Source organism: Hippoglossus hippoglossus, chromosome 4 (assembly GCF_009819705.1).
Source record: "Hippoglossus hippoglossus isolate fHipHip1 chromosome 4, fHipHip1.pri, whole genome shotgun sequence".
Taxonomy (NCBI): Eukaryota; Metazoa; Chordata; class Actinopteri; order Pleuronectiformes; family Pleuronectidae; genus Hippoglossus; species Hippoglossus hippoglossus.
Window position 1 is genome coordinate 11,025,027 of NC_047154.1, and position 55,754 is coordinate 11,080,780.

General features: G+C 42.2%; 5 protein-coding genes across 6 annotated transcripts; 2 read left to right on the plus strand and 3 right to left on the minus strand.

Annotated features, from left to right (window-relative positions):
- Positions 1-5,158: 5,158 nt before the first annotated feature.
- Positions 5,159-18,525, minus strand: tmem59l (transmembrane protein 59-like). Its single transcript, XM_034582356.1, has 8 exons — positions 18,184-18,525; positions 16,959-17,064; positions 15,805-15,899; positions 15,473-15,625; positions 8,736-8,841; positions 8,531-8,645; positions 7,786-7,903; positions 5,159-7,007 (listed from the first exon to the last, which is right to left on the minus strand). Exons 1-8 carry the CDS (start codon positions 18,349-18,351, stop codon positions 6,849-6,851), a joined length of 1,020 nt encoding a protein of 339 aa, XP_034438247.1. The 5' UTR covers positions 18,352-18,525; the 3' UTR covers positions 5,159-6,848.
- Positions 18,526-21,991: 3,466 nt separating this feature from the next.
- Positions 21,992-32,855, plus strand: crlf1b (cytokine receptor-like factor 1b). Of its 2 annotated transcripts, none has more exons than XM_034582355.1 (8): positions 21,992-22,226; positions 24,420-24,698; positions 26,461-26,590; positions 26,808-26,980; positions 28,595-28,752; positions 29,168-29,339; positions 31,397-31,582; positions 32,425-32,855. In XM_034582355.1, exons 1-8 carry the CDS (start codon positions 22,169-22,171, stop codon positions 32,439-32,441), a joined length of 1,173 nt encoding a protein of 390 aa, XP_034438246.1. In that variant the 5' UTR covers positions 21,992-22,168; the 3' UTR covers positions 32,442-32,855. The 2 variants fall into 2 exon arrangements, with proteins under 2 accessions (XP_034438246.1, XP_034438245.1); XM_034582354.1 differs by having other exon boundaries at positions 31,397-31,578.
- Positions 32,856-33,538: 683 nt separating this feature from the next.
- Positions 33,539-37,527, minus strand: rex1bd (required for excision 1-B domain containing). Its single transcript, XM_034582359.1, has 5 exons — positions 37,407-37,527; positions 36,836-36,918; positions 36,462-36,666; positions 34,081-34,169; positions 33,539-33,854 (listed from the first exon to the last, which is right to left on the minus strand). The coding sequence occupies exons 1-5, from the start codon at positions 37,407-37,409 to the stop codon at positions 33,785-33,787; spliced, it is 450 nt and encodes a 149-aa protein (XP_034438250.1). The 5' UTR covers positions 37,410-37,527; the 3' UTR covers positions 33,539-33,784.
- A 1,333-nt stretch (positions 37,528-38,860) lies between these two features.
- fam78bb (family with sequence similarity 78 member Bb) lies at positions 38,861-45,363 on the plus strand. The gene is made up of 2 exons (XM_034582358.1): positions 38,861-40,118; positions 41,667-45,363. Exons 1-2 carry the CDS (start codon positions 39,751-39,753, stop codon positions 42,187-42,189), a joined length of 891 nt encoding a protein of 296 aa, XP_034438249.1. The 5' UTR covers positions 38,861-39,750; the 3' UTR covers positions 42,190-45,363.
- A 1,537-nt stretch (positions 45,364-46,900) lies between these two features.
- On the minus strand, positions 46,901-53,029 carry slc35a3a (solute carrier family 35 member A3a). The gene is made up of 8 exons (XM_034582357.1): positions 52,651-53,029; positions 52,285-52,494; positions 51,281-51,435; positions 50,998-51,120; positions 48,739-48,913; positions 47,490-47,608; positions 47,204-47,337; positions 46,901-47,090 (listed from the first exon to the last, which is right to left on the minus strand). Exons 2-8 carry the CDS (start codon positions 52,472-52,474, stop codon positions 47,000-47,002), a joined length of 987 nt encoding a protein of 328 aa, XP_034438248.1. The 5' UTR covers positions 52,475-52,494; positions 52,651-53,029; the 3' UTR covers positions 46,901-46,999.
- Between the last annotated feature and the right edge of the window lie 2,725 nt (positions 53,030-55,754).

The following is a 55,754-nucleotide window of genomic DNA, read 5'->3' on the forward strand; positions in this document are numbered from 1 at the left end:
GAGGAACTACCTAAAATGACAGAAGCCCATTTATTTGACATATGCGTTGACTTTTTAGTTTGGTCCATGTCCAATCCACTAACATGGAGGAGGCAGGGTTTATGACCTGTGCTGCAGTCAGCCACCAGGTGATCAAGACACTTTAGGGGAGCTGTCATGTCTTCCACCTTTTTATAGAATATGTTACATGTGCATAATTTTCTCTGACTGTTATATTTCAGATTCATTATTCACAAACACATTACAACAGACCAGTGTCCAATCAATCCCACTGATGAACTCTCCTCCCTTCCTTAACTGTCGCTCTCGCTCTCATTATTCTGTTTATTTCTACAGTGTGTGTGTGTGTGTGTGTGGGTGTGTGTGTGGGTGTGTGTGTGTGTGTGTGTGTGTGTGTGTCAGTGGTGGTGGCTTGTTTAATGCAGTGCAGGTTGGCTCCTGCAGCAGGTCTGGCCAGATAAGACCAGCACACGGCTTTCTGCTGGGAGGGAGAGAGAAAGAGAGCGAGAGCGAGAGAGCGAGAGAGAGAGAGAGAGAGAGAGAGAGAGAGAGAGAGAGAGAAACATTGCCTCCTCACTCACATAAACCATTAAATTGTAATAATGGGGCCACCAACGCTCAAAGCTGGATCCATAGCACCCCCTGTGGGTGATTAGCTGAGCGGCAGCCAAAGTGCCAGGGTCCTTGAGACTGGATGTTCCTGTGTTTGTGCTCCCCACTGCTGAATGAGACACTCATGACAATTGTTTGAAGTTAATTAGCCAAAAGATGCAACAACCGTTTTCCTTTGCAATGGAGCATACAGAGATCAGGGTTAGCTGGGTAGAGAGGAAAGGGAGTGAAATAAACAAGTGGAGACAAAGAGAGAAAGAGAGAGTTACACTGCTGTGGATGTACAGACGTTGACAAAAAGAAAGAAAAAAATGATAAACCTGGAGAAATATAATAATTGCACACACAGGTGCGCTGCACAGTACATTCAAGCAATTAGCATCCAATACTACCGTGTGGCATCTGACTGGAGGAATCTCTGTCTGTCCGTCAGAGGAAGGACGTACAGTACAAGGGGCTCAAACACTTACTGCTCAGTGTTTCAATAAGAACAGTGACCAGTGTTTTATCTATTGGCAGGACGTCAGATAATATCTGTCCAAATTTGTGGTTCACTGCGCTCATTTGACAACCGTGATGCTCCTGCATCAGTGTGATATGTGAGGGAAATCAGGAGAGCACCTCCTCATCAGGGGACTCAGAATGCAGGATGTGATCAGACTACGTCAGCAAGAACAGTCCACTGATATCCACACATTTCAGAGTTTAGCGCCTAATTGGTCAACAGAGATATGGAAAAAAAAAGTGATACGGTCAGTTGAGTCTTACTTTGTGAGTATATCTGGCGGTTCTGTTATACTGAGGAGGCATTTCGTTCACTTATCTCCTTAGACAGTGTCACCGCAAATCAATAGAAAATTTGTTATGATGGAACATTTCAATCCAGACGGGAGAGGTGTCTTCCAGGATGATAAGACACCCATCCATGATTGGTTTGATGACTATGTGGGTGACCTTCACAGTCACCAGATCTCAACCTGGCTGAGCACCCATAGGAGATTCTGGACTGATGTGTTAGAAGGTGCTCTCCACCACCACTATGGAAACATCAAATGAGGTATTATCTTTTTGAAGAATGGCTTTTCATCGCTCCAGAAGAGTTCAGAGACTTGTTGAATCGCTGTCAAGGCATATTGAAGCTGCTCGTGGTCCAACACCTCATTAAAGAGACTTATGTTGGTTTTTAGTTGCTTCTGGGATTATGGAGTTTTTAACCACCACTCTACAATTACACACATATTTTATATGGCAGGTTATTATTGCCCGATGAAATTCTTGTACTTAATACTTGAATTAGCCCTTTTCACTACAAAAGATATGGTATGGACTAAACCAAGGGATTTAGTATTTCTCTACGGAATTGTATTCATAAAGTGTGAAGAGGATTCAAAAGCATTAAAGCAACACAATGAAACAAATTTTAACCTTAAAATAACGGCAGCAGTGATTTGATTTGATATGAGTCGTAAGAAGCAGCTAGCTAATTGAAAAAGTTCACTTGATATTCTTAGTACGTACGTCATAGCAGAGCCAGCAAAGAAACCGTAGAGCAAATTGTCAGAGGAATGGAAGAAGAGCAAAAGAGAAAACACTGTAATATTGGTCTGGCTTTTTCTCCTTGACGAGAGATAAAAGAGGCTAACGGATGCAGGGTAGATGTCCAACTGGTTAATCATCTGGAGTGTATCTCTGGATAAAAAGCGTTTAGAGAGGACCGGGCGAGGGGGAAGACACACAGAATGCTGCCTGTCTGCAGAGGACGGTAAAATAATTATGGATATTTTAAGTGTTAGTGTTAGTTTAAGATCATGTTATTATCCATGAGTGAGGCATATGTTATTTCTTTCTAAATCTGGACTCATGACCTGAGTATTGATGTGTAAAATTATGACTATGGCAATGGCAGGAAAAAGTCAGAATCACTCTGGAATGATTCCTTCTGGGTTTGGTTGCGGGAAGCTGCTTTTAAAACTCACAGATCGTCCACACACTGTGTTCAAAGCAGGGACTCGGCTCTCATCGGGTCATAAATGTCAGCGTTTGTGACATGTGTGTTGTCTGAGCCTGAGGCTCAGAGGCCCATAAAACCTCAGTTTATCTTTCCCTGCGTCAACAGAGGAAGGCTGATTGTCCGAGACGGAGAAAGAAAGAAACAACAAGTCCCATTTCCATTAAATGAGTTGACGTGTCAGTGTGAAAAGTAAAATCTGTTCTTACTACTCCTTTTTATTTATTTATTCTTCCTCCATGCATTACATCCACACACAAATAAGGGATCTATTTTTATTCAGAACAAGGTCTCACACACAGATATATATATATATATAAATATACACACACACATGCACAAAACCCCCAACCTCCCTCTCATCAGTTTGTTATCATTGGGACCCCAGCTGCTGCTGCCAGACTCATTCAGTGCACAGAGCGAAGGCCAGCCTGGTCAAGTTACTGAAGTGGCACTACAGTGGGCAATTTTTCTCTCCTTACCTAAAGTGTGTGAATGTATAGCAGACAAGTCAGAGCTCTGATGCAGCCCACACCTCCTGTCAACAGGAAGCCAAAGACACACATCTGCACCTTTCACCCACACAGCAGCGTGACAAATTGACCCCGGTACAAGAAAACAAAATGAACAGTCTGCAGATTTGTTGTGTGTAATACTTATTATCTTCCATCCCCTGTCAAGAGATGCTGCAGTGTTAATGGAGCGTATCACTGCTGCCTTAACAGACCTGTGTGGATGGTGACTGGCAGCGCCGCCCTCTTCCACGCTGCACTTGCAGCTTATTTTATTTCCTGCCAAATCATCAGAGGGTAATGTAACGTAAGTCCTCTTGTTGCTTCTTCCCTTTGATTACGTGTCACCGCTGATGAGAAGGGAGGCATGTTTTGATATTTCCTTCTGTCTGTCGTTCCCACAGCCAACCGGCATGTTATGCTAATTGGACACATACACTGGAGGCTCCTTTGTGCTGCCTTTGTTTGGTGCTGTTTGATTATGAATTGGTGACATCCAGTCTGTTTTTGATGTATTGACAGAGAAGCCAAAGCAAATTTCCATCCATGTCTCTTTTTCTTTTCTTTTCTTAAAAACCTCTTTTTATCTACAAGCTCAGAAAGAATAATTTGTAATCTATCATATAACATGTTATTGGATTGATTTGTAAATTTAGAGATTGGAAACCTCAGCCTCTGAACTCCCTGGACCTTTCAGCCATAGAAGCAGCTGCAAATAATGATCATTTACCAGTGTTTACTCATAGATGTATCCATATATATATGATCATTGTTATGAATGTAAAAAGTCTCTTGCAACACTAGCAAATACATCTTGGTTTTTGCTAATCTAAAATGTGTCAATTTTAAATTTTTTCATGCTCGCACACACTCAAAGAGAGAACACTTGATAAACACGATTTATCAATCTGTTTTACTGAAGGGGGGTGTGTGTCAAAGGTTTGCTCCGGTATTTTTGTATATATAGTGTTTGGAACTTAATTATATTAACTAATTAATAAAGTGGAGACAGGAACAAATGACACAAGCACATCAAGTAACATTTAACTTCAAATATCACTTTATGATTGCCATGGTAAATGTAAGTAAGGCCAGTTAGGAAGCAGACACTGGTGAAAACTCAGTGTTAGACCTTCATTAAATGTTAGTATCTCCTGTAGGCGAGAACAGGGAAATGCTTCATTTATTCTCCCAAGAACATTTGCCTTCACTTGATGTTACAGCTCTCATCTGTCATGTTTGTTTTGTTTGGTCGCTTTTCATCTCTTTAGAAATAAACTTTGTGATTAATTTGTGCTGTAAATGCCACCCATTCTTTATTCTTGACTTTCCGCAGGAAGTCTGTGATGGTCCAGCTGCAGTAAACAGCTTTCTCCACATGACTGTCCTTCTGTTCTTTGACTTTGGTAAAGAACACTTTATCTCAGTCACATTAGGGGAATCAAATTACATCAAATCTCTGATCTTCTCTGATGCATGAATACTATAAACATTGTAAAGTCACTCAGGTGAACTCAAGACTCAGCAGCTGTTGTGTTTAACACTTTGCAGGTACTACTACTACTACTACATCACATAATACATTATAACCAAAACTCTGCTGCCACCTAGTGCACTGAACAGTTATTACACAAGAGGGAGGTCATTTTGGCAGAGAAAGAAATTCCTTGGTGAGATCTAAATAACATTTTTATTACAAGTGCTGCCACCAGTGCTTTTTGGAGATAAGTGTTTTTTACAAAAGTATGTGGATGTCTACATTCTATTGTCATCAAAAAGGAAACGTCTCTGTGCATAAAACAAAGTCCATAAAAAGGTTTTGCAAGATGAATGAAGAGTTCAGGTGTTTATATACTTCCATTGGGTGTCCACATACTTTTGGCTATGTAGCAAGTTAATGAAGGCTTCAGTCTGCTGTTAATGTGGAGTTCGTTATTCTTCTACGTCATTTTTATTCTTGGAGGAAACAAAAAAGATTCCTTATAAGTCCTTTGTTGTATGTATTCTTGAGTGAGAAAACCCTTGAGTCTCTAATTTATTTACAATGAAAACACTTTATTCATTATGTCCTCAGTATCATTTCATTGAAAATGAACAGACCAGTAAAAAGGAAACAATACAATTTGAAAGTCATATATTCTATATACCTTCAGTTTGAATCAGCAGATATTGATTGAATGGCTTTTTGATTTGAGAGTCCTTCCTGTAAATTTGTGAGCATATAATCATTCATCATTACACAGTCTATTCAATGGTTACGGTAAATATGACATGACACAAATAAAGAAAATCACACGTCTATAGTAGAAGTTGTACCATGCTGGCATGGCGGGCGGGTTAACTATATAAACTATCGAAGCGTCACTTGCATGCACGGTTTATTGTCTACACAGCCTGGAATAAAAGAGCGTTACAGGACACAGAAAGCACTGAGAGGAAAACATAAACTCGTCTCTAAGACTGTGCAACTCTGCTCAATAACAAAGGTCTATCTTAAAAGCTTTGCATTACACGTTGTCACAGAGGCTATCCTTCAGTATGTGCTCCTAGGACATACAAAATAGTCAGCTATTAGAAAGCACATGGCACAGAGCATATAACAGCTAAGAACTCTAAGTGATATAAGAGCATTAACATGATAATCATATTAATAATAATAATAATACAGCAATAGGTGCAATCTCCCTTCTCTACGTGTCTCTTTCCACTCTGTGTTACAGTATATTTTACATACAGAGCAGTTACATGTCGTGATGAATTAACTGTACATGGCACTTCAGTAACACTATTTAACAAGTAACTCATGTCGATGACTCTGAATAAATAGAGAAGACAAAATAAATAAAAAGGTGTCGTTTTTGTCTCGTCTCGTCTCAGTTTGAATCCAGATCCAGCTGCAGTTCTGAAATTGTTACTTATAAATGAATGTGAGCTGTTTGCAGATGCACACACACACACACACACACACACACACACACACACACACACACACACACACAAAGATGAATAAGGTGATAAAAGTTGTGGTTTTAGTTTATTCAGCAAGTGCGTCTGTCTTTCTCTGAACTTTGAGAATGTGTTGCTCACCACAGAACTGTTTTCCGTTGTGTAACGAGCAAAAACATGATAAAAAAAAACATTTTTTAAAGACAACGTTATTAAATATCTCACAATGATGATAAAGTACTGTAGCTCAACTGTGAGCTACAGTATCTGCAGCATCCCGGAGTGCTCACCTGTAATTTATCCCCCTTTCCTCTCACTTCCTACTAATTTTCTTTGCTCTCCGTAATCCATTAATTCACATAAACTCCCTGTGAGAATGAGGAAAATTGAATCTAAAATTAATCTTTGTGTTTGTCTTCTCTCGTTCACACCAGACATGAAAAATTAGAGATGAAGCTCTCAGCTGTAATCTGTCCTCTCTACTCGTCTCCAGCGAGACAAGAGCATTGTCTTATCAATAAGCAATAAGCAGGCAGGATCATTTGAGGATGGACATATTTTTACTGTACAAGGAAATGAAATGACAGGCGTAGCTAAGTGAAAACCGTCTGATCAACACAAGCTAGATGTTTCAGTAAGATAAATTCAAAAGACAGTAGGTAGGGTGCCATGCTGTTAAAAATATGTTTTTAAAAATTCTGCTGATGGGCCACAGACTTTTAGACATGGTTACCCTGGGGGGGTGGAGAGAGCTCTCCCATTGCTCCTTTCTAAACACATGTTTTGTCGAGATCAACTTTCACCGGCAGCGGCCCCGCCTCCTGGCTGTCATCCAACTGTTTCACGGTGACAGCGATCACGGGAGTCAGGTGGTACGGGTTGACTTTGTGGGCATTGTCCAGAAACTCTTTATCTCCGTTGATGCTCAGCTGGAGGGACACGAAAAGACAGAACGTGTGAGGACAGTGAGGAATCCTGCAGTGCCTTACCGCACCATGTCTCGACTTATGAGCTCACTGAGATTTAGCTGCGTGAAAGAATTACAGAGTCAGCTTTAAGCCTTTACATGGTTTCATAAAGTGACAATCCTTGGAGTGATTTTATGAAGATGCTCTGATAACCCAGTGTCTTTGAAGAGATTACAAAGGACTGATGGGAGCAGGCATCACGGAGGGGGTTCAGTGATTTGTCATGGATCCTTGTGAACTGCTGCTGCTGCTCGTTTGTGCTGCATAAACTACGAAAAGGTCTAGAATACTGCAAAAAGACAGTAACCGACTACAGTGATGTGCAGCAGAGCTCCCAGACGTGCAAGTTTTTTTAAGCTGCAGCCTATAGAACAACATTTACACTGGGTAAATGCAGGCTGCATAACTATGGTTTGACAATGCACATCAGTCGAATTAGAGACTGCAGAAGAAAAACACCTTTGACTGACTGTAAAAGGATTTAATCAACTGAGGTGAAATGACATAACACATGAATGAGAGATGCCGGTGAGAATCAGACACCTCGGCTAAAATAAGACATGAAAATATCCCAAAGCATGAGAGCACACAGACACAGACTTAAACAGTAACAGTAATTCACGGTTCACAGCATGTTTATACCTGATCCGAAGAAATTTGCATTTCAAACATTGAGCTCATTAAGTCTCTGCTTCTGGCTTGTGTGCATGTGTGCTTATCTGTGTGTGTGTGTGTGTACCTGCGTCTTGATGTGCTGCTCTGGTGCGGTGACGAGGCTGGCACAGCTGAGCCATAACATGACCATGATGGACAGGAAGAGACAGGCCGCTAAAATCCACCGAGGAAGACCCGAACGTCTGGAGAACCGAGGTGTGGGATACAGGAGGGGGAAAAGGTTAGGGAAGGAGAAGAAGGAGGGGAGGAGGGACAGAGAATCATCACTGCATCAAGTACAAGCTTCATTTTTTCTACAGTCCAGTTAATCAGCTTTTATACACACAAATACCACAGAGTTCCTTCGTGAATATCAGGTCTAATTTTGCATTTATCAGTCACACATGAGATGTATGAAGTCTCAAAAAGACCATTTTCATACTGAACAGCCTTAAAGGAACTTTATGTGGAAAACACTAGTTCTGTCATTTATCTTTCATTCTCTATAAAGAAAGTTAAATTGTACAACAAGTCAAAGAAACACAATGGTAAGAGTTATAATGCAGTGTAAAAAACTGAACAGAACTGAGTGTCAGCAGATCTGCAGTTTTCTGGGTGTTTGCTCCAGATACAGTATGTGGAGCACATAAAGTCAATGCTCCATCTCCATGTTTAGTTTTGACTCTGTCAACAGAAAGCAGACCCGTCCCAGACTTCCTGAGGGGCCCGATGGTTTGAAACGTAGCAGCAGATCAGTATTTTGCATTCTAACTATTGTAGAGCAGCAACAACAAAAAACAAAAGCAGGGTAACCTCCAGCTGCAGCTCACCTTGACATGCAGCCGAGGAAGTCGTGCTCAGCTGTGGGGTCGTCTGTGTGCTGCACAGGGTGCTTCCCTTTACCTCCTGCTTTGGATGTTCCCTTCTCTCCGTGTCCCCTCACGCCTGCAACACCACACGTTGACAAACAGAGATTTCAGTTGAAGCGACTTACACAAGCTCCTATATAAACTCTAATAACTGTTATGTTCTCACCATGAGGTCTCTGGGTGTGAGAGTGGACCTGAGGCCAGGGTTTGTCCGCCACGTTGGATCGAGGAGCCTGCAGCTCGGGCAGAGAGTACTCCATCTCCGGCTGGCTCTGAGGAGGAAAACACACTCAGCCGTCATGGCAGCAAATTCACCACCGTGATTCACCAGCAGAACTGACAGGAAGGAGTCAGAGGAGCTGCGACTAAAAATAGTTGTAGCCGAGAAGTGAAAGAAAAAAGAAAAGCGAGAAGCAGCAACAGGAGATGAGTCAAATACAAGAAATGTCAGGAGATTTAAACTTTAAAAGAGTTTGACATTTTGTGTGTGTTCGTTTTCTCGCTGAGATGTTGATTAGAAGTGGAACAAAGCCGTTCTGTCTGTGCATTAACAATGGAGCCAGAGCCTGAGGCTGTTAGCCTAGCTTAGCATAAAGAGGTAGGTGGATTTTAATATCGTCCATCACCTTTAGACAAAGCCAGGCCAGCTGTTTCCCCCTGCTTTCAGGTTTTATGCTAAGCTAAGCTAAGCTAACCAGCTGCTCTATAGCTTCACATAGATATGAGAGTGGGGTCTTCTCAACTCTCAGTGACAAAGCAATAAATCTTATTTCTCAAAAATTTCAAACTATTTCTTTCACACTATATTACTATTATAAAAATGTAGACATTTGATTGTTTTTAAATTAAACATTAAATCACCTACCATTGCAGTCAATGTGGATTTATCATTTTTGTATAATTTTTGTATCAAATTGTGGCCCCTAGAGGCCACAACTTACAAAGAGTGTTGTAACTGTTGACCCCCCCTATTTCGCACACTGGAATCCTCCACCCCTGATTACATTAATGTCTGAACTAAAACAGGAGAACAAGATAACTCAAGGCCAAGTAAAGTATTCACCCTGTATTGTTTATTAATTTTGGATCATAATCACATTCAGCCAAATATGTACGACCTCTGAGCTGATAGTGAATCAGATTTTTACTCAAGAACGTCTCGGCCTTATAAGACAGGATCTGAATTGTCCTGATGATGAACAGTGAACAGTCTGAAAACTAAAAACAACACTCTGCCTGCTGCACAACACATCAAGGTGAGGCAGCCGAATTGTAGAATTATGAACAGGGGAGTTTTTTACTCATAGAAGGGCATGAAAATAGGGATTTATAAGTATATTGAAATACATTTTGTTTTTAAATATATATCCAGGATCATATTGTGAACACTAGCAAAACCTAATTGTGATTTCATCCAATTTGGAGCCTGATGATGAAACGTGTCCAATATGTCTGGGTGTTTCTCACAATATGTTTCTCACCCACACAAAACTGTTGGGGACAGCACTTCTGAAACAATGATTTAAAGCAACTGCTACACACACACACAATCACAATCACACACACACACACACACACACACACACACACACACACACACACACACACACACACACACACACACACACACACACACACACACACAGAGAGCTTGCTGTCAGTGTTTGCACTGTTGTTTCATTATGTGCGCAGTGTTCCTGGTTCCCCTGGAGAACTCATTAAAAGAGGATTTGGTTCCCCACTGCTGACCCTCCTTCCAATACAACAGCAGCTGTAGTTGGATGTAACGATACTATTGCTGGCCTCAGCAACAACACACACACACACACACACACACACACACACACACACACACACACACACACACACACACACACACACACACACACACACACACACACACACACACACACACACACACACACACACACACACACACACACACACACACACAGTATATCCCACTGGAAGTCGTGTCGACCTCCCAGTGTTTATTGATTTGGACATTTAACCAGATCAATGAACTTTTTGCTGTGTCATACATTATAATGTGAGACAAGCAAAATTCAGTTTATTGGTTCTCATTTCTTAATCTATAAAATGATTGATCTCTTTCCTACTCAGTGATTTTAATCACTTCTCCAGAGGAACAGAACACTGAGGCATGTTTTTGACGCTGCCTGTGACACCGTTTTCTTCCTGAAACACTTGAAATCCTCCAAACGTTTGTTGTTGAGGTTATTTCAGAGCCAAGTTTGTTACACCTCGCGATCAATGCTTTCTGACAAAGTGCATCGAAACCAGATGTGTTTTTTTATTAGTGTAAAGTCTGGGGAGAGGCGAGGAGAGATGTGAGACAGATAATTCTCATTGGCTGCAGACTGCAGAGATCTAACCATCAGAATGAGTGGGGCCTGATCTGCATCTGTCATGCATTATGAGAGGGAGGGCAAAAGGTGCTCTTGTTAACAGAGAGAGAGAGAGAGAGAGAGAGAGAGAGAGAGAGAGAGAGAGAGAGAGAGAGAGAGAGAGAGAGAGAGAGAGAGAGAAAAGAAAGAAAGAATGGAGAGAGAGCGAATGAAAGAGGGGTTTGAGAGTTCAGACACATGACAGCCATAAAGAGACGGAGGGTTTCAGGCAGAGGCGAGGTGAACACAGTTAGACAGAAATGTCCTTCTCGTATTTGGTTTGATTTTAGAACAAGGAATTTTGCTGTTTTTGAAAAGAGTAAAGGGATTTAACAAATCCATGTAAACATGTGGAGGAAAATAACTTTTTCACTTGGATGATGTGGGTTTAAATTTAGGAAATAATGTGGAGTCAATTGAACTAATGGAGTTGAGAATAAATGAAATTCAGTCATGTTCAATCAAGTGAGTGTTCCACACTCCAGTTCAGAAGGTGGCGGTAACGCACCTAAAAGTTGTTTGCCAACCACCATAAAAAAACTGAAGAGGAATCTCTAAGTTTCTGTGAGATTCCAAGTCTTTGGAATCACCACTGTGAAATCGTTTCTTACAAACAACAAGTGTGTGGTCTACGTTCTGGCCAAATCATCCAGTGTGTTTGTTCTGAAGATTATAAGATAAAAAAATGTTTTTTGTCATTATGTCTGTCGTCTCCCACATATTTAAAATTGGTCAATGGTTGAAAATCCTCGTTATTACGTGTTAAAAACAAGATTGGTAGCTGGACTGACTTGGGATTGGTCAGGCGGCGGTATCGGTAGGGCCTCAATTATACAATGTAGTTACTTACACTGTACACTGTGTAGTATGGTAAGCTAAATTCTTCATCCCTGTTTTACATTTTCAACTCTTCAAAGTACTTTAACTGTTTCTTTAATACAAATTCAAGCTAGCAATTCAGATTAGTTTCAGCAGAAACTGTCTTCTCTCATACTTAAGTCACTTCAGAAGCTTGTGCGTGGGTGAGTAAACAAAGCTGGGAACATACAGTGACTTCTGTTTCAGTGTTAGCATCATAAGTCAAAGGCACGCTTCCTTCAAACACTGTTATATCACCGGTTCCCTCTGTTCCTTTCAGGAGGGTTTTTTGAAATGCATTCAGGGAGAATGACTAATGTAATTGTCAAGATGAAATGGGGTGGGGCCTTCTCTCTCTCTCTCTCTCTCTCTGTACTGAGCCTTACAACAAGTCCAATTTGTTCTGCAGGCCAGCTCGCTAACTCAAGAAGGAGGAAATCTTTAATCGACTCAGTTTTGTCCCAAACAGCCTCTGAGTGTCGCGCAGTGAGGCTGTTTGGTCAGTGAATGATTTGTTATAATCACAAGCAGGCGGTGAGAGGGGAATAACAGAGGTGGAGGGTGGTGCTTTACCAGTAGCTCTGTTTTTCTTCAACGGGGTGTAACCACATTCAGGGACACTCACTGGGCATTCACATGCTCCAGAAGGTCCGATTTCGGTGTGTTTATGTGATTTCACACAACATCTTGACACCTCGCTCCAATTTTAACATTATAACAAGGACCAAAGAAATAAAATCGGTGTGAAAGCCATACAAATAACTGAATTACTTATCATAAAAATGACTGTATTGGCTAAAAGGTCTGATGTTGGGCAGTTGTGAGGGATAGACATGCAGTTTGACACAAGTGTAACATTTACAAATAGACAATAAAAGCTACTATTTAGAGCTGCCTTTCCGAGTTTTAGTTCCACGTTGAGGTGGTGTTCAGGTAAATTCTGCCAGTGAGGAACTTTCCAATTATTCCGACACTTGGATGCACAATACTTACTGCCACTGATCGGTTACTGGTAGCTTCCTGATTGGTTTCGATGATACTCGAGGCTGCACACTACGCTCACCGCTTGAGCTCATAGAAAGTACACTCATGACCACAGAGACGGATGTACATAGACAGTCAGCTTATTATGGATATCCACATAATTCCTATTGCATGCACCGTTGGCCTGTTTATCTGCTGCTCCTCAACTAAGCTGGACTTTTTCTGCTGTTTCAACCCTCGCAGAGACAATCTGTCAAGTCGGTGGCGGTTTGCCAGCTGCCCACTAAACACAGGCCTGATAGTCTTTTCACAGCCCCGTGGAGCCTGGCTTCCGCTCGCCGCTACAGCCGGCACGTCACGACCGTGAAGAGCAAAACATCCATCACCGAGGTCCGACAGAAACGTTGGCACTTTCATGTTCTGTGGCTTCTGCCTTTGGTGGAACCTCACAGGCCATAACGCACACGTTTCTTACACGTATTAGTGAATTTGAGCATATATAAGAGTCCTCTGTTACACAGAAGCCCTTCTGTTTGGGTGAGGGTGCTTAAAATACTATCATTTTCAATTGAACCCTCTAATTATGCAGCTAAAGATGCCATCAAAGTCCCATTATCCGAACGGGAAAACCCCTGAAAGAGACGCAAGTTTCTGACAAGTGTTTGAAATTCGGAGGACACGACTGGATACTGTGGTGGTTAGAGAGACAGAATCTTATTATAGCTTTAATATATAGGTGGCTATACTGCATTGACTTTGGCAGTGTGTTTTTAAGTTTGACAGGAAAGAACTCTCCAAGTTCATACCCCAGCCAAGGCCCTTATGAATCCACATTTAAATTCTCTGCATCCAGTTTTTTAATTTCGACTCCCACACTCAATCACACCTCTAAACATGCCCGATTTTGATCATCAATATCCATGGATTACCCTCTAAAAAATCAATGCCCTATCTTGCAAATTTAATGGATTCTTCTTCCCGTCAGCATCCTTCCACCAGGTTTTTCGTGATAACCCGTCCAGTAGTTTTGGCACAACTCTGATAACTTAACAGACAAACCAATTAACGCAGATTAAACCATAACCTCCTTGGCTTTGTTAATAAGACATCCTGCCAACCCACCAACAACCAAACAGCACTTCCACTGCAGGTGGACAGCATCCACGCACGAGTCCGTCACGCCGCCCTCAGAAATAACTTTATTCTTTAGCACAGTCCGCTCTCTGTTAAATCTTGCAGTGAGTTTCTGTCCTGAGGCAAGTTCAACACAGCTTGCCCTGCTGCTTATCAAATATGCATGGTGCTGAGGGCGGTGACATAATTTAAAAGGACATTTATAAACAATTAAAGTGCTGGGAAGAAGAAGAAATTTAGCAGGGCTCTAAATCCAACCACCTTCTCCCTCCCTCACCCCTGCTGCGTGCCCCCTGCTCACTCGACCGTCACAGATATACGGCCACAGAAATGGACTGTGAGATGTTTTGGCAGCGGACCAGGCTCTACGGCATCGTATAGCACAGGATATATTTTACACTCCTAACAGGAAGCGAAGGTCGACTCAACCAATAAGCTATTAAGGTCCACTAGCTTGCTTTTAACCCCCAATTGAAAACATATGATGTGAGAAAGCTTTGTAGAGATTCTTTTTTATGATTATGTGCCATCATGTCTCAGTGGAGCATTTATACTGTACGAGGACGTTGCAGCGATCGAGTCTCTGTGCACTTATACACTCAGCGGGATCGGACTGTGTTGTCAGTGCAGATGTTCAATAGGATGAGAGGGAAACTCTGCAGTGCAGCAGCTTAAATAAACAGGTCTCTATGTGGGTTTGCCACACCATATGTTTTTCACATCTGCAAAGGAGGTTGTTTTCACTCCTGTCTGTTTGTTTGTAAGCAAGATTTCGAAAAAAACTACTTGACGGATCACCAAGAAATTTGGTGGAAGGATGCAGCATGGGTCAGGAACCCTTTCAAATTTTGGTGCAGATCCAGGAATTTTTAACACTCTCTTTAACATTGTGAGCTAGGGAGCTTTTTTTTTAATATTATCAATTGTTTTTATTTTCACTGATTTTCCAGAGAATAATTAATGGGGTTTTGATGAAAAAAACAACATATTTAGGGAACTGATATCTATAAGTGTGCAATTTGCTCTACTGATGCCATTCTAGTTATTCTCGTTAATGCAACACAATACAAGGAAAGCAGAGAAGTACGTATATTTATACCATTTAATCTGACTTATTCTGTGTCTCTACTTATCCAATGAAAATGTTAAGGATGAACTTAAGATTCGACCAATGCAGAAAGAGGACTGACTTTGATTTCTCTTAATATCTTCAAGTTGGCTTTGTTGCTATGTTTCAGCCATGGGAAGCATTGCCGCTAAATATATAGCCTGCTGTTGCTACTACTGCTAGGGAAAGAAAAAAAGAGGAATTTAGGAGCTAATTTTTGGTTAAAACCCAATCCGGTTATATGAATATGAATATATCAACAGTGCAGCAAAACCTTTTGCAGAAAATAACTTAATTTATCTTTGAATGTTTAACCATGACACATGAGAGATAAATACTTTTTTGGAAAACAAAAAAAAGTCACAGCTCAAAATGCAAAGCCCGTCAGTCCAGGACAAAGTCTGTACTTACCTGGAAAACCACCACCTTGCCATCGTCAGCCTGCAGATAGAAGGTCCAGGTGGAGGAGATGAAGCTCTGAGCAGAGCTGACGATCTCGTTGCACCAACTGGACACGGCCTCCATCACGGAGGGGGGCTTCGGGCGGAGAGTCATGGCCTTCAGCTGCAGAGAGAAGAGAGAGCAGGACACTCTGTTAAGAGGGAAATGATTTTCTTTATGTGTATAACCTTCAGATAGTGTGCACACTTGTATCCTTAGTAGTGATATAAGCACTCAAACAACTTAGATCTTTTAGCTGCAGTTAGTGTGTGTGTCACTGACTGCAGAGTGGCCTTCCTCACCTTCCTCCTCTTGATCTCAGGTTCAGAGGGTTGGCTGGCACAGCCGGTGCTGCAGGCCTCCTGCTCCAGGAGCTTAATGTATGCCTCCTGGCACGCTGCGGAGATGCAAAAGACGAGGCATGATGGTAGGAAAGTTGGAGAAGAGGAGGAGTGAGCAATACAGTCAGTTGGGCAGGAGACAAGAGGAAATGCAGGTACGAGCTGTTTATCCAAGAGGAAAGATAAAGATGCACATGAGACGCATCAGTTGGCTCCTGCGGAGACGTTTCACTCCACGTTGCTGTTATTGAAACAGGGGGCAGCTGTCTGGGCAGCAAATCACACCATTGATTTCCAATATGGCAGCTCAAACAGGGTGAACATTCTCAAAGAGCTGAGAAAATATCCACTGGGGCTACAGCAAAAGAGCTGTTGTGTCCAACATTTTGATGTTGAACACATGCACCACTAATGGAAATGTTACCTTTTACCCTACATCAGGAATGTAGCTTTAATGTCCTTTTGCCTTAAAAACCTGGAAGCTGATTATTTTTTTTTGCCTAAACATTTCTAGTTAGAAAGATACAATCTTCATAGTATTATAAGACGTCATCCGAGTTACCCTAATAGGAATAAGAAGTTTCCAAGTTGCACATAAGATCAAGGTTAAAATTCATGACTGACTTTTTACAGTCATTATGCAGCACAGCGCTGGAACCAACTTCCTGATGGTCTTAGATTGAAAACCTTTGTGTGTTAAGTGCCTTAAACTAAACTAGGTCTTACATCATTGTATTTTATTCTATTTTCACATTATTATTTTACCCCATTTCTATCTAATTTATTTGTATTATTTTTCTCTTTCAGCATATGTTCAAATTTTTATACAGATGTATCCTTTTTATTTCCTTTATCTCTTTTGTTTTACTCTTTAAAATCACTTATATTGCTTTTTTATTTTTACTCTGGGTTGTGTTTAATGTCCCTGTACAGCACTTTGAATCCACCTCTGTATATGAAATGTGTTTTATAAATAAAACTGCCTTGCCTTTTAAATTTTACGAGGATTCCGTCCTGTCATTCATTTTGACACCACTTATACAGACCAAGGCCTCGGCTGAGAGCACCAGCCTCATCCAAGCAGCTCGACACCCAGGGTCGACAGACTGACTCACCTCCCTGACACTCCTCCCTGCTGGTGTTGAAGCCGGCGTTGCCGTTGACGAACTGGCAGATGGAGTAGAGGCGACAGCCACGGTAACAGGCGTTCATTATGGAGTCCTGTAGCAGCCAGAAAGAGGGGTGCAAAAATTAGAAATGTCTCCTGCACTCTGGGATAAACTCCAGATAACCTTGATGGGGTTGGATGACAGAGACGGGCTGTGGTGTCACTCAATGACACAGAGCAGCTGCTTTATTGCAGCCTGTCACCAACAGCTGATAAGAAGCTTTCAGTCACTGTTGAGGAAACCCAGTGATGAGCAGCCACTTGTATAAAACAGGGGAAATGAGGTGGTGAGCGAGAAGGGAGAAGGGAGGGTGCACATTACTGCTTTATCTTGTCACAATGACTTCAAAGTGGAGAAACAGCGCCCCCTGGTGACCTCTCAGAGAACAGGAGAGACAAAGAGAAGCCCTGACCGTGAATGGTTTATTACAGCCTCGTCTGTCATCATCTTTACTGCGTTTCCCTGTTTGCTCACAGGCAGCAGAGATGTGTGTTTATCCTCAAACCATGAGGCAGCACCTTATACTTAGAAAGTGACTGTATAATCTGCATGTTTCCGGTAGGATGACCCTGAGCTGTTAGTGCACAACAGCACCTGCGGGATGTGTTGAACCGCACCTGGAGACAGCGATGGAGGATGAGGAGGATGAAGAGGTGGTAGGAAGCAAAACATGCGCCACTGGAAATAAAAGCATTGGACATAGAAACGTAGAGCGATGCATGAACTGCCGCCCTGCTCCCGGTGCAGTGTGGCCTGGTGTGAGCAGGAGGCTGCGGTGCAAACTGTCAATAACCCCCCCCCCCCCCCCGCATCACGTCCGGCCTGCTACATCTTGTAATTGCGGTTTATGTCGCTGGCGCAGTTTGATGCACGCGCCTCTCGCTATGCGCTCGAATGCAGATCACTTCTTGGACGAGTCTTTGAGGCGCAGAAGAAATGATGCTGCATCCATTTTCCCTCGGCCTGACTGGGAGCTGTAGCATCCCGGAGGCTGCAGCGGAAGGGGGGGAAAAGCCCGGAGCCAGCGTGTGGTACCTGCCATTGCGCACACAAATAAACGCATCATTTCTCTAGGAAAGAAGCGGATTTTAGACGCTCACCGCGGTGCGTTTATCCTCCACGGAGGCGGATAACCACGCGCTCCCTGCAGCGACGCACGGGAATAACTTACTTTAGCGGGGCTTTTGTTTTTGATGGTGAGCTGGCATTGCTTTTTGCAGTAGCTGATGTCGCCCAGCTGGTTGTCGAAAAGATCCGAGGACGCCGCCGCCGCCGCCGCCGCGAGGAGCACCGAGAGCAGCGCCGAGAAGCCGCACATCCTGCCGCCGAGCCGGAGCATCTGGAAGCCGGGAAAGAGGTGGAGGAGGAGCCGGTGAGAGTCGCTGCTGGTGCGGAGGAAGATGATGCTGCTGCTGCTGCTGCTGCTGCCTCAGCCCCGGTCCTGTCTGCTCCACTGCTCGCATCTGCTCATGGCGTCACGCGCATCATCACCATCATGCACGCGCACCCCTCACACCCGCGCGCACACACACAAACCTGCAGTGCATAATGTGGCAGCGATGGCATTCATAAAAAAAAGGCTGCAGATGAATTGTGGAGAAGATGGAGACACAGAGCAAGTGATCAGTTTGATAGATGATCCATAATCGATGTGACAGATATCAGGTGATGAAGATCCTGCTGCAACACAAGGGGGCCACAACACCAGCAGGGTGTATCAGCTGAGGACAAAGAACCAAAGAACTGTAAAAAATATATATTTTACTTTAGTGGGAAATAAAGAAAGTTATTGTCAGTGTCTTGTGGTGTATGTTCAAACTCTACTTAGAAAAGTGCAAAACAATAAATAAATGTTAATATTACAGGTGTATTATCTATATATTTTATATACCAATAGGAAACAGAATGGCGCTCAGTAGACTGTTTACCTCCATCAAGGCCCAACAAAGTATGTGCACCAAATTGCACATACTTATAAATATCAGTCCTGGATATATGCCTGATTTTTTTTAAATCAAGATCCATGAATTATTCTATAAGAAATTAACAAAAGCGTTGAAAAACGCTACTATCTCGCAATGTTAGAGGAAGTGGAAAAAACTCCTGCATCAAATTTAAAATCAAAACAAAAGTATGTTACTATTTTAATACAACTTTTTGCCAAATCGTTTTTCTAAGAGCTATGGTGACAGTTTATATCTGTATCCAGTGTTGGAACAGGATCCACTTTGCACATACAGAACAGTGAGCTGAGAACATTGAGGTGTCACATCATCTTCTGATTATCATTTATAATAGCTGGGTACTGGATGGAGCTGTAGAAAGACAACATAGAAATACACTATGAGGACAAAGGGAAGAAATGAGCTTCACTCCTATTTTGATTTCAAAGCCGTTTTAAAAATCAGCGACATGATCTTTTGGTGCTTGCGTACCCAAGAGACTACTACTTGACAATCTGGAAGGCGTAGAGGAGAAACATGAAGAGCTCAATGACAAGCTGTAAAGACTAGAACCCTGGGGATGAAAGGAAGACAGGAAACATGGGACGAGACAATACACATGTTCCCAAGAACACCATCTTTCAACTGACAGTGAATTAGCTGAAAAGTCTGAACACTTGAAAATATAACTTTCAGATATTCGAAAGCAGATACTGCAGTTGTCAGCTTCAGAGTGATGGACACTCTATAGAAAATGTTCCAATATTCCAAATACAGTGAAACTAAATTATGGGATAGATCCACTAGATTGCAGGGAAGGATCTTAAATTTAAAATAATGTTTCAAAATTAAAAACTAGGGCTGTCAATTTTTTTATTCAAAATTTGCACATTCATTTGAAAGTGGGGAGAGTTTTGTATTAGACCTATAATGACCAGTTCGAATTCGAAATATGCAGTTTAGCTACACATCAGACCATCAGTCTGAAGTTGTTTGTCTCCTGATCCAGCAGGGGGCGATCACTGTCAGCTTGACCTAAAGCATGCCCTCTTGACCTATCAGTAAAGTGAGCCAGTAACTTGACTTTGTTTCGCTATGAAAATGGAGGAAGCTAGCAAGTAAAGCCGTTCTGAGCAGACAGTTATGACACCAGATGCTGATTGTTTGGATATATTTGAACCATTGTGCGTCATGTTTAAATCTTTTAAACTTTACTTTTTGAAAAACTCACAGCCCGATTGAGAACTGCTGTTAGTTTTCCTCTGTACAGCAGATAAGCTCTTCAGTCTGTACGCCACCAGCACATCTGTTAGTCTCTGCGTCACCTTCAGCATCAGCTGTGCGTCACTCTCTGTCTCTATTTGGAAAGTATCCTGAATAATAACATTTGTGAAGTTACACAAGAGAATAATTTAAAAACTCACACTTTAAGTTGGAGGGGAACTCACTGTAAGAGGTGAGACATACCAGGAAAGTGAGTAGTGCATTAGCAAGGCTGCTGTGATAAGTACAAACAGCCAAACACACCCAAACTTACTTCATGTAAATCAACAATAGAACAAATTTTGGAGTAAATAAGTAAATAAGTGTCCAGACGTATAGAAGATGATAATGGAATCGTTGCAATAAAGTGATTAATGAGAAAATATCATGGAAATCAAAGGTTTCCTTCTTGAGTGGTCATGTGTGGTAAACGTGAATGGTAATGTCTCTAATAGTCTTAACATTATCTATTGTGAAACTTACCTTTCTCCTCTTCGCCTGCTGGGGCCCATTCTTTGGTGGAGGCTGCTTCACCGGAGCCTGGGCCTCCATCTTGTTGGCGTCTCCACTGTGGGAAAAAGAAGACTCCATTTAAAATCTATTTAAATGCTGTGTCATTCTAGTTACTGAGTTTAGATCTATCTGAGTTTGTAGTTATTAGCTCCACCTGCATTGTTTGTCAACGTGCTCTCCAGTTTTCGTTGTAAGTGCTGCACAATGTCAACAGGAGCCGAGATAAATTCAATAAAAACCTCACATCCTACCTGGTCTGATCTGAGAAGCAGAAATCTCAAAGTTAGAGTCAAGTGAGATCCTCCTGTGGACAGATGTGCAGCTGACTTTAAAGCCAGATGTGCTCCTGCCAGGTGAGATGGTTCTGAATTAAATGCTTCTTGTTCTGATTTTTTGAGGCAGTTTCCAAACAACTTTAGGCGCATTACTGCCACCTATTGGACTGGAGTGTGGCTCAGAGGAGGGTTAGGGTTAGGGCAGGCAAACAAAAGAAGAAAAAAAACTTCAATTCTCTTTATTTGATCCATTTCCTTTATGAATGTTATTAGTTGACTGTATGTTCACCCCAGTTCTTTTCTTAGGATAATCTCTCAAGTGAAGTTAGGCTTTATTTACCCCTAACCCTTTATAAAAGAATACAGGACAATGACACTTTTTATGTGGTCTATGGCCGTGACCAGCCAGCAGGGGCGACTCGCTTGTCGATGAATTTCAGATAATAACATTGAGCATAAAATAACAAACCAAAGTATATCAGTAGCATAGAATTTATACATGAAATTCCGTAATTGCTTTTCATTTTGATGTGCCACCCCAACATCTTCAGTGGCCTCATCTGGCCAACCCTATTAAACATGTCTGGAGACACCACAGGGGGATTCACCAGCTCACTTGAAACAGCCTAAATGACTGAACAATGTAAAAGAACAAAGAGTGTGTGAAGTTGTGTTTTGTTTTGTGTTGACCACATAACATAGATCATTACATTTTAAAGTGAAGACATGTTTTAGGTTAGGTTAAGGTTTAATTTGGGTTAAGTTTAGGGTAAGGTTTGGGCAAGTGGTACATATGGTTAAAGTTAGAGTAAGTCAATCAGTGTGTGTGTGTGTGTGTGTGTGTGTGTGTGTGTGTGTGTGTGCGCTTGGGAGGGGACACACTGAGGAGCACTAACAAACAAGGGAGGGGTGGTACAGCAGCAGTGGAGCCGCTCTGGAGTTTAAAAAGAAGAAAACCTTGTGTTTCCCTCTCTCTGTCTGTGTGTGTCTGTCTGCGTGTGTGTGTGCAGTCACTTTGGTCTGTGACTGAGTTTCACTGAGGAGTCACATGTGATCTGAGAACAGCAGCAGGAGCGAGACGCCGCACAGACCCTCCTCCTGAACTCTACCTCTCTGTCTCCTTCCTGTGGAAAGTCGAGAAGGAAAAACAGCAGAGAGAAACATGCTCTCCTTCATCTTTCTGCTCCTCCTCGTTCCACATGTGTGGTTCTCCTCGACACGTAAGTAGCAAACTTTCACAGACAGACGGTAAGTTACTTTGCTGTCTCCTCAGACCGCAGGAGAATGGAGGAGGAGGTGGAATCTGCCTAAAGATTAGATCTGTGTTTCCCAGTGTGAGCAGTGTTCTGGAGGCTCTGAACCTTCCAAACCAGTTCATGTTTTTAATCAGTTATTTAGCTTCATTAAAATCTGTTTAAATGATGATTCATTTCCTCCTCCCCAGGTGGACACACACCACCCATAACAACTATAATATCTATCAGCTGTACACTGAATTTTAAATAACAACAATCTGCTTGTTTATTTAGTCAATGTTCAGTCCGCTGCTTTATGAGAAGTAGGTTATATGGATAATCCTATTTTGCAGTATTTAAAATTGTCTGTTGCAACACTAGTGAGTTACATTTTGTATCATCAATCCATTGTGAAACACTCACTCTGGTAATAAAATCACCAGATATAAATAAATATAAATATACCTGTACAATAAAAGAATACATCTAGCAAAGTTTTTAAAATGGTTAAAAGCTGTTTGGCAAACTCAGTGACAGTTAACAATTTTTTATCATATCACATAATTCCTTTTTGAGGAAAACTTCGTTGTCATAGTAAACTTTTAATTTGATTGCACAGTCTGTAACCAACTAATGCTTCAGTGTCAACAAAAATGATGAAAAATCATGAAATCATCCACTAATTGTTGCATTTTCCACTAAAATAAATGTGGATGCAGCGGCAGCGCTTTAATATGAGAGTAATCATTAGATGTGACCGTGCGTCTAATGGAGAATTAGAGTGAGAGCAGCAGATATCACACGCAGTGTTGGAATTAACTGAGATAAACAGTGTTCATCAGCTCTGTTGCATGAAGGAGATCAATCTACCAAGACATCAGCATGCAGAGATTCACCATCGTGAGGCCGAGCAAGTCGTCCACACGCAACTTCTTCAAAAAACATGTCAAACACATGTATGCTGGTTAGAATTCCTGAGTTTATTTCACACAAGCGATTATGTCAGTCCTCGCTCCTCTTGTAGTTTTCATCACTTTTCTTCACATTCACTGCTCCAGCGTAGTGGCACATGTGTTAGAAAACTTGTCCGCCGCCCACCAGCAGCGCGGTTAATAACACTCTAAACACTAAGCCTCATATCTCTGTGTAGAAGGAGCCTTAGTAACATTCAAACACACACACACTGAGGGTTTCTCATGGACATCAATCATAAAGGTAAACTCTTGGGTCTAAGAGGGGTCGCGGTATGGAAAAGCATTCAAGGTTTTTACTGACAAACCAGGGTGACCTTTCTGAGGCTCCATAAATCCACTTCATCACAGGATCATAAACATGTACTGAGCGGCTGCTGCTGCTGCTGCTGCTGCACTCACAGCGTTTACTTGTGGAAGGAGAGAAATTTATAATTGAACCTCAAGCTTCACTGGAAATGTGTCCAGCTCTTAAATGAAACTGTACAAACATGATGTTATTCAGGAGACTAATAAATGGAAGTTAAAGGATGAAGAGGAGCTAAGATGTAAATTTGATTGAATGTCTGGAAGAAAATAGAAATGGATTGAACATTTTTGTTAATAGAAGAACAGAAATTATGTATATTCAAAATGATTCATAGCGTAATATAAAAAGCAGATGACTTCTGCACACTGTCAGCACTTTATTAAATTCAATTTTATATTTCTAAAATTTGTTGTAGCCCAAATTTAACTCACTCAAATGTGTGTGAATTTATATCTATTACATTTTGGTCACACACACGATGCAATGGTAACCACAGGATGCAAAAAGATTAAAACAATTTACAAGAACAAAAACAAATGCACACTCAATAATTAATCCGATTTGTTCCAAAATAAACAGCTGATAGATCCGGTCAGGCGGTTACAGCAAATTACTCAGAGACAATACTATCAAAACAATTTTGATAAATATAATTTTAGAAATGTATTAAGCTAAAAGTGCTAAATGTAGTAGCTTTAGCTTTTCTTTGCTGTATATAATTTTAAATCGAATATCTTTTACTGTTAAACTAGCAAATTGAAGGCATCATGTTAAGACCTGCACTTGATGATCGACAATAAATGTGTGTGTGTGTGTGTGTGTGTGTGTGTGTGTGTGTGTGTGTGTGTGTGTGTGTGTGTGTGTGTGTGTGTGTGTGTGTGTGTGTCCATCTCCCAGATATAGCAGTGATCTCCCCTCAGGATCCAGTCCTGCGTATTGGCTCTAACCTGACAGCCGCCTGCACGCTGAGCCCTGAGCTCGGCCTCCACTCGAGCACATTGTACTGGACACTTAATGGGAAGCGTCTGCCCATCAGCTCCTACAGCGTGGTGTCCTCGGACACACTGAGTGTCACCCTCCACAACCTGAATGGCTCAGAGCAGAAGTCTGGAGACAACCTGGTGTGTCATGGAGCAGATGGCCATGTCCTGAGCGGCTCTTGTCTCTATGTGGGCAGTAAGTGGAGCACAGAGCTGTATCGTGATGAGGGGGCTGTGTTAGTGTGATTACATCACATGGTAAAGACTGAATGGGTTTTTAAAAACTATGTTTATCAAACTCAATGAAATAACGTGAAGTCCAAGGGTAATAAACACTGAGCATCAAACAAACTGCTGTGCTGTCAATCTACTAAGTGGGAAAATATTTGTAAATTTGGGTTGTATCAACTTATTATTATCCCACCAGTGCAGATTTGCTGATCACTTCTTCAAAACTAGAAATCTAAAATTCTTTTAACATATGGAAGTTATAGAAATAAAAGATTAAAAGGTGAAGGACTTTATCATTTAGAGAACTATATTTATACATCTAATTAAAACATAACCACCATGGACTTTAAATTCCACACAAGCATAAATAATGCTCATAATTAATGTGTACATTTTCCTACCAACACTGAGCCTATATCATCAAACTAGAGCCGGAGCAGACAGAGAAGATGGGACATTGAAAAACAGATGAGTTAAATTGCAACAGGTCTGACAAGGACAAAGCCACTAGTTGATTTATTTTATGAAACAAAAAGTTTGCATTTCACTTCTTATTTGTGAACAGTAATACAACACAGACAGAGTTACTCTTCTTGAGCTGTGTTCAGCCCTTCAATAGTTTCTTGTTCCCAATTTTCAAGACAAAAACCTTAAAATCCAACTTAACGGGAACATTTCTCAATTAAAAGGTTGAATAAAAAAAAAAAGGTTTCCCCTTTGGATTCTTTGTGTATTAATCGAATACATTCAACTATGAAAATGTAAAAAAAATAATATTAGAAACATGTTTTTTATCCATCCAACAATAATTAGAGTTTTAAAATTCGGCACAGAATCATAACTAATAACATTTATATTTCTATTGTTTATCTATTTAAAAATCTATGAGAAACATATGAAATCTTCCAAAACACACAGACGACAAGTGCTCCAAAATATTTTTTCATCTTTACCTCTGCCAAGGTTATTTTTTGATTGCTGTTTGTTTCTCTTTTTGTCTGACTGTTAGGAAGATTATTAGAAAAAACTAAAGAACCTATTTTCTTGAAATCTGGTGGAAGGGTAGGATATGGGCCAAGGGAAACCTCTTTAGAGTGGATTAGATGAAAGGGCAGATCATGGAAAATACCTCTGTTTGTTTAACATTGAGGGACACAGCATTTTTCAACATTTTTGTGAATTTCTCAAAAAATAATACAGAGACCTCGATAAAAAAAAGAAAACATGGCACAACAGGCACATGTAGAGGGCTACAGGTGACGTTTGGAGTGGATTCGGTTGACGATCTGGATTTTGTGAATCAAAATATGTATTTTTAGGGTGGGGGGGGGGTGATATGGTATATGTATCTGATCTCAATTCATGTATATATACAATATGGTGAGAACAGATACAATCAGCCCTGGTGGAGGTATGTGCTCCCTAGTTGGTTCTTTATGAAGGATTTTTTTTATTTTATGTGTCTGTAATAATTTAAAAACCTGTTGCATAACTAATCTGCTTTTTGAAATGCATTGGCTAAACGCTTCAATGGTTAAGAAATTAATCAAATGCTCTTTTCTCTCAATTTGTCTTTACATTTCAGAAACAAGGTCATATAGTTAAAATGAAATAGTCACATATATGACTTTTTTATTTGATTTCAATATGTCGGCAGTAGTTTGTTAAAAAGTCGTGTTCTGCCCCAGAAATGAAGCTTTTCATTGCTCTTCTTTTCTTTGCTCCAGCGTCTCCAGAGCAACCGGTCAATTTAACGTGCTGGTCGCGCAACGCAAAGGACTTGAGCTGCAGGTGGAGCCCGGGGGGTCGGGGCGAGTCCCACATCCGAACCAAATACACCCTCAAGTACAAACTGAGGTGAGCGTCCCAGACCTGTGACCGTCTCGTCCAACAGCACCCAGGTAGACGAGCAGTAAATGGACGTGACCCATAGTTTGTCATCTGTATCACATGCTCCACTCGGAGGCTGTGGTGTGTTGTTCTCCTTGTGTACTAAGTGTTAAAAATAGACGCTGCCCTTTCAGAGACAAATGACAGCAACACCATGACTAAAATAAACTCTGCCTCCGTCCAGGTGGTACAGTAGAGAGAAGGAGTGTGAGAATTACAGCTCAGGTAAACAGCGTCACTCCTGCTCCATCTCCCGCCACCTCGCCCTCTTCACCCCCTACGAGATCTGGGTGGAGGCGACCAATCAGCTGGGCTCCTCCACCTCTGACGTCACCACCCTGGACATCCTGGATGTAGGTGAGTCTGAACACTGCGTCCGTGCATTCCAACTCCTGGAGGTTAATCAACACTGTTTTTTTCCTATCCTTCCTTTTCCTTTCCTCTCTTGTCGTCTCCTCTCCTTTTTCCATTTCCTTTCCTTTTCATCTTTTCGTCTCCTCTCGTCTTCCTTTCCTTTCCTACCCTCTCTTCTCCTTTCCTTTTCTTCCCTTACCTCTCTTGTCGTCTCCTCTCCTTTTTCCATTTTCCAAAGGTGTATTCCTTTCCTTCCTTGTCCTTTCCTTTCATTTCCTCTCCTTTCTTTTTCTTCCTGGTCCACTCCTCTCCCCTCCCCTCCGCTCATCTCCTTATCTCCTCTCCTCTCCTCCTGCATATGGCTCACACACTTCTTCAGCTGGAGAGGATTTATTTGTATGGTTCTCTCCCTTCGGCCCGATGCTGTAACAACATTAGAGTTTCAGGCTGCAGCCCTCTAAGATAAACTGTTTTGTTTTTGAAAAGTTAAAAACACGGCGGTTGCCTCCAATGGCTTCACAGGCTCCTCAGTGGCAAATGTAGTTAGTGATGTACGAGTCGTAGCAGCCATTCCTTACCAATGCTGCGGCTCTAAACAGGCCTCCAGCGAGTGCCACGTTCTGAACTCAGTGTTTATCGTCCGTGACCGAGCATCCTCTCCCCACTATTCATCGTCCCTGCACACAGTGGAACAGATAACTGGGAGACTGAGAGTGGGCTAAAGCCGGGGGAGCGATGCCATGTGCATGATGCATTGCACTGCCTCAACAGAAACAATAAGCTGTTAGCATCACGCGCCAGCAGTGAAGGATGTCTAGAGCCAAAGGTTAGAACAGGAAACACTTTTACAAGATAATCAGTTCCTTCCTTTGTCTACTTCATTTTATCTTTATACCTACGTTCCAACTTCAAAGCACTTAATGTTTGTAATAGGTCAAATGTTTAATAATACCGAGCACAGGAAGGACAGAGTGACCTGAACCAAAGGAGAGAAGAGGAGCCACCAAAACGTATCTGTCAAGTTTTTAAATATGGTCATGTTCAGCTGAGAGGACCCACATGCAGGCACCGAAGCTCAGGGTGAGGAATCGAACGAGAAACAGGCTCACAGCGTCCGGTGGTAAGGTAATCACAGCAAAAACATCAGGTCAATTCCTAAATGAAAACTGAACCAAAACATGAGGAACAACAGACAAACTGGCCGAGACAAAGAGACACACAGAGACTCTATACACACAGACAACAACTCAGTTTACAACAAACACAAAATGTTTGTCATGAGTTCAAAAACGGAGCTGAATGGATTATTCCCCTGCACAATGTTTGAGAAAGATATTAAACAGGGAAATCATGTGTCTTGAGGGATGCACATTACTTTGTTTGATCGTGTAGTAAAACCCACCTCATGATCCTTTCTGTATTTTATAATGGTCAAAATGTAAGAACCAGTGGTAAGGATATTATGGTCTGGATAACACTGATTATCCTCTCTATGTTTTATTTAAGATGATACGTGTCTACACTACGACTTTCTCTGCGGGTCACTTCCTGCCCTCTACATACTGTACATCTGCTGTCGTCCCACTCACACTGTGTCAATTGTCCTTGTCTGTCCAGTGACCACAGACCCTCCGTCCAACGTGCAGGTGAGTCGTGTTGGCGACCTCGAAGATCAGCTGACAGTCCGCTGGTCCAGCCCCCCCGATCTCAGGGACATCCTGTTTCAGGCCAAGTATCAGATCCGCTACAGACTGGAGGACAGCACTGACTGGAAGGTGGTCTAAACTCTGAGACACTGAAACACACACACACACACACACACACACACACACACACATACACACACACACACACACACACACACACACACACACACACACACACACACACACACACGCACTGTACTACTGCTATGACACCTGATACATTAAACTTTGAACATATAAGTTGCTCCTGCTGCATCTTCAGCTTCTTGTTTGTGCTTTCATCATAAGACAAATCTCCCTCTTGTATAAAAACCCTGACTGCCGCAGGTAAAACCACTTTCATCCAGACTACATTTGGTAATTTGATATTTAAAAAGCCATTATAAGGAATAGAAACTATAAAAACAAACTAAAGAAAAGATGCAGAAAAGATTCAGTATTATTATCTCTTTCATCCTCTTTGTCGTGTTGTGCCCTCTCTCAGTTGGTGGATGATGTTGGTAACCAGACATCATGTCGGCTGGCAGGCCTCCAGCCTGGAACCGTCTATTTTGTCCAGGTGAGGTGCAACCCAGTGGGCATCTATGGCTCCAAGAAAGCTGGCATCTGGAGCGACTGGAGTCACCCGACTGCTGCCTCCACTCCCTCTCCCAGTGGTAAGTCCTTTACAGATTAAAACAAATATATCTAGATCACATTCAACCTTTCCAAGTAAAATCCCACGTTCAGGATTTGGCTTTTTGATTGAAAGGAAAATGTGAACTAAATCAGAAATTGCAATATAAAACTGTGTGAACAAAACAGTGTTTTTACTTCGGGGAGCCCAGACACAATTTACCTTAAGTAGAGTCACAGTCTTCCCTTTCCTCGGCTGCCTCACGGCTTAAGTGGCTTTTAAATGTTTCCCAAATGTCCGCGATGCTCACAAATCTTGACCATTCTCTCCATCCTAATAATCAACCTTTCATTGCCAATTTAACTCAGACAAACAAAGTTCTTATCCCCAATCCAACATCCTGAACAAGCAGATCTAAACCGCATGTGACCCAAGACAAACCAAACATCAACGGGCTTGGTACCTTGATAGAGATCTCCCAGCAGAGGATGAGAGAGAACTGCAAAGAGCCAGGGGGACATTTGATAGATTTTTGTTGTTGGCTTCAAAGATTGATCAAGTTAAAAAGCTGGTTGTCTGTTGGAGGCACACACAGTGCCTATAAAGCTTGAGTGGAAGCAGGTTTGTGAGCAGGCGGAGCACATAATGAGTTACATAGGTTATGTGGTATTTACTCTCCAGAGGGAGGAAGTTGTTATCGGGCTCTGTTGTTTGCCATAAAGAAGTGATTGTGGCAGACTTTCAGTAGCCGGCCTCCACAGAAACCCTGGTATGGTACATCACCTCCGCACGTTAGGATTCTAAACTGAGAAACATGTCCGCCATATCAAAAAAACTGTTCTCCTTGTTTCATATTGTTCTGGGAAATTAAACAACATGAATCCTCATAAATGTTCTCTTGAGAACTCTGTTCTCTCAAAGCTTTGGTAGCCAAAGACTGGTTCTTTAGTAAGTTATTAATATTTTGTTGATGAAAACAAATTTTATGTCTGATGTTAGAAAATAAATATTTCTTTACTAAATTATGACATTTATCATTATTTTTTACATTTTATAGTCGAGTTATTGCACAAAACAAATAAATAGAAATCCCGCACTGCGATTGTATTCCTTTGACCACTGAACTCAATCAGTTCATCCTCGAGTCCAAGTGAATATTTGTACCAAATTTGAAGATATTCCCTGAAGCTGATCTTAGGATATCACATTCAAGAAAAACATAAACATCCATTGTGAGGCCGCCATGACCTTGACCTTTGACCTTTGGCTACCAAAATCGAATCAGCTCATCCTTGAGTCCAATTAAATGTTTTTACCAACTTTTAAGAAATTCTTTCAAGGTGTTCGTCATCTCATGATGGACAAACCAACAACCCAAAAACATTATGGCTGCCATCTTAGCGCCATAATGCTAACATTGGCAAATTAGCACTAAACACAAAGTACAGGTGAGGCTGATAGGTGTCAGTTACCTGGTCATTATAATCAAAGTGTGGAAATCTGTAAATGTGGCACTGGATGAGAAGACAGGAGATTAGAATCTATCCTCTGGAGAAAATGAATATGTGAACAAAATGTAATGAAGATATTAGGTTTGGGCCAAAGTGATTGATGAACTGACAAATGGACCAATATTAATATCCCTGTAGCCACGCTGTTAGCATAGCTACAAAACCATTCAATTACATCATTTAACCAAGCTAATTCACTCAGGACGGCCTCCCAGAGAAGACAAAAACAATATAACAATATGACAATTTAAAGATAGACAAAATATATTTCCTTACAATTAAAATTATCTTCATTGACAGTTAAGTACAAACATGAATGGGTTTTCATTAGATTTTTTTTTATTGAATTCATAGTAATTGAAATAATGCATAAAAAGATAAAACACGTCAGTCACATCCATCGTGATGCTTCACAGGCCGAACATAATCCATACGCCACCTTCTGCTAACACTTGTCCTGACTTTAACCTTGACGCTGTTCTCTCTCTCATCCCACCTCTCCTTCACCTCTTCCCTCACCCTCTTTCCTTTGTCTCTCCCCCTCCTCTCCATCCTCCCGTCCTCCCTCCTTCCTTACTGCTCCCAGAGCGCCTGCAGAGCGGCTCTTGTGAATCCAAGCCCAGTGAGCAGAACTCCACCCTGCGGAGGGAACTCAAGCAGTTCTTCGGCTGGGTCCGCAAGCACGCATACGGCTGCAGTGGCATGTCAATCAAACTGTACGATCAGTGGAGGGTGTGGCTGCAGAAATCCCACAAAACGCGCAACCAGGTAGGTAAGAAGAATCTGTCTTTTCGTTATTTCATCTCACACACACACAAACACACACACACACACACACACACACACGGCTGCCCTGATGTCCTCCACTGAATTTCTGACCCGGCCCTTTGTCATGCCGTGTGGGCCACATTGTTAACAAAGCAGAACTGGTTTCTCTGTAACGGGCTCTGTGGAGTTTCATTCTGCGCTTTATGATCAGGTAAAATGTGCGGTTTTAACTTTACTGGCCCTGAAGTGGGAGCATAAAAGTGGATTTGCTCTCAGTCGTGTTCTCTGATTTTACTACATATTCTAACGACGTAGACCTCTGATCTCCAGCTGATGCCCACAACAAAGACCCACGAGCATGCAAATGTAATTAACGGCCCACTGTGATGTGTTCCGTTTGTGTTTTGTTCTCTCTTGGCACGAAGGACCCCCTTTCACAACCCAATGGCACGCAGAGCCGCGGCATCTCCGTGTGCGCGTCTGAGACTTTGTGGAGAGTTCAGAGCCCTCAGCCACATCCTCTGCTGCTCAGTCCTTGAACTCCCAGAAACCTTCACTCTACCTGACTCAATTAGCTCAGCAGTCTCTGTGGGGTTTTTTTTTTTGTGCCGTCGCCTGAATAATGTCTCTGTTCTCAAAGTGTGACAGGTTCCCATTGATTACCTTGAGAGAAAGGTAGCAGGGGACTGGGAATGATGCACAGAGAATAAGAAAAGAGATGATGCAAACAGAGGCGAGCGAGGAAAAAGTGGAAGCCAGACAGAGCAATTATCCTGATGATTATAAATTATACGCTTTTCCCATTGAATCATCTCAACATGAACTTATCTGCTTTTGTCTTTTCAGGTTCTACACGACGATAATTCATAGCAGCGCTGCTCAGCACGACCGGTGTTTGATTCAATAACAGCCTGAAGGAACACTGACAGATAACTGGCCTCTGGCGTCCCGGCTGTGGGAGAGGTCCACCCCCCCGGCTCAGGGAGGCTGCAGTGTTTGGTCATCAACTTTTGAGTTTAAAGGGCCCGGGTGGAAGATAAATGAAGCGAGACAATGCAGCCTTTTTGGACCATTTCCGCCAGACAAATCTGTCTTTGCACATCAAACATCAATATGTAGGCCCCCAGTAACTGCACTTTTGTTCTATGTATGTAAAAATAAGGGCTTTTTATTGCCTTAATGTTAGATAAGCAAGAGTTAGATGATACTTTGAAGTCAAATGGTAACGAAGCATTACTCCAGCATGTGAAAAATGTATTTCAGTGACAGTAACATGAGAAAATGTGGAATAACTACGTCAGATGAGTTTCCAGGTCAAGAAATGTTCAGTATTTTTTTATAAAGGCTAAGAAACACAAACTCTTTTCAAAATCTAATCAAACAAATCTGAATTTGCAAAATCACCATCATGGCATCATTTGGCTGTTAAGATAGTGTATCAGTATCTCTTCATGTATTAATCTTCTGTTAGCAAACAGCTCAATGAGAACTAAAACAAAAGCCATAAAGTGAGTAATCAAACATCAAACACTTTATTTTTACTATCAGTGTAATTCAATTTTGACATTTCTAAATGACGGCCCTGGTTCCTGTAAACTGTACATACTGTATCTGAACAAACATTTTGATACTAAATATATTTTATAAATGTATATTTAAACAATGGATTTTTTTAAGTTATATACTGTGTATGAAATGTTTTTAAATGAACAGCAGAGAATGGAAAATGTCTTGTCAAGAATTTATTATTTAAAAAATAGAATGTATCAAGTAAACAAAGATGGATGAGCTTTTTAGCTTTACTTACTTTGAACTATTTACACATTTCATCAATTTCACTGAAACGTAAGCCTTTTTATCTTTTTTGCTGAGGCATGCATTAACACACACACACACACACACACACACACACACACACACACACACACACACACACACACACACACACACACACACACACACACACACACACACACACACACACACACACACACACACACACTCGCACTGAAAAGCCCTCTGGGTGGAATAAGACTGCAGCAGAGAGCAGGGTGGAGCCAGGGGGGGGGGGGGGGGGGGGGATAATTGCAGCTGAGGAGAACAAGATGGAAATTGCAGCAGGGCCGCGTTGACCCGCCAGCCTCGCTGTGTGGTGATGTGAGAGGGCGGCAGCAGGCCCCAGGGGGGGGGGGGGGGGGGTCACCTGTCAATCACACTCTGAGTCATACTTCAAGTCCTGCATGATCTCACTCAGAGCCTCTTTGTTCTTGATGATTCTGGACGAGAGAAGAACACAAAGTGTTGTTTAATTACTTGCTTCTGTGACAGTTTATTTTCCAATGAAATCAAACGACATAGGTGATTGAGGACAGGTTGTTAAATTACAGACACGCGGGAAGCTCATGAGCCCCTGAGCAGCTCTACCGCCGACAGCAGGTTGTAAGTGAGCGAGGAAACGTTCAGCGGGGAGCCCAACACAGTAAACGCAGGGGCTGCTCTTACTCGTGCTTGATCTCTTGAATCTTTTCTTGACAGCCCTCGTCCTCCGGGTGATCCTGGGCCCGCTGCCTGGCCAGCTGCAGCTTGGCCGTCTGTTGAGGAGGCACATCAGAAAAAGATTTATGCAAACCATTCATCAGCGGAGGACGGAGCGGAGACAGAGGATGGACTCTGGGATAATAGAAGCTTTATGACGTTACTTGCGGAAAGGAAGTTGATTTAATACTATAAAGGAGTGTAAAACTTTATACAAAAGTGCTACACATCAACACCAGATGTATGAGACGCTAACTGTTCAAGAATGTGGGGAATCACCGGAGCTGTTAACCTTTTAACACCAGTCACAGTAAAACTGTCTCCGCAGCCATGATGAGCGTCACACACACACACACACACACACACACACACACACACACACACACACACACACACACACACAGGTTTAATGTCAACGACTTGAAACTGTCTGATTCGAACTAAACAGAAACAGTGTTTACTGGGCAGTCGGCACAAAAGACTAATATTTCCAATCAGAACAATCATGCACTGTTATACTCTGTCACTTCAACTGTCCTTTCCACTTTATATACTAATGAGTGAAGTTACAACAGAAACAATCACATCCTCACATTCCCAGAGGAGACTGCCATCTTAGCTTTATTGACAAAGGACAGTGATCTAACTGACTATGTTTTCAGATACAAAGGTTTGTGACACGGTGAGAGGACAACCCCCTCATCTTGACTGTTAAAAAGACAGAGGAGGTACTAGATTTCAACTCCTCCAACTCAAAATAGTTCACACTGTACACTTCAGTAAATCTAGACCCGCTAAGATTTACCCGGACATGGCCGACACTTGTCACAGATGTTCCCAGGCTCCATTTAATTTCACTTTGATCATGTCTGAGACCAGGGGAGCCCCAGAAGTCTGATTTCAGTGATAGTGGAACCAGTAATAGAAAGCATGGAAACCTAATTTAATTTACCTCATTAATAGCCCTTGTAGAATACGTCTATTATTTTTAAAAGTTTTAAATACAGGGTTCTGTGAGCCTCTTATCACTGACTTTAGGAATCTGAGCTCCGTTAACCAGAATGACTGTCTGGGTCAGACTGCACAACACATTTTAATTTCCTCATTAATGTACTAGAGTAGAGGGAGGGTTAGGGGCTATTGGAATAATTCATGTTGATGCAATATTTTGTAATGATTCCTAAAATGCCAATAAAATATGTTTAAAAAAAGACAGAGGAGATGGTGTGTGACCCCTGGGCAGCCAGTCAGTGACCACAGGCCGTTGGGCATCAACATCACCATCTCACAGCTCGGCCTCATACAAATAACCTGGTGTTTTCATCTCATTGACCTGGAACACCCCTGTGCACAGTTGTTACAGAATACAACATTGACTGCTCTTCCCACATTGACTTTTATGTAAGTCTTTTATCAGGATCTTTTATAGAGCCTTATCAGATATGGCACTGCAGCTTCGCTCAGTATATTTAAGTCCAAATGGGTCAGAGTGATGCAGACAGTGTGGAAGATTGTAGGGCTAAAACATTAAACAGCACACATTCCTAAAGTCTATTTACGAACAGGCTGCCCTAAGACAAGCCAACAGGATAATAACTGACCCATCCCACGTTCTACATGCCGAGGAGGTTCAGAGGCCCTCATAGCAGATACAGCAGCTAATCCTGATGGATGGGGGCGGGATCTTTTATAAGGGTTTTTTATTGGATCTGTATTGTTTCCTGTATTTTGACGTCTGGCTATTGTTTGAATCTTGGTTTGCCATTTAGAACCTTGTTCATTATTTATTAACACATTTGTTTATTTTCTGCAGGAAATAGTCTTTTAATGGCAGCAGGGGCCTTGAAGATTGATGAATTGTTTTGCAGAAGAACTCTGCCCCCTTGTGTATAAACAGAGTAACTCTATCAAACATTGATAAAATGCTGTGAACTTTTACACAATGTAACATGACTGTTTTTTTTAAAGAAACCTGAAACATTAGTCATGGTAGGTAAAGAGAATGTTTGAGACACGTTTATATATTGATTATTACAGATGATTGTAAAGATTGTTATAAAGCAATATCATCAGTTAATAATACAGTAAACATTTTTTTTTTCAATTAATGAATGCTTCAGTGCAGAGTTGCTTATTGTTAATTATGTTTGTTTGTTGAATATCACAGTTCTGCTGGGTTTATTACGTCCAGTGCCAAAAGCAGGTGTACCACCAGGTAACATTTTATCAATGCACCATGCAACACTGCATGCAATGAAGCAACACTGTGCATAGTATACATTTTCTTGGTGTCTATTGTTCTCTGGTCTCTGTCTGTTTCTCAACCTGATATAAAGAGCATTTCCTACCAGTTCCAGTTTCTGCTTCTCTTTGCTCTGCAGCTTGTCCATGTGCTCAGAGAGGTCTGCCCTGTCAAAGTCATGGTGCAGCCTGCCCTTGATCTCCAGCACTTCCGTGGAGATGCCACAGAAGGCCTGCGTTATCTCGTGGACCAGCTGCCTGTAGTGGTCGAAGTCGTAATGAGGCCCAGTCCTCAAGTAGGCCTCGTGTCCTCTGGCAGGTGGTCAAGCATCAGCCAAAACAACAACAAGAGAAGGAATATGTGAGGCACATATACATGAGGCATATAATTCACATTTCTCTGTTAATGTGCAGGGGAAGTGGATCCCATACATCCTTTTCACAGTAACAACAACCGCCTCATTACTGGATCTGTACTTACTCATCAAAGAGCCGATATGTCTCCACTCGCTCTGACTGAAGATGATAAAACCTCTGGATTAGGGTTTTAAAGTCTGTAGGGATCTGCACAGAGGAAATCACACTGAAGAACATTAAACACGTGGAGAGGGATCATTTACAGAGCTCAGAGGAATCTATTCAGGTGGACATGTAAAAACAGGTTATGTTACAGCTTAACACAAATATCTGTATTTTAATTCTAAATGTTAATTTTTTGTGCTTTTATTTTTAAGCTATATCTTTGAGCTTTTATGATTTGTTATTGACCTTTATGAGACTTAACTGATCTAAAAACGACTTTTACTTTAAACCTAATATAACAGGCTATGATAAGCCTTGAACAACTGTAAGTAATCTGGAACTTTACTTGTGTTTGTCTCTATTATTTTAGAATCACGTTAAAGTTCGAGCTTAACAGTAAAAAGGAAACTATACCTCTGACTCTGAAGAGCAGCCTGGTTAGCATTAGCTTAGCTTCCTGTCTACTTCAGCACATGTGTCAGTCCTCAGCCTCGGTAAGTTTCCTGCTGAATACAAAGTCAAACTCTTACCATGACGAGCTGTGGGGGGGAAGCGCCGAGGATGTTTCAGAGTCTATAACAGAGACATGATCTGGGTTTTCATCAACTAATCGATGCTTCCACTCTGTGAATCAGCAGCCTGAGGCCCCGCCTACCCCGGAAGTGACGAAAGAGCACAGCGCACAGGAGTGGACTTCAAAATAAAGGTTTGTCATGAAATAACAGTAGAACTAATGCATTATGTTTCAAGGATTTGGTGACGATGATGCTGAAAAGGACTGATACAATTTTGTCCAATAACACGAAATAGCTTGAGTCTTGTACTGGTCTTGTACTGGTTAAAGAAGAGTCTGGTTCTGCCAGAGGTCTTTTCCAGTTCAATGTAATCTGAAGGTGCTTGCTCGTTGTGGGAACTGCTGGGTTTGTCTATAATGTTGTCAGGTCTCGTTATGATTTGGCACAAAAGAAATCAAATTGAATTGAGCGTATATAGTGCAGCCGGACCAGGTGAGGTGAATCTACCCGTTGACCTCCCGTCAGGCTCCTGCAGGGAGAGGCCTCCACAGAGAGGCTCGTCACTACAGTGTAAAAGGAGTCTATGGTCAAACCTTGGTCAAATCAGCCCGATGGGTCCTTCTCTCTGTGACGTGTTCAGTTATCTCTGCCGCAACATTACAATAGCGACAGATCTGCTGTGTGTGTGTGGCAATTACATTAAATATAGATTAGTTCAGGGATATGCACCGTGGAAGAATAGGATCAACTCAAAAGACCTTAAGTCAGTTGATACTGTGCTTTAGCATATGCTCATATTTACTCAAATAAAACAATATTATTGCAAAAAAAAACCTGAGGACCTAGAATGAATTTCTCTCGCCTTAAAAACAAAGTTGGGCAATAAACAGAACATATCTTGTTTCTACATTGTGATGCTTGTGAAGTTTGGCTATTTTTATATTAAATCTAGTTTTGCAAGCAATCCAGGGTGTGGGTTGCATCTTCATAATAATAGAATGGTAATATATTTATCCATCTGTCAGGCCTATCTTTGTGCCGTATTGTGAGATTGTAAAACATGTGCTTTAGAAGTGTTGTGACGGTGGACATTATTTAAAAATAAAAATACATATTAAAGCAGTTTAAAGTCCTTCAAAAACTCTATCCATCCATCCATCCATCCCGTCTTAACATGCAGTTGGTGCTGCTTTTATTTTGAAAAGTATCACAATGGCTGCCTATAGCCAATCACATGCCCTCCTGCACAACAGTCTCTTCATCTCTTAAATTTAATTACAGTGTGTATAATCAAACTGTAACTATGTGAGAAAATGAAGTGATATTTTGTGAGGAGACCATATGGACCATGTAACTTCAGAAATGACCAGAGTGATGTGATAGGTGACCTGTTGAGTCTTAAACGTAAATAAATCCTCACACTGTGCATCAGGGGGCTTATCTGCTGCTTGTGTGTGTTTATAGGATTACAAAGCATTATTCCAACATGGAGGACACAGCAGCAGACACTCCTCCGCCTCCAGCGTCCCTCCGCCGCTCATTGGTCGGCTCAGCCTCTTCAGCACCACGCAGACTGAACAGCGACAGTCCGCCGGGCAGCTCCACCAGAGGAGGCTGCTCTGCTCGGTTACTATGACGATATCCATCTGACTGTTGTTTTTTTTTTACCTCTAATGTCATTGTCTTCTCCGCCTGTGTCGGGTGTTTATTAACGCCTCCTCATCTCTCTGGGTTGTGACCGTGAAGAGCTGCGTCTGTCTCGTCCAACTCTCCGGGAGGAAGCTGTGTGGTTCGTTTTCCCTCCACCATCACTGATGCTCGGACTCGCAGGGTCGGTTTCTTTCACCTGCTTTCTCTTCCGTCGGGTCGCCAGGCAATGACGGGCTGTGACACCCCGGCTACAGGCAGCAGCAGCGTCCCGTGCACAGAGCCGTGCCCGTCAGCCTCGCCGGGCGACCACCGGGTTCCCCCGCCAGCGCCCCGCCGTCCGCCATCAGCTCCCCGGCGGCTCCTGTGACATGACAGCTCGGGGAAGGAAGAGGAGGGTTAGAGGGAGCGGACGGATCGGATCCCAGAGGAGAGGGCACAGCTCGGAATCAGAGAAAATATATGATTGTGGATTTTTTTCTGTGACACTGTATTAATCCGTGCAGGGTGTTTCTCTGGAGAGGGGTCAGATCACGGGGTCAGCGGGGGCCCCCAGGAGCCGCTTCGTGTCCCCGTACATGGACAGCAGCTGACACGACCTGGATCCCCCTGCCCTCCACTGGAGCTTTATTGTGATTCTGTTGATTTCTTTTTGAGCGGGGGCTATAGTGTGGTACAGCACCCACCTTTGCCTTACAACAAGTCCCATCTCATGCACAGCCTCATACTGGTCGAGTCCCAGTCAGCCGCGCTCTTCCCCGGGCCCGTCCGGCTCACCTGGCTGCTCCTCACCGTCTCCCTCACCTGCACAGACATGGGCTGCATCCAGAGCATCGCCTGCAACAAGTCGCGGATCAAGCGGGAGAACATCGTGGTGTACGACCTGTCAGCCACCATCGACCACTGCCCCACTGTCATCGAGGAGAACTCGCCCATCGTGCTCCGCTACAAGACGCCCTACTTCAAGGCGTCAGCGCGGGTCGTCATGCCGCCTATTTCGCGCAACGAGACCTGGGTGGTGGGCTGGATCCAGGCGTGCACCCAGATGGAGTTCTACAACACCTACGGAGACGTCGGCATGTGAGTTTCACACCTCTTGTCACCTGCGTCCTCATGGCACCCCTGAGCTCTCACATACAGATATGGCCGTGTATGCGTGCAGGGCTTGGATGCTTGTGCACAACAACATATTCGTGCATCACACACTGAGCAGCACAAGAGGAGCATTTGTGCACGCAGCAGGTTAACTGTGCTCGTCAGCCTCCTTCACTCAAACGCCCACCGACAGATTCTGTTCCTGTGACTTTGGCACCTAAATAGGAAAGCTGCTATTAGAGGAGCTAAACAACAGTTGCTGCTCTCACACACACACACTCAATTTGTTGCCCACGGAGGCATGTCCTCCCCCACACCCCCACATTATCTGGAGGGCACACATGAGGGGGTGTTTAATCCTGCTGGGTTTATAGAGAGTGGGTGTAAGGCTGAGAGGATGGTGGCTTATATAGGGTGGGGTGTCATCCAAATAGATGGAAGGGGGCCACAGGAAGACAAACTGTTTGGTGCAACAAAGAGATGATGATAATCCGCTGGTACGACCACCAGATACCATTTACAGGCGCCTGCTGTACTCTTAGCAAGCTGGTGTCTAGATGGGAATTTAGAGTCTAAATGAAATCATCGTATTTTCCTTGTGAACAAGAAAATTACAACAATTTTTACAGACACAAATATGTGCCAGCAATGACATATACAAATAATTATTTGGGGAAAATACTTTTATAATTTAACAAGTGAGATTTAATATTTGACATTTCTGCTTGATAAAAATATTAGATTTTTTTTAAACATTGCCAAAATAGTTAAATCATTTTTATGTGGATCTACTGGTTCAATAATCCAGTTTCATCACTATGTAAAAATGTTTTTTTGGATCAGGAATATTTGATAAAATGCAAATTCCATCATCCACAGGTCCAACTCATGAATTACCACAAGAATGATAAATGTACTCTATTCATATTTTGCTTTTGTCTTTTGCACTTTTTCTATCACACAACAATTCGGGGTTCAGTGTCTGGCCCGAGGACACTTCGGAATGCAGACTCTATCCAGGGATCAAACCACCAACCCTCTAGTCAGTGGACGACCCACTCCACCTCCTGAGCCACAGTACTTATATAGTATATGCTATTCATATGAGTAATAAAAAAAAATACATTTTCCTGAAACAGCTGGGCACTGTAATTTGTAGCACACATTACTCAAACAGGATTAGGTTGTTTTCAGCTGCAGATATGAGGCTCTAATGTGTATTTATGGCTCCAGGTCTGTGTGAAATCAACTGAAAATAAACCACAGTGCATGTTCATCATACTGAAGGAACAAGTCACCCAGTGCAACAATGTAGATTCATTATGTTTTAATGGTTTTTGGGGTAGCTGGATATCTAAGGCACAGAGGAATAAGCTACACAAGGATCAGTTTATGGTTGTTGTTGTTTTTTTTTATATGATTTGTTGACAGGAAGGAAAAGACAGAATCTAATCAGACGTATAATTTAAATGCACACTGCAGTTTCCCAGAATCCTCTTTGATTCCAGTCTCATACTTCCTGTCTCGCTCCAGGTCGAGCTGGGAGCTGCCTCAGCTGCGCGAGGGCCTGGTGAGGGCCATCAGCGACTCAGACGGCGTGAGCTACCCCTGGTACGGAAATACAACAGAGACTGTCACCATAGTGGGCCCCACCTCCAAGCCGTCCCGCTTCATCGTCAGCATGAACGACAATTTCTACCCAAGCGTCACCTGGGCCGTGCCGGTCAGCGAATCCAACACGCCCTTACTGACTAACATCAAAAGGGACCAGAGCTTTACCACGTGGCTGGTGGCGCTCAACACCACGTCCAGGGAAAAGATCCTGCTCCACACCATCAAGTGGAGGATGAGGGTCGATATCATGGTGGATCCGACCCTGCCCCTGGGCTCCAGAGCCAGACTGGTGGGCCGGGTGCATCAGGACCAGCCTCGGGTGCTGACCCGCATGGAGCCCATCCCTCTCAACGCGATGGGGAGGCCCAACGCCAACGACGCCCAGGTTCTGATGTGGAGGCCGAGGAGAGGGCCTCCGCTTGTTGTCATACCACCCAAATAAGAGCATTGAGGGCGTCTGATTGGCTGAATCCTATCACAGTTGGCCACATCTGCAGCGAAACAGCTCAAAAGATAATCAGAGAGATTGAAAAACAAATGGAGATCTATAAGCAGGTCGCAATTTTTATAAACTGCCGTTGGCACAAATAAGAGTTGTGTGCGTGTTAAATCTTGAGGGGACAGCTGCCTTAATTCCCCACCGCTGCCTTTGACGATCCAGAAAGTATGTTGGCCTCTTCTTCAGGTGCTGTTAAGCTGTTTGGTTGTTCAGGATTTACTTTAACAGCCCCAGCACAACTGAGCGAAGCTTTGTATCACTGAAAATCTGCCACCGGTGCTGGGAGGTAACACAAACCTGTACTGTAGCTACTCTGGTCCAGAAAGAACAAGTTTTAGAAAGGTTGTTTTGGCCTTAACGTCGACACAACCCTGACCTGCACAGTGAGGTGCAAGAGTGTAAACAAGTTCATTCATAACAGACATAAATAACTGGACTATCAACTGAGATGATACTGGATGATGTGATTTCAGGCATGATGCGAGTGTGTTTGTGTGTTTTCTATAATGGAGCCCCAGGGTCAGGTCCAGGCTTGCTGCTTTGTCACACCAGACTGCCTCACACACACTCACACACACCAGGGGGGTGATTACGTTGTGTACATGCATCCTCAGAGCTATTTTGCTTTTTACATATCACAGAAAATGTAGAAATCACAGCTTGGAGTCGTATACGAAGCCCTGCAGCAGGATTCCCCCCCCCACCCCCCGTCTCAATCGCAAATGGCCAGTTCATCCGAGCTGCAGAGCTTCTCCCTCCCTGCCTTTTGAAAGCCAGCGATGCCTGTGTTGATGACAGTAGAAACCAGGTTTCACATTTCCCCCGTCCCATCCCATCACATTTGTGGGGTTAGCCGATTTTGTACGTGTCATAAAACGAGTCTGTCCACAGTGGCTGTGTAAGGAGACAAACGGAGCCCCGCTGTACGTCTTCATTTGGTCAATATGTGTTGTTGAAGAACAGAGATTGTGGTGAAAGAGAACTGTAGTCATACTTAAAGGATTGGTTCAGCCAAAATGACAAAACAAGTCTCTAATTTGCTTATAGCCCTTATCCAGCCATGCAGATTTTCACTTTTTAGGAACGTAATTGTGCAAGCTTTGAAATACTGAATCTATCTGTGAGATTTCAAACAAAAGAAGTCAAATACATTTCTTTAGCGATCACAGCTGTGAGCTAAACGCTAACGACTGCATGCTAACTTGCTCGGCATAACAATGCTTATCATCTTAGGTTCGAATTTTAACACGCCAACATTAGCTAATTAAAACGTATTATATTATTAAACTATTGATGTTGACGCATGTGAAGTTACTACAATTTATCAGGGGGGATTGGCCATAGACTTTATACAAAGATGGATGATGCTTCTTAACTTCCTCCCATTGTGCAAAACATCCTGGATACAGGCGCCGCCATCTTGCGCTTTTGACTTAATTTAATTTATGATGCGGCATCTGTGCTGTAGTGATCGTGGTGTGGAGACGCGATATCAAAGTACACACGCTCGACCAATCACAAGTCAGTCTCAGCTGTCAATTTTATAGCATCAAGTAACTAATCAAAACCAAACTTAGTAGTTAAATTAGCACCTGAATAAACATCAGTGTGATAAGAACTACCTGAAAGGACAGAAAGCATCTTTGAGAAAATGATATTTGATGCACTATGACTTTATGTCCATGTCCCACCCACTGACATGAGGCAGGATTTATACTGCAGCAAGCCACTAGGTGGTGATAAAGACATTTTGGTTTCCCTTTTGGGGAGCTGTCATGTCGTCCATCTTTATATACAGTCTATGGGAGAGACACAGAAATGGTGCTATGCTAGGAAATTAACCACTATCCAAAACCAGTAACAAATAGTCCTCATAATCCGCAGACTTAGTTACCAGCAGTTTTAAGAAGCACTGATTCTTAGGTAAGAAAGTATTTACATTATTCACAATATCTGAAAATATGCATGTTGATTTTTCATGTAATTTGTCAAAGCTCTGACTGGTTACATTTGAAGTATTGGAATAGAGTCAGAAATCTCGGATATTTCAAAACCAGACAAAACTAAAAATACATCGCTACGTACTGCTAGAATTAAATGAGAATGTTTTTTTAGATTTTGGTTGAACTAACCCTTTAAAGATGATTTTAGGTATTTGGTTTACACAACTCAGTCTCTTGTGCCATTATGATCTTTTTATAAAATGTGTTTTGACGACGATCCTTGAAAATAAAAAAGCAGAGTGCAGCTTTACAGAACAGGAGTCGGAGAGTAAAATGTTGCTGACTGTTTTCCAAGAGGTTTACATGCTGTGTTTTCTGTTGGTGCGCACTCAGCCCGCAGTAAAACAGGTCATGCTGAGCTGCTGAGCTGGTGTAGATGAGACAGAGATGAAGAGAGACTGGAGGACGTAACCATGTTATTTTACCCCTGCTGTTCATTACTCTTGGTGCAAAACCGAACAAGCCTTCACGCACACACCTCATCTAGAACGACACTAGAGCCATGATCACCAGGAGGGACTGTTCCGACCTGCGGCACACTCAGCGTGGACAGTGGACATTTGAACAACATGCCGATTGTAGCCATGACACGGGAGCAGTTCTTGCGTCTGAGAGCCCACACTGACAATCAAAGGGGAAACATCTAGAGAAGCACCTTTAAGGAGGAGAAACTAAAAAGGGTGATCCTCGGTGGTTTTTGATTTTATTCAGAGACTTTTATAGGGTGGAAACAAAACAAAAACCTTTTTCACAAGTTGCCCTCGATTAAAGCAAGTGTCAGAGAAAATACATCTCTACTTGATTATGAAGTCGCACACTTGCAGTCTGTGTGTATCAGGGCCTCAAGTGTCTTTTACAGTAACAGATGTGCCTGAGGACACGGGCAGAGCAGGTGCACGGCCCCTTCACGAGGAGCTCGACTCATTCAATCCCACTTGTTCTGCTGATTTACTGGAGTTTAATGCAGCGACTGTTCAAAAACACGACTGGGTAAAGGTGGTTTACAGTGTTACAACATGAAGAACGTGAAACTGCCGTGGTACAGTCCTTTCTCTCAGACTGTCTGGCTTTTGCATGCAGTGTTTTTAAAACTCATTAAAACAAATGCCAAATATGTCAGAGTGTGAAGTTATTTCATGTCCTGCCGTTTGCAGCTCTAACCATGGGATTGAATGCTACCCAGATGATTTCACTGTAGTGCATTGTAGTCCAAGTATAAGATGTGAATGTAAGCGTGGTACGATAGAAAACATCAGAGAGGAGACAGACAAATATATATACAAAGAATTCAAAGTTTTTCTTTTATAAAATATTCACATATCAGTGATTAAAATCATGGAATTATTAATTATACCCGCTTTATCCCAAATTAAGTAGTTCAAGACAAAATACTCCAATCAAAGTGTACAGTCTCAGGTAACCTTCGATGTAAGGTAGGTAATCTGATGTAACCAGTTTCAATAGCTCAGACTTTACTGAGCCACATTCAGTAACGTTTAGATTCCTGTTCTTCGAATCAACAGAATACAAAGTTACACAAGCACAGGACACGAGGTGGATGTCGATAATCAGATGCTTTGAAAAGTCATGTAAACTTTTGTTTAATTCATTAACGAATAAGTTAAACAGAGAATGAATTTAGATTTATTAATTCATTATGATGTAAATAGTGCCAATATTTACATCAAAGGTTAACATCATTTCAGGTTGTAAAAAATTACCACATTAATCAAAACGTCCTTTTCACGTCAAAATTCTGTCATTAAATAATAATCCACCTCCTTGTTACGACCTCCAACTGCATCAAGTTAATTTATTCATTTTATTCACACACCCAGATTAGAGACAGACCAGAGCCATACACACTGATCTGTATATGTTATCAAAGACGCCTCAGTGACTATATGTTGCCTGGCAACAAAAACTGTTTCCAAAAATAGCTGAACAAAGGGCACCGTGCGAACCATAATTCAGATAACACTGGTTCTGACGACTTCCAATGCCAACATCTTTGTGTGATTGATCGTTTTTTGCTCCGGAGGCAGATGTACAGAAATCCACCTCATCCGCGGCTCCAATGCTAAGCTCAACCATTCACACCCTAAACCATGAGACTGCTGCAGTATCGTACACAGGTTTAGAGAAAGCAACGGCTGGGAAGGATCAACTCATCTGTCAGAATGTTAGATATCATAACTGTGAGGTGAACGAGCCGACAGCTACATCCACACGACATCTAAATGTTGTACTGCAGAATGAGAAACTCCTGCCTGTCTGTCCTCTAAAAATCTGTTATTGTTCGGATGTATCAGTGAGTGGCAGTCAAACAGGTTCTTAAACACAATCAGTCGGTCCAGTCGAGAATGTCTCTCCAGCTCTGGAGGTGATTCATGATTATCTCTACAGCGGCAGTTAATGAAAGACAGAAAAACATACAATCCTGTTTCACCAGTTTACTTCTCTCACTGGTTACTCATCCAGCTGAGGCACTTTTGGTGTTTGAGACCAATCACAGTGTTGTGTGCTTGCTTTTTTAAATCTCCCTTTTCCTGTCCCAGCCTGCTTACCTCCTCACCTCCAATTCCTCCGCTCCTCCTTTTGGCGATCACAACATAAGATAAAGACCTTTCCCCCCCTCTTTTTTTTTTAAATTTTTTTTTTTTTAAATCCCTGTCCTCTTTTCCCCTCCTCGTCTTCACGCTTCAACAGGACCTCCAGCTGCTGTGGTGGTGTCAGCCGTGAATGTCCTACTACGCCCTGCTGGGGTTGGGGGATGACTTGCCCTCGTAGCCATACAGGAAAGTGGCCATGATGACCAAAATGGCCCCAAGGAAGAACACGCTGTGGAGGAGAGCAGACGTCTCGATCAGCTTGAGAAGTTGCGATTGTGAGAAAGAAAAACTGAGATCATAAAAAACTACACAGAGGGGAGAAAGAGTGATTGTTTCCTCTACCCAGTGGGGTCGAAGTCCTGCAGCCAGAAGTACGATATGACAGTGGACATGATGATGGAGAGCGACGTAGCAAAGCCCTTGAGGATGTTGTCTGCATACTTGATGACCGCTGCTATGACCAGACCTCCTAGGGCCTGAAGAAACAACAAACACACAGACACAGATGGACGAAGGCACGACCTGCACAGGCCGACAGGGAGGCTGCTCCGCCAAATAAAGAGTCTGTTGCTACAGAGGCAGGAACAGTTGTGGTGAGAAACATTTATTGCAGTGAAGTGAGAGTTACCTGCAGCGCGACAACAGCCCAGGTGACTTTATTGTAGCCCTGGAACATTCCCGACTCCTTCACCCTCTCTCCATCGTAAGCCATCATCCCAAAGAGGCCAAACACCAGACCAAACATCCCTGGATACACACACACACACACACACACACACACACACACACACACACACACACACACACACACACACACACACACACACACACACACACACACACACACACACACACACACACACACACACACACACACACACACACACAGTAAGTGAAGGAGTGTCAGTCAAAGCTTTCTATTTCTGCCGTATCTCACCACAATACAACTAAATTATAAGGGTTATATTGAAGAAAAAAAGAAAGTCTTAATATTATGATAATGTAGTCATAATTTAATGAGAAAAACATCAAAATATTAAAAAGTAAATCATCATGACTTTACTCTAGTAAATCTAAGACATTTTTCTCATAATATTACAACTTTATTCTTGAAATGTCCAAATTCTTTTCATGTGTAAGTTGCCCTTATACTCTGTCATACCACAGCTACTTTGTTTCTCTCACCTATGTCTCTAATAAGGCCTCAACTAACAATTCTTTTTTAATCATTTTTGATTAATGTGTAAATAATTGTGAAAATAACCTTCAAATTGCTTGTTTTGTTGGAGCAACAGGCCAAAACCCAAAAATATCCAGTTGCCAATCTGACAAAACAGAGACAAGTTTGACAAATCATTTTATCGATAAGATTATCAACATTACTAATTGATTTTCCAAGTAATCGATTCAGCTCTAAATCCCTATTTCCTCCATTTCCTATTTGATTACGTCACCTTATAACTACTAAGACAACACACAGCATTTTCTGCACTGCTCTTGTTCTTGGCTCCAATATTGTAATGCAGGTGAAAAAGCTCCACGCTCACACCAGGAAGACTGAACACATGCCTCACACGTTCCAGGGTAAAAATAAATCAGACGGGAACATTCATCTTAACAGGAATGTATCGCAGGTTTAAAAAAGGCCAGCTGGATTTCTGTGCAGGGAAGAAAACTGTGCACGAGAGCTCACTGCAGAAACATGGTGCAGGGGCCTGTTTCAATCTTCCTCGTGGATGAATGTGCATTAACCAAATTAAAATGCTTGTAAAGGTTAGGTATATATTTCTGTCGTCAGCATTTTAACACTACTCTTCAGTATATTGATTTACACTTACAAATACCTGCTAACACCAGACTGACTGATTAATACTGACCCAGCTGGATGTTGCGGACCCACACGCTCTGTTTGCTCTCCTTCAGAATCTTCTCAAAGTAGACGCCAGCGAAGCCACTGGAGCAGCACGCCACCAGGACGGCTGCCACACCGATAAAGCCTGTGGACGGTTCCTCCTCCTCTTTGGCTGCAGGAGCAGCAGAGTCAGAGGGCCACTGCAGGCACAAGACAAATGTGTAGATTCTAATAAAACACAAGGTTGAAAGTTCATTATCAACCCTGGAGACAAGTGGTTTAATTAAGATCTATTTCATTTTCCAGATTTTGTCTTTTCAACCGTATCCTCTGATTTCATCAGCAGATGGAGATACCGAGATATAGATCTAGAAGTCTGTGATGCTGGAACATGAAAATCACACACAAGCATTTTACTACTTTGCAGATTTGTAAAAATGCTGCAGAGTGTGATTTCCTGTGTTATGTTCAGCACTAAGCAAAAAAACATGGTGTTAATGCAAAAGAAAGAAAAATGACCTAAGAGACCTATTAAGAAATATATTGTAGCTGTGTATATTTATGTATATAGATAAATAAGATGTTGTTAAAACTCATTTCAATAAGTGAAGTGAAAATTAACACCACAAACCTAGAAAATGAAAAGTGAAAATTAAACCCTGCATTAATGAAACCAACTATTTCTTATCAGATCCGTTGCTCATTGGCTCTTTGTTTTTTTGTAAGTGATACTGTTTGCAACCAGAGCAGTTACTCTGGCTGCGTGTTCACACCCAAATTCATTGTTACACCAAAGAGGATAAACCAGTCTCATTCCTGCACACAGCACGATAAATATTTTCTTTCTGGTAGATCCTGTTATGACGGTGTAGCTTCATCCCCTCCTTCTCCTCCTCCACTGTGCATTAGTGCGAGTTCACACACAGCATTAAGATCAAGTCCGGTATCATATCAACTGACTGGCACCTCCATTGTTTTGCCAAGGAGGAGGAGGAGGTGATTGAAACTTTATCATTCATCAGCATACCATTAACTCAGAGCAAATATTTATACATCAAGTCCAGGAGTCTTTGTTTTGAGTATTTACTTAAGTGCGCTTGGAAGGTGTTGAGGTACCACCCGTTTCTCTTGCACATCTTGATTGTACCCTTGCCGAGGTAAACTCAATAGCATGATTTATGATTTGTACAGACACACAGCTGTCTGTGCTGTACAGCTGATGACGCATATCAGAGCTACAGGCGACCCTCGAAGGAGCTGCCTGCCAAACTCGGAGACACTGACTTGAAAAGGCAACAAAGAAGTTTCCCAACAGCACAGTGTTCTCCATAATTCTTCAATGGAAGGAGTTTGGAAACATACACTGCTCTCAGTGCAAATGCAGGAATGAGACTGGTTCCTCCATAACAGATAAAACTTCAAGACGTGACGTGATCACGCAGCCAGAGCAACTGCTTTGTTTGCAAAATGCTCTCCTACAAACAAACAAACAAACAAGAGCTAATAAGCAACAGATATGCTAGGAAATTGTTGGTTTCATGAATGCAGCATTTCCGTTTCACTTTTCATTTTTGAAGGTTTGTGGTGTTCATTCTAACTTCCTAGAGCTGGCTGCCAAACCAAGCTCCTTGGGGGGGGGGCCTGAGAAGAGAAGTGAGATCAGTGCAGTGCTGCAGTGATGGCTGTCCTGGAAGTTTCTTCCATCTCCACACAGGATCTTTGGAATGATCCGACAGAGTGACCATTGAGTTCTTGTTCTTCTCACCTGACTGAATTTGGTCATGTGTCCAGCTCTATGAAAACTCCTGGTTCTTCATAAGGCTGCGACTGGGTGGTGCCCTAATCAGAGAGCCGGTGGTTCGATCCTCAGCTCCTTATGTCACCATGTTGGGCAAGATGCTGACCGCTAAACTGTTTGAATTGAGGACTATTAGTACCTGACTGATTTCCATGAAATGTGGTGGAGGGTATAACTATGACTATTTTTTTTACTTTCTTTAACATGGTGAGATAGGACATTAGTCAGGGTGGAGTTATGTGCTCTCCAAGCGCCATTCAAGTTCTGTTTTGTAACACACTGAGGCAAACTCTACCTTTTTGCTTTAAATGGACACATACGCTAATTACTAGTGGAAATAAAGGCTTAATTTAAACGCTGCTGCTCATAACAAGCACTCACAGACGTCTATGTGTTTACTATTTTTCCATTAAGAAGATATTCTGTGTTTATTGTGATGGTGAAGACAGAAGTTAACATTCAATAGACTTGGAAGTTGTACCAGACCTGCACGAGAGCCACTCCTGCCATAAGAATGAGTAGAGAGAGCCACTGGTAGATGCCCAGCCTGCGGCCCAGCATGGACACAGAGAACAGAGCCGTGGTCAAGATCTTCAGCTGGTATGTCACCTGATGTAGGCAAAGTGGAAAAACTGTAAACAATAACAAAATAATTCATGCACAAGAATGATGTGCTTATTGCTAAAAGGCTCAGAGAGACACAACAGCTCTTCAGGTCATCTAATTTTTCACCAGTGGTTTCAAAACCCAACCTGCTCTCATGCTGTACCTGGTATGTGGCTGCGTCGAGGTTTGACAGGGCGACGTACAGCAGGTTGTTCTGTAGTGTGTAGATCCCCGAGGGGATCGCCAGCTTCAGTGTTTCTATGGGTTTTTGGATGATTTCCTGGCGCAGGATGATGTTCAGAGCTCTTAAACTGTAATCTGAGGGGTGAAAACACCAAGTCATCCAAAATTTTACTCAAGTCTGTGTGTATGTACATCTGTAGATTTCTGCATGTTCACACTAAATGAAAGACGACAGAGCGTCTGAAAAGTTTTCACTGTGGTATTACCTCCACCAAGGAGGTTATGTTTTCACCCCTGCCAGTTGGTTAGTTTGTTTGTTTGCATGATTACGTTAAAACTACCAAATGGATTTCTTCTAAACTTGGTGGAAGAATGGGACATGGGCAACTTTAATTTTGGCACAAATCCAGGATTTGTTTTCACTGTTTGCAACATTGTGATTGGATGTTATTTGACATTTTCACAGATTTCTCATAGTAAAATTCATGGATCTTGATGGAACTGATTTGTTTGGTGCAGTTTAATTAAATTTAAAGGGACTGTTGGGCCTTGGTGTGGGTATGTGCTCTAGTTTGTTATACGATTTTAGTAAAAGAAAGAAGTATATGTGAGGTTTTGGTGATTTTTCTGTTGTTAATCAATGTTGATGTGTTTGGATCAAAGAAAACATGAAATTTAGGCGTGGACAGGACTTTTTCACAGATTTCCAAGGGAATCATTCATGGATCTCGATGTAAAAAATACATGTTTTTTGAACTGATATCTATGAGAGTCCCTTAGATTTAAGGGCAGTGTTGAGCCTTGGCGAGAGTATGCAGTGTCATTCTATTTAACAGTATTGCACGGTTGATTAGAAACAACACGATCAATCAAAAATACACAGTTTAACTAAATTCTGACACTCTTTAAATAACATTATCAATGGACCAATCGAATACGATAAACAGTGGGTTATTTGCAGCCATGCAGGTGATGCAGACTCACTGTGCTCCTTGAAGACGAGCAGCACACAGGCGATGATCTTCATGACCTCGGCCGCCACCACAGCGGAGGAGGCCAGGTACCGCGGGCCCTCAGCCTGCAGGGTGCGGGAGTACCGCATGGTGAGCACCAGGGAGGTGGTCTGGAACACCAGCACGCCCAGAGACAGGTACTTCAGCCGGGAAGAAGCCATGGCCACAGGTCGGTTGGTAGCTGGCCACAGAGGGGGAGGAAATACGACTTTAAAAAGATGCAGTGTGTGTAGTTTGGGGAGATATACGTCATGTTGGAGGATAAATACAGAACCACAGTGAGGAATGCAAGCAGGTGTTTTAGACAGCAAAAGAGGATTTTAGTCGCAGCTCTCACCCTCCTCTTTTTCCTGCCTTCCTTCAATGGTGCCTTGACAGACGAAGCCAAATGTCTCTAGAGGAAAAGCCTCCTGTGCTCTGTCTGTCTCTGTCTCAGTCTCAGTCTCTGTCTCAGTCCAGGTACTGGAGGCTGGACCCAGGTGTCAAACAGCTGCACCTCAGCTCCTGGTGTCCATTGACCGCTGAGCTCCGCGGATCTAATGTGCGCTCATTCCAGCTCACCGCCGGCCCGGGCTCTCCCACACACCGCCACACCTCGCTCCGCCATCCCGCTGTCACCCACCGTCACAGCAAAACCCGGATTTAAACGCCGAGGCAGAGGCGAGCGTAGGAGAAGATCTCTGACATGCATAAAGTTCAAGGGAACTTCCGTGTACAGGGTTCTTCTTCTTGTTTCCAATCAAAGCTCCCTGTGGGGGTCAGCGACACCCGCAGGTCCGGAAACAAACTGCACTGCTCATTCGTATCAGCCTCTTTTATTTACAGTCTATGTTTTATCTTTTGTTTCCTGATCATCAGCTGACTAATGAAGTAATAAGAGGTTTAAAGGGATAGTTCACTCAAAAATGAAAAATGCACTCATTATCTACGCACCACTGTGCCGATGGAGGGGTGTGTGAAGGGTGTGAGTCCACAGAACACTTCTGGAGTTTCAATTGTAAACAACTGATGTAACTGGGGATCAATTCTTCAAACGTAATAAAACAGAATAAAAAACATAGAATGCCTCCATACTGCTCCTATGGTGTCATCCAAGCTCCAAAAGTGTTTTGTGGACTCAAACACTCAAACATTTTTGGGAGAACTATCCCTTTAATAACCACTGACCATTAGGGAATTGTTCATCTTTATTCATTAGTGTTTTTTTTGTCTTTTTGAGCCAATTTAAAAAATAAAAGATTCAGTGAGATCACTTAATACAACAAAAAGCCTCAGGGGGTGTTTCTGTCTGGAACATTTTGTGCTCTCCTGTACTGATGTGTTGTAAGTGTTGTTGTTAGTATTATACTATACCATTATCGTGTGAAGATATGATGATAACATTGCTGAATGTGCAACATGGAACCAATGACCCACATTTCAAATGTCAGAGTGATGCTGATTTATAGAAAATACAAGCTACTGATTTTGACTTTGGTGATTTGTTCCTCATGTTGCTCAGGTTATTTCAGATCCATGGATCCAATTTACACCAGAACACGTCGGGTACACCGGTAGCTGTGGCTCAGGAGATAAGGCGGTTCATCCAATAAAAAGGGGGTTGGCTGTTCGATCCCAGTGTCCCCCATTCTGTCTCACTGTGACAGATTCTGAATCCCAAATTGTGCCGGCAGTGTATGAGGTCTGTAAGACACAGAAAATGCTGTTCATCAGTGGTCGCCAACCCGTCGATCGCGATCTCCCGGTCGATCTCGCAGTCTTCACTGTCGATCCCCGAGCTCTCTGGACTCACTGGCTGCGGTTTCGCCGCAGATCAGCTGTGTGTCTGTTGTTTACACTGCAGAGTGTCCGCTGCTGGTTTATCTACTGCATTGCCTTCAAAACAGGTTTTAAAGGCGGTTTATGTACTAAACTAAATACTTTGAAACAGGTTCGGCAAGTGTTGTGAATACGTTTGTGTCATAGACAGATAAACATTGTGTTTCACAGAAGAATAAACAGAAAAAAAGGTCTTTCAGCTGAGTTTTAATGTTTATCTGTTGAAATTGTGTTACACACATAAGTGGCTGCAACTCTTCTGTAGGCGTTTCCACAAAAAAAAAGCACTCCAGCGTTTCTGTTGACTGAATCCATTCTTTTGTTTAAAAAGGAGATTTTATTGTGAAATATTTGCAGGCGCAGAATATTCACGGCTTCATACTGTATAGTACTTTTATTTATTGGAGTACAAGCGACTACTTTCATACATGGAAATAGTCATATTTATAGCCACATTCAAGTAAAAGCCCATGTAAAAAACATTGTGCTGCAGGAGCAGCTCCTCTGCAAAACATATTGTTGAACTGAAGCCAAATATTGTGCACTGAACAGATGCTGTAATATGAATTTATAATAATGTGAATATTGTTCATTGAATAGATAAAGTTGCATAACTGCCTTTCTTTGTGTATATTTATGCTTGTACATTCAGCCCTTAACAGAAATTGGAAAAACTAATACATATGACCTTCCTAAGTGGGTTTCTTGGAAGATATCAGGGTGGTAGATCTCAGCTTACGTTTGGAATTAAAAAGTGATCTTGGGCTCGAAAATGTACATAGATTCACTGTTTAAATGTGTCATCAAGACTAGAAAGGTGAAATATAAATGTATTTATTTACAATTTATCAAACTACATCCTGTAACTACCCATCAACCCTATATTAATTTGTTGTATTGGAGTAACAAAAAAAACTGTAGAGAGGAAGCAGATACTTCTCTAAACAATATTTACTGAAAGAATCAAGTTGTTACGTTGTTGTATGCCTTTGAAATAAAAAGTCATATTTTAAAGGACTGAGCACGAATTCAACGTGATGTGTGATTGAACAGCATCCGTTAAAGGTCTAATTGAGAAACGATGGAAAATCAATGAGAAATTAACACAAGAACATGATGAACACAGTAGCTACATCAAATAAGACTGAAGAGCAGAAATCTATGAGGATCTGGGCTTTATTTCAGTAAGCACATTTTTGGTTGATCATTTGGTTTATTTTTTTCCAACAGACAACTTATTTCATCAGTTTTAGTCTTCTATCGTATACAAACATGGTGACAACTACTTCATATGACATGTATATTATAGGGTATTTGGTTAACAGAAGAAAGTACAAAAAAAAACATTTTATATACAGAACATAAACACAGCCTTGCATATGTACGGAGCTAAAACGCTTGATACTTGTGAGAGAAAAAAATCCTGTTCACTGACATCTCCATGTACAGCACGTGTTTGTGAAACTGCAGGGATTTCCTTAGTACAGAGTAAAGGCCTGAGCAGGCACAGGGAATATCAATGAAAGATTAATAATTCGGTTTCTTTACAGATATTTAAGTCATTATTCAAAACAAAGAGAACCTTTCCTGCTACAGGTTGCTTGTGCTTTGAGTATCGCTTTT

What these genes read in the sequence shown, in the direction of transcription:
- tmem59l (XM_034582356.1), bottom strand. Translation starts at nt 18,351, where the DNA reads ATGCTCCGGCTCGGCGGCAGGATGTGCGGCTTCTCGGCGCTGCTCTCG. An exon ending in TCACACCCAGAGACCTCATG is followed by an intron (nt 8,646 to 8,735) that starts GTGAGAACATAA and finishes GTGGTGTTGCAG; the next exon opens with GCGTGAGGGGACACGGAGAG. An exon ending in AGCAGCACATCAAGACGCAG is followed by an intron (nt 7,008 to 7,785) that starts GTACACACACAC and finishes GTGTCCCTCCAG; the next exon opens with CTGAGCATCAACGGAGATAA.
- crlf1b (XM_034582354.1), top strand. Translation starts at nt 22,169, where the DNA reads ATGCTCTCCTTCATCTTTCTGCTCCTCCTCGTTCCACATGTGTGGTTC. An exon ending in AGGACAGCACTGACTGGAAG is followed by an intron (nt 28,753 to 29,167) that starts GTGGTCTAAACT and finishes GCCCTCTCTCAG; the next exon opens with TTGGTGGATGATGTTGGTAA. An exon ending in CCCACAAAACGCGCAACCAG is followed by an intron (nt 31,579 to 32,424) that starts GTAGGTAAGAAG and finishes TTGTCTTTTCAG; the next exon opens with GTTCTACACGACGATAATTC.
- rex1bd (XM_034582359.1), bottom strand. An exon ending in ACATATCGGCTCTTTGATGA is followed by an intron (nt 36,667 to 36,835) that starts GTAAGTACAGAT and finishes ACCACCTGCCAG; the next exon opens with AGGACACGAGGCCTACTTGA. An exon ending in ATTCAAGAGATCAAGCACGA is followed by an intron (nt 33,855 to 34,080) that starts GTAAGAGCAGCC and finishes TCTCTCGTCCAG; the next exon opens with AATCATCAAGAACAAAGAGG.
- fam78bb (XM_034582358.1), top strand. Translation starts at nt 39,751, where the DNA reads ATGCACAGCCTCATACTGGTCGAGTCCCAGTCAGCCGCGCTCTTCCCC. An exon ending in ACCTACGGAGACGTCGGCAT is followed by an intron (nt 40,119 to 41,666) that starts GTGAGTTTCACA and finishes GTCTCGCTCCAG; the next exon opens with GTCGAGCTGGGAGCTGCCTC.
- slc35a3a (XM_034582357.1), bottom strand. Translation starts at nt 52,474, where the DNA reads ATGGCTTCTTCCCGGCTGAAGTACCTGTCTCTGGGCGTGCTGGTGTTC. An exon ending in GGTCCGCAACATCCAGCTGG is followed by an intron (nt 47,609 to 48,738) that starts GTCAGTATTAAT and finishes GTGTGTATCCAG; the next exon opens with GGATGTTTGGTCTGGTGTTT. An exon ending in GGGCTGTTGTCGCGCTGCAG is followed by an intron (nt 47,338 to 47,489) that starts GTAACTCTCACT and finishes TTGTTTCTTCAG; the next exon opens with GCCCTAGGAGGTCTGGTCAT.